The sequence below is a fragment of the Phyllostomus hastatus genome, unplaced genomic scaffold (genome assembly GCF_019186645.2).
Source record: "Phyllostomus hastatus isolate PE091 unplaced genomic scaffold, TTU_PhHast_1.1 phas_contig_147, whole genome shotgun sequence".
Classification (NCBI taxonomy): domain Eukaryota; kingdom Metazoa; phylum Chordata; class Mammalia; order Chiroptera; family Phyllostomidae; genus Phyllostomus; species Phyllostomus hastatus.
The window spans coordinates 7,251,704-7,323,792 of NW_025333603.1; the positions used below are offsets into that span (position 1 = coordinate 7,251,704).

The window sequence follows — 72,089 nt, forward strand, 5'->3', positions numbered from 1 at the left end:
ACTATGCCAAGAAGCAACCACCTGAATGCACCTGATCTCAACTATGCCCCTTCCCTACAGCCCCTGGCAACCACCATGTTACTTCCCATCTCTGTGAATTGACTGCTTTAGATACTTTATCTAAGTGGAATCATACAGTATTTGTCTTTTTGTAACTGGACACTTGGGTTGCTTCCATCTTTTGGCTATTGTGAATAATACTTCTATGAACATGGGTGTGCAAGTATGTCTTTGAGATCCTGTTTTCAATTCTTTGGGGTTTGCTGGATCATATGGTAATTCTGCTTTTAATTTTTGAAGAACTTCCATGTTGTTTTCAATTATGGCTGCACATTTTATACTCCACCAACAATGTACAAGGGTTCCAATTTCTCCACAACCTCACCAACACATAATTTTCTGGGGGTTTTTTTGTTTGTTTTTTTTTTTCATAGTGGCCACCTCCTTGTAGCTCAGTACATTCCAGCCATCTGGCTGTTCTGTTTTTCAAACATACTTCACTTATTTCTGCCTTAGGCTTTTGTACTTATTGTTCCCTCTGTTTGTAATGATCTGCTTCTAGAATTTTGTGTGGATGGATCCCCAATATTATTCTAATTTCAAGTCAAGTATCACTTCCTTAGAGAGGACTTAACTGACCTTCATGCATAGTAGGACCCCAGAAGAAAAAAAACCGTGGCGCTCTGTTGGGTTGCAATTAGAGATATCAATATGTATGATTATATGTGTATATTTACTTATTTACACTGATACCTAGAATACTACATATTTATAATATGTATGTTCACACTATATATGTTAATAGCGATAGCTCATCCCAGTCTATCAGGCAGAAGGAATTGCCTCATTTAAAGCTGTATAGGAGAGGGTACAGAGTTTGGAATGTATTTTAGTACAATAGAAAGACATGAGGCCCTGGTTCGGGCAGCTCAGAGGATTGAGCTCGGGCCTGTGAACCAAAGGATTACGGTTTGATTCCCAGTCAGGGCACGTACCTGGGTTGCAGGCATGGTCCCCAGCAGGGGGTGCAAGAGCAAAGCTATTTAGAATGGAAGAACAGATAAAGTGCTTCCCAGATAAGGTCAAGTTAAGGAGTTCATCATCACCAAGCCCTTATTATATAAAATGTTAAAGGAATTTAGCTAAGAAAAAGAAGATGATAAAAAATATGAACAGTAAAATGACAACAAACCCACAACTGTCAACAACTGAACCTAAAACAACAAAAACAAACTTAACAAACAACTAGAACAGGAACAGAATCACAGAAATGGAGATCACATGTGGGGTTGTCAGCAGGGAAGGGAAGGGAGGAGTATATGAGAAAAGGTACAGGGAATAAGAAGTGTAATTGGTAGGTAGAAGATAGACAGGGGGAGGTTAAGAATAGTATAGGAAATGGGGAAGCCAAAGAACTTATATGTACCACCCATGGACGTGAACTAAGGGCAGGCAGGGAAAATGCTGGTGGGAGGAGGTATTCAGGGCTGAGGGGAATAAAGGGGAGAAAAAAATGGGACAACTGTAATAGCATAATAAAATACATTTCTTAAAAAATGAAAGTGCAGTGTTACCCTTCAGATAAGCACACATTGTCTGCCACGCTGTACTGTGCATGCTGAGGGGTTGTGTTATTTCCCTGAGTCGTTGCTCTGCTGCATATGCTGTAGACATGGCTCAGGTCCTGCTCTCTACAGTCAGAAAGTCAGGAATCACGTTCTCCTGATCTCTCATCTCATTTGCGTTTCACTTTGCAAAGGCTTCATTGGTCTTTGACTGCAGATTTGTTGTTTTTCTACCCAGATCACAAGGTGGGACATGAGAGCCCATAGCTCCCCAGTTTATGTTTTCTTTATTCCAACAACTAGTCAGACCAAGGCTAGAATATCTAATTTCTAACCTCAAATTCCTGGGGTAGTTTTAGGATCTTACTAAAATTAGAGATGACTTCTTTCTCTAAGACAGACAGTAAAGCAGAAGTTTAAGAACACCAAGAAACAAAGACTAGTTACTTTTTTTTTCTAACTGCTCTTTAGAGAACTTGAGCTGAAATAGCTTACTTAGATTTAGGGGTAGATATAGAGAGCTGTCCCACCACCCATACACGCACTGTGTAGAAATGACAAAGTGCTTCAAAAGAGAGAGAGTTGTTCTAACCCTTGTTAATGTTTCTCCTGAGACTGAAATGATAGGCCTGGGTAATGCTACTGTCTTATTCGAGACAAGTTTCTCTTCATTTATTGCAATAGGTATGATTTATCTCTTGGGAAGATATGCATCTGTCTTGTTATGAGTAATTTAAACACAGAAGTAACATAATACTTTATTAACTAATCAGTTTTTTTTTCAAGAGAAAGAAAAAAGGGACTAATTATATGGAAAATGTTTTGGAGGAAATAAAAGATTAATTACATGGTGGGTGTCAGAAATTCCTAAGAACCATAAGTAGAAATTTGGCCAAAGGCCTCTCAGATCAGAGAGGAACTCTGATTTATCTAGCTTGAGTCAGATGCCTATGATGTGGCTGCTCCCATTTTATCATAGTGGGGTGAGGGGCCACTCTGAGAAACAGATACAGCACAGGGGAAAGAAAATAATTTTCTGGCCTCTTCAGATTGTTCCAGATTCCCCTAGAGGAGCAAAATTATATTGCTTGTCAGCATAATGACATACTAATATTTGAATGGTAGGTATTTTATGTATTTAAAATTTGGAAAAGCTGAGGGAAGTATCCTTGCCCAGCCATACCCACATTGAAATTAAATTGAAAATGTAAAAAATATAAGAAAATGCTGTGTGTTTTATTAAAAAATATATCTGTGCTGATTTCTTAAAGTATTTCTCCTGTATGTCAAAAGACATTTGCATTATTTTATATTATTTATTATGTCCTTTGATGAGATAGAGTTAAGCTTAATGTTCATATCACTCTAGTTTTTTTTCTGTAATTTTGTTTCTAGAAACAAGAATTGGCAAGGGAAGTAGGGCCACTCTATGGAAAAGCAAAAGAATAGCTATAGACATATTAAGAGATTCAGAAGCTGGTAATTCAGTTTTAACTTTACTGATTTTAGTGTATACAAAGTTTCAAAAGAAAAGTCATTCAATATTATGTTGAAGGTTTGTATTTCAACCTCTGTATTTCTTCCTGAAAATATTTCCTTAATGCTGTCCTCTTTTTGACCATCATAAACTATCATATTCAGTACATTCTTCTAGTGAAATGGTTGACAGGTATGGACATACTTTTTCCATTAGAGGTTCCCTGAGAAGAGGCGTTGAAGAGCTCTCTTTCACTAGAGAATCATCAGTAAACCAGTCATCAGCTGCTTCTATAGTTTGGCTGTAACAAGAATCAGATGGTAATGTTGATGAGCTTAAGGTAACATCACCCCAATTTGTTGCTGAGCCAGTTTCTGAGGGGTCACAAATCACTTTTTTTGTTGCAAGGCAGAATTCATCTTTAGAGTGATCACTTGCTGTAAAAGAAAATTAGATTTACTAAGAATGTTACATATTCATGAACCAAATCTTAGTTATAAGGACAATGCTTCTTTTAGAAAGGTATAATCTTTTTAGGATTGTAATGGACAGAATGATGATATAGTGAAAAATCTGAGTTGCTATCATATATACAATGTTAAACATGTAAATGGAAGTTAGCAATATTTTTATAGTAATCAAGAGTAAAAGAGTCTATTCTAAATAAAAGTAACCTATAAACAGAGGAAGATTCTAAATAGGCTAGAAATCTCGCTTCTGGAATGTCCCTTAAAATCAGAAAAGACAGATAGTTTCTTAACTATTTAAAGCTATATATTGTCCTATTTTAAAAATAAATTTAAAAAAATTCATGCCTCCTTGAGTAGGCAGATTATAAAATGTTTGGTTGATAGTAGAAAGGGCTTATGAGTTGGCTTTATACCAATAAAAATAATAATTAACATTCCTATAGTGTCTTATAATTGACAAGGCAGTTTGGTAGACTTCCACATCTCATTTATCTTCTCAGTAGTTCTTCAAGGTAGTTATTATTTGCACCACTTTACAAAAGAGAAGATTGAGAATTAGAGAAATGACTTACCACAGATCAGACACAAATTGGACCTCAATCTAGATTTTTGTTACTCTAAGTCTCATGTTTCTATTACATTAGTCATGCTGGCAGTTGGTATTAAAAATGTAGTTTTAGGAAAGTTCACATTTATATAATATCCTAATATATCTTTTACTGTATTTTATATATTAACTTTTGATATTAATGTGTAACATTAATTTTTAAAGCTGTTTTAAATACCTTGTTACATTTTACATTCAGTAGCTCTAAAATTATGTAGGAGGATAATGTTTTGAGATACTAAGACATGATATGAACTACCTATAGGGTTACAAAACACTCAGGTCTTTTGATCCTCTGGAATTACTATATGGTAATGACTATCATACCACTGGGTATAAATAGGGGCAAAATTTAAATTTCACATTTTAATTTAAGATTTAACATTGTGAGTTTTGTTTTCTAAAAAGTATATACCCATTCACATACTAATAAGTTAATGTTTCCCTTGAATTTCCATGGTTTTTAAAAATACTTAGATAACATTTAGAATAGTCCCTTGATTTTTATGTTAATTGCTAAGTTGATTACAATTTCTTCTAATAAATTGTTGAGAAAAAGTACCTTTTATATGTGCTGTTTCCTGTTCTCTTTGCTCCTCCTATATAAAAAAAAGTTATTTGTATTTTAAAAATTGAAGTTTTAATATAATTTTTAATGTATTTGACATATATACTTATATAAGAATAATATATTTTAACATAATAGATTTTTGAGGGAATAATGTGTTTTTCCATGATAAGAATTTATTTTTACCAAAACATATTGACAGAAAAGAAAAAGTGTTGAAGTATCACCTGAAAAGAATGTGGACTGGTTCAAGAAAGCCGTCTCCAGATTAGGGAATGAAAGGGTGAAACAGAGTTCAACAGGATTACTTCTCTCTATCCTCACTTAGAGTCACTTGGTTAGAACTAGAGAGGGCTAACAAAATAATTAGAATTCCTAGACTTACTCATTTCATTAACCACCACCACCACCAACAACAAAGTGAATGCTGGCTCAAGGCTTTTATAAAAATGCAACTATTCTTTTGAAGCAAATAAGACATTTGATGAAACAATACATTCCAGATGTGTTGTGAGGAGTGTGGTAGTATAGTAGCTCTCAAACTTTAGGGCATCAGATTCATCTAGTGTGCTTGTTAAAATGATGATTCTTGGGTGTAATATCAGACCTTATTGAAACATATTCTCTGGAAATTTGTACCATAACACATACCACAAGTGGTTCTGATTCAGGTTATCCTTCAACCACTAGAAAAACAATGAGCTAGTTCATGCATAGGGTGTTTGGAATAGAGTGGGTGTAATTGAGGCTGGAGAGAGAACATTGTCTCTTGTGTTCTGGGGAAACATTGTTAATACTCTGTGCTGATCTGTATTGTCCTGTCCCCTGAGGACATACATTAATAGGATAAACACTTTTTTTACAACCAACTTACTTCTTTGTCACTTTCACCTTTTGTTAATACAAATGCCAGTATACACCCACAGTGGCAGACAAAAATAGGAAGAAAGATCTTGGGAGTGAAGGATTCCAGCTCCACACCAGACCCTCAGCCCAGGGTTCCAGTGCCATGAAGATTATATCATCTCCAAAACTTCTGGCTGTAAAAACCAGTGGGGATTGAAGCTGTGGAATATAAAAACTTCTGGAATACCAGGCAGTTCCTCTTAAAGGGCCTGTACACAGACTTTCTCAGACTCACTCCCTCTGAGCTCCAGTATGAGTGCAACAGATTAAGAGGCATCAGAGATGTATAAGGAGGAAATGAATTGTCCAGGATTGGGAGACAGCTGCGGTGGGGACAGTTTCTTCCACACAGAAGCGCTGGCAGTGGCCATTGTTCCTTTCTGAACCCTCCCCCCACAGAGCCAGCAGGAGGACACCATATCTGAGACTACATCAACCTGGCTCACACTGTTTGCCTCACCCTGGTGATTCCCTGAGGCCATGTTCCACCTAACTTTCAAGCCCACCCAGGCTGTTTCCAGTGGCTTTTCCATATGAATGGCTTGTCTTGGCCCATGCTTCAGATTTTCCTAAATTCTCTCAAACCAGCTGCACCTGGCTGCAGCAAGTCCCATACTTCTTGCTATGTTGCCCCAGGTCCAGCACTAGCAGCAGCTAGTGTTGGTATACAGCTTGGCCACTCCTGGGCACTCCCAAGCCTAGTACAAGTAGCAGCTATCTGCAGATTGCTTTGTAGATTATGCTGTGTGACCCCAGACAGAACACAGGCAGTAGCTGACCTTGGATTTGCCAATAGCGATCAAGGTTCAACTACAAGAGGAGGGTGTACTCAGCCCACATGGTGGGTGCACCTTGAGTACCCAGCCTGGGTAAGAGGGGAGGCTATGTCACTGGACCCTAAAGGACATCTACTACATTAGGCCCCTTTTTCAAGCCAGGGAGATGTAGCAGCTCTACCTAATTCATAGAAACAACCACAAGGAGGCTGCCAAAATGAGGAGACAAAAAAACATGGACCAAATAAAAGAACAGAACAAAACTCCAGAAAAAGAACTAAACAAAATGGAGATAAGCAATCTACTAGATACAAAACACTGGTTATAAGGATGCTCAAGGAAATTAGTTAGGACCTCAACAGCATAAAAAGATCCAGTCAGAAATGAAGGATACACTAACTGAAATGAAGAACAATTTATAGGGGAACAACAGTAGAGTGGATGAATTTGAGAATCAGATAAACAATTTGGAACATAAGGAAGAGAAAAGCAACAATCAGAACAGCAAGAAGAAAAGAGAAACCAAAAAAATGAGGATAGTGTAAGGAGACTCTGGGACAACTTCATGTACCAACATTTGCATCCTGAGGGTTCCAGAAAGAGAAAAAGAAACGTAAAAAATTGGAAATCTATTTGAAAAAATTACAGAAAACTTCCCTAACTTGGTGAAGGTAATAGACATACAAATCTATGAAGCACAGAGTTCCAATTAGATAAACCCAAAGAAGCCCACACCAAGACACATTATAATTAAAATGCCAAAGGTTAAAGACAAAGAGAGAATCTTAAAAGCAGCAAGAGAAAAGCAGTTAGTTATAAGAGAGTTCCTATAAAACTGTCAGCTGATTTCTCAAAAGAAACTCCGCACACTAGAAAGGATTGGCAGGAAATATTCAAACTGATGAAAAGCAAGGACATACAACCAAGACTACACTACCCAGCAAAGCTATCATTTAGAATTGAAGGTCAGATAAAGAGCTTCCCAGATAAGAAAAAGCTAAAGGAGTTCATCACCACCAACTCAGTATCATATAAATATTAAAGGGTCTCCTTGAAGAAGAAGAAGAAGAAGAAGAAGAAGAAGAAAACTATGAACAATAAAATAGCAATAAATATGTATCTATTAACAACTGAATCTAAAAAAACAAAATAAACATACAAGCAGAACATAGGTACAGAGAAAGTTTTGATGGTTGCCAGATGGGAGGGGGAGTCAGGGAGATGGGAGAAAAAGATAAAAGGATTAAGGAGTACAAAATAATATAACAAGAAAATAGTGAACCTTTAAAAAAATGGTAAAAGGTAAAACAAGGAAAGAAAGTCAAAGAGCAAAGGAAACTAAAGAGACAAATACAATGTCTATCTTGGATTACCAAGAACATTTGTGTAAAAACTGGTGAAATTCTTCACTCATATGTGGAATCTAATGAACAAACTGAACTAACAAGGAAAATGGAGACAGACTCTCAGATGGAAATCAGTATAACAGCTAGTGGTTGGGGAGCAAAGTGAGGGGATAGAGGGATTAAGTAAAAAAGGAAAAAAGACTCATGGACATGGACAACAGTGTGGTGATTGATGGGGTGAGGAGGGTGTAAGAAGACTAAATGGTAATGGAAAAAAACATGACAAAGATCAAATTTTAAAAAACTGGTGAAATCTAAAGTCTGGAATTCAGTTAATTGTAATGTACCAATGTTGGTTTCTTAGTTTTGACAAATTTACTATGGCAATTTAAGATTTTAACATTGGGATAAACTGTGTGAAAAGTATAATAGAATTTGATATTATCTTTGCAACTTTTCTATAAATCTAAAATTATTCCAAAATAAAAAGTTTACTTAAAAATCATATGCAAAAACATAAACACATAAATTTTCCTATAATAAAAGTTAATAAGATATTCAGGGCCTTTATGAAAGTAATTATAAAGCTTTATTGAAAGGTATTAAAGATGACATGTAAATAGAGAGAAATACCATGTTCATGGATTAGAAACTTAATAATCAGTTTTTCCCACATTGATCTAAAGCTGCACTGCAGTTCTCCTCAAAATTCCAAAATAATTTCAGTAAATGCTACTAGACAGTTGGGCAAACATATGAAAAAAGTTGAAATTGGACTCCTATTTGCACCAAACACAGAAATCAATTGCAGATTGATTAAAGGCTTATATAATCAAAACTATAAAACTCTTAGAAACAATATAGAAGGGTATCTTTATGACTTTGGAATATGGAAGATAATAAATCATAAAAGAAAGGGTTGAGAAATTAGGTTACATTAAAAATAAAGAATTTTTGTTCATCACATCATATCATAAAAATAGTACAAAGGAAGGCCATAACTTGTCTGAAGGCAGAAAACAACATAACTGACAAAGGGTTAGTTATCCAGAATAAATAATTCTTTTAAAGTTTTATAATTAAAAGACAAACTTATAGAAAAAGAGACAAGATTTGAACAAGCATTTTACATAAGAAAAAACCATAATGGCCAATGAACTTTAGAAAGAACAATCACCTCATTTTTTAGCAGGAAAATACAAGTTAAAACTACAGTGAAACATCAAGAGAATGAGAAGACAAGTCACAGTCTGGGTAAAAATGTTTACAAAAGATATATTTGATAAAAGACTTCTTAAAAATATATAAAAACTCCAAACCCTGGCTGGTATAGCTCAGTGGACTGAGCGTGGACTGCGAACCAAAGTGTCACCGGTTTAATTCCCAGTCAGGGCACATGCCTGGGTTGCAGGCCAAGTCCCCACTTGGGGGCACACAAGAGGCAACCACACATTGATGTTTCTTTCCTTCCCTTCCTCTCTCTCTAAATAAAAATAAAAATAAAAAAATCTCAAAAAATATATATAAAAACTCTTAAAACTCAACAACCAGAAAATGTACAACCCAATTAAAAATGAGCAAAAGGACTTCCGGCCCAGATGGAGGCATAGGTAGACACGCTGTGCCTCCTCGCACAACCAAGACAGGGACAACAATTTAGAAACAGAATAACAACCAGAACTGACAGAAAATTGAACTGTATGTAAGTCGGACAACCAAGGAGTTAAAATAGACACTTTTATTCAGACCCATAGGAGGGGCGGAGTTGGGCAGCTGGGTGGAGAGGGGTCTCGCAGCACAAAGAGCCTTGGGACCAGGCGTGTAAGACCACAGCAGCAGACCCTGGGCGCACAAGCCCCAGCTGGCAGACCCTGGCTGAGGCGGGAATTGTGAAGCAAGGAACTGTGTGCAACCCAGGATCCCAGCGCTGGAAAATAGAGCCTCGGGGCACTGATTGAAATCACCTGTGGGGATTGAGGCACAGGGAGAGACTCCCAGCCTCACAGGAGAGGTCCTTGTAAAGTCCCATGGTGTGCACAAGCCCACCCACATGGGAATTGGCACCAGAAAGGCCTAGTTTGCTTGGGGGAAGCGGCAAAAGGGACTGAAGCCCGAGGAGAGTGGAGCAAGTGCCATTGTTCCCTCTTGGACCCTGCCTCCACATACAGCATCGCAACCCAGCAATTGGGTTACCCCACCCTGGTGAACACCTAAGGCTCTGCCCCTCATACATAACAGGTGCGACCAGACCAAAGAAAAAAGAAAAAAAAAAGATGGCTTAAACAGAAGAACAAATGAAAGCCCTAGAACCAATACTTTTTAAGCAACCGAGAGATAGCCAGCCTGTCAGATGCACAGTTCAAGGCACTGGTGATCAGGATGCTCACAGAATTGGTTGATTTTGGTCACAAATTAGATGAAAAAATGAAAGCTACAATAAGTGAAATGAAGAAAAATACACAGGAACCAATAGTGATGGAAAGAAAGCTGGGTCTCACATCAATGGAGTGGACCAGAAGGAAGAGAGAAACATACAATCAGAAAAGAATGAAGAAACAAGAATTCAAAAAAATGAGGAGAGTCTTTGGAACCTCCGGGACATCTTTAAACGTTCCAACATCAGAATTACCGGGGTACCAGAAGGAGAAGAGGAAGAGCAACAAGTGGAAACCTTATTAGAACAAATAATAAAGGAGAACTTCCCCAATCTGGCAAAGGAAATAGACTTCCAGGAAGTCCAGGAAGCTCAGAGAGTGCCAAAGAGGTTGGACCCAAGGAGGAACACACCAAGGCACATCATCATTACATTACCCAAGATTAAAATGAAGGAGAGAATCCTAGAAGCAGCAAGAGATAAGGAGATAGTAACCTACAAAGGAGTTCCCATCAGAATGTCAGCTGATTTCTCAAAAGAGACCTTACAGGCAAGAAGGGGCTGGAAGGAAGTATTCCAAGTCATGAAAGGCAAGGACCTACATCCAAAATTGCTGTATCCAGCAAAACTTTCATTTAGAATGGAAGGGCAGATAAAGTGCTTCTCAGTTAAGGTCAAGTTAAAGGAGTTCATCATCACCAAGCCCTTATTATATGAAATGTTAAAGGGACTTATCTAAGAAAAAGAAAATAAAAAACATGCATAGTAAAACGACAGCAAACTCACAATTATTAACAACCACACCTAAAACAAAAACAAACTAAGCAAACAACTAGAACAGGAACAGAACCACAGAAATGGAGAACACATGGATGGTTAACAACAGGGGAATGTGAGGAGGAGAGAGGGGTAAAAGGTATGGAAAATAAGTAACATAGATGGTAGGTAGAAAATAGACAGGGGGAGGACAAGAATAGTATGGGAAATGTAGAAGCTAAAGAACTTATGACATATGGACATGAACTACAGAGGGGGAGAGTGTGCAGGGCGGAGGGGGATGGATGGGGTAATGGGATAGCTGTAATAGCATAATCAATAAAATACTTTTTAAAAAAATGAGCAAAAGATTTAAACAGACACTTCACCAAAGAAGACATACAGACAGCAAATAAACATATAAAAAGATGTTCAACATCATATGTCATTAGGGAAATGCAAATTAAAACAACAAAGTACACTATATATCTATTATAATGGTGAAAATCCAAAATGCTGACCAGCAAATGCTCGTGAAGATGTGAAACAGGAACTGTCATTCATTGCTAGTGTGAATGCAAAATGGTACAGCCAATTTGGCAGACATTTTGGCAGTTTCTTACAAAACTAAACACCTCTTATCATTCTATCCAGCAACTATGATAGTTGGTATTTTACCCAAATGAGTTGAAAACATATGTGTACACAAAAATCTGCACATGAATGTTTATAGCAGATTTATTCATCATTGCCAAAACTTGGAAGCAACCAAGATGTACTTCAGCAAGGGAGTAGATAAGCAACCTGTGGTCATATGATGGAATATTATTCAGCGCAAAAAAAGTGCTATCAAGCCTTGACAAGTCAGAGAGAACCTTAAATGCATATTACTAAGTGAAAGAAGCCAATCTGAAAGGGCTATATATTATATGATTCCAACTATATGGCATTCAGAAAAAGGTAAAACTAAGGAAATAGTGAAATGATCAGTTTTTGCCAGGAATTAGAAGGGAGGAAGGAGTGAACAGACAAAAAACAACAAGATTTTTAGGGTAGTGAAACTCTTCTGTATGATACTTTAATGGGGGAATCTCTCCTCCTCCCTTCCTTTATCCTCCCATCTTCTCTCTCTCTCTCTCTGTCTCCCCACCCCGTCTATGGTTTTGACAATATACAGGGTCTGGCAGAAGTAAGGCTTGCTTGAGTGTGGTTGGTAGGGTAATAATATGGGTGTAATAATTTATAGTTTTAATTTGAACATTTCACTTAAAATGCCATGTGGTGTGCTTGAGTGTGATATTATGCTACAGAATTACATGCTTGTGATTTTGCAATAAAAGATGTTGTAATAAAAAGGGGGGTTATTTGTGCTGGACCCAGTATATCATATATAATATATATCATATGTGATATATAAACATATTTTTCCCAAAACTCATAGCATGTATAACATGAGAGTGAATTCTAATGTAGACTATTGACTTTGGGTGATAGGATGTGTCCATACAAGTTCAAAGATCATAAAAAAGGTGCCTCTCTGGATGTTGATAATGGGGGAGGGTGTGGGGCAAGGGATAATGGGAACTCTACTTTCTGCTCAGATTTGCTGTGAACCAAAAATCGCTCAAAAAATAAATTCTATTAAGAAAACACTATAGTGAGATACTACCACAGCCATCAGATTGTCAAAAAATTAGGAGCCTAAAAATATCAATACTGTTTTGAAGATGCAGAGCATCCTAGCACCTATTCATGCCTTAGGGGAATGGGTGTTGATAGGGCTACCTTGGGAAACAGTTTGGAGTTATCTAATGACATTGAACTTGCACATTCCCATAAGTCAGCAGTTCTACCTTTAGATACGTTCCCCACTGACATTTCCTAAAAACAAGGAAACAACTAAAAACAACCCAGCCCTGGTTGGTGTGTCTCAGTGGACTGAACACCGGCCTGCACACTGAAAGGTCACTGGTTCACTTTCCTGTCAGGGCTCTGCCTGGGTTGCAGGTTAGGTCCCCAGTTGGGGGTGTGCCAGAGGCAATTAATCAATGTTTCTCTCCCTCTCTTCCTCCCTCACTTCCCTTGTCTCTGAAAATAAATAAATAAAATCTTTATTTAAAAAGCCCAACATCCATAACATAAATATTGATATATTTAAACAATGGAATACCATATAAAAGTAAAAATAATGAACTATGGGTATACAGACCAACCGGGATGAGCCTCAGAAATGTAATACTGAATAAAAAGGGAAACGTATATTTTACAAGGGGCCCCAAAACATAAAATTTAATAATACATTGTTTAAGGACCTATAATATTTGTGGTAAAATAATGAAAAACAAGGAAATAGTTTATTGCAATTGCAGGATAGTGGGTCCTTCAGTGAAGTGGGGGGAGTGTGGGATGTCTTAAGAGATAAAGACTCAGGACTCAAAGGTATTGGTAATATTCTATTTCTTATTCTGAGTGGTGGGTATAAAAATTCCATTTATTATTCTTTAAACTGCATGTGTATTCTTTTTGTGTGGGTTGCATTATACAATAAAAGCTCTTTCAGAAACTAAGCTAGAGTTCTACATTAATTTAAACCATATTTTAAAAATAATTTTCATCCTCCTGTTCATCTGTTGTAGTAAGAAAGAAAGAGGCCAATACAGAGAAAGGGGCAGAAATTGGGGTGAGAAAAAGAGGGACCATATGAGAGTCCTGTATATTCTGAAACTGATTGTGGCTGAGGTCAACAATGTATTATTCTTTTATATTATGTTTTCATACTATGTTTTATCTTTTCTTCTGAATTAGGTTCTTTTCACTGACTATCAAGAGTCCTGAAGAATGATTTGTGTTTACCTGTACATTATTTATCTCTCCCACTAGACTATAAATCTCATAAGAGCAAATTTCCAGTTGCCTAGAACAGTGCCTGGCACATAAGCATTTCTTCATATGTGATGAATAAATAATAAACAACCTAATTAAAATTTAGTGCTCCTGTACATGTACTTCTTCCATAATAGCATTCATGATATTTTTGTATTTATATTTTTGCATGTATCTTATATTGGGTATGAAGACACCATTGTATCAATGGTACCTAGCAAAATTCCTAGCATGTGATGGGTATCATTAATTCAGTTAGTATTAAATGCATACATAGAAACAATTATTTCTCTGCAATGCTATCTCTGTTTCAAACTATCTTTCATTTGAAAGTCAGAGTTTTCCTTAATTATCTTTAGAATTGATTTGATCATTAAACCTGTCTGCTTGAAGCCCTCCAGGAATAGCAGTATATTTGTGTGGAGCTCACTACATGGCTAGGTACTATTCTGAGTGCTTTTTATATGCTAATTTATTTAATTCCCATAACAATTTCATGGAGATGGAATCATTCTCATTTTACAAATGAAGAAATCGAGACACTGACAAGTTAAGTAACTTGCCTAAAATTACACAGCTAGTAGTGATAGAGCAAGGATTTTAACCTCTTTAATCTATGTTCTTGATCATAATCCTACAATGCTGCCAGTGGATCTGTAGAGTTTATGGGGTGAAATCCAAAGTCCTTAAACTGCAAATGAGGCTCCTTATAATGTCACCTCCAGGATCTTTTCCCACCACTGGCTTTTTATAAATCAGGTATCCAACTTCTCCAAGGAGGGCATACAGAGGGTCCAGAGACTCACGAAAAGATGCTCAGCATCACTAGCCATTAGAGAGATGCAAATTAAAACCACAGTGAGTGGTTTTAATCCAGTGGCTGACTGGTGCAGCCACTGTGGAAAACAGTATGGAATTTCCTCAGAAAACTAAAAATGGAACTGCCTTTTGGTCCAGCAATTCCGCTTCTGTGATTATACCTAAGAGCCCTGAAACATCAATCCAAAAGAACCTATGCACTCCAATGTTTATAGCAGCACAATTTACAATAGCCAAGTGCTGGAAGCAACCTAAGTGCCCATCAGCAAATGAATGGATCAAAAAACTATGGTACATTTACACAATGGAATTCTACACAGCAGAGAGAAAGAAGGAGCTTATACCATTTGTGACAGCATGGATGGAACTGGAGAGCATTATGCTAAGTGAAATAAGCCAGGCAGTGAGGGACAAATACCATATGATCTTGCCTTTAACTGGAACACAATCAACAAAAGAAAAAAGCAAACAAAATATAACCAGAGTCATTGAAATTAAGAACAATCTAACAATAGCCAGAGGGGAGGGGAGAGGGGACAGTGGGAAGAAAGGTTTTCAGAAACTGTGATAAAGGACATGCGGACAAAACCAAGGGGGAAGGTGGAAGTGAGGGAGGTGGGTTTGGAGGGGGTGGGGGGGAAGGGGTGGGGAGAAAATACCGACAACTGTAATTGAACAATAAAATAATTTAAATTAAAAAATTCAGCATCTTTAAACAAACAAACAAACAAACAAACAAACAAACAAACAAACAAACAAACAAATCTGGTGTCCAACCTGCAGCCCATGGGTGGCATGTGGCCCAGGATGGCTATAAATGTGGCCCAACACAAAATTGTACATTTACTTAAAACCTTTTTTTTTTGCTCATCAGTTTTCATTAGTGTTTGTATGTTTAATGTGTAGCCCAAGACAACTCTTCTTCCAGTGTAGCCCTGAGGTGCCAAAAGGTTGGGAATCCCTGCACATTATAATGTTATTCTGAGCATGTTATTTCTTTCATAGCTGCAAGCTTTTGAACATATTGTTCTTCGTTTTCTCTCCTGGCCAACTTCTATTCATTTTTCAAAACCCAGCTAAAAATGTCTTCTCTGTGCAGCCTTTCTTAATTTATACTTCGGTGTCTACATTTCTTTAGTTTTGTGGCTCTTATCACATTATAATTTTTAGTTTGTATGTTTTTCTTTTCTACTCACTTTGGGATCATCTAGGCCTGGACTCATGTCTTAATTTGTTTATGTAGACTCAGTGCCAAAACTAGTATTGCCATATTTAAGGCACTCAAAAAATGTTTGTTAAATGAACGAATAAACACTGAGTTCAATTTGAGTTCAATATTCAAGATGTAAAATGAAACTTTGACATATTATCATTTTGTTGCTATTTCAATATTAATGTTATAAAACCACTAAACTGTTTGTTTTGTTTAACTATATCATACTTTTAAGTTTCTACTGGTCTCACCCTTACTTAGCAGTGTTTTGACACGTAACACAGAGTTAATTAGGTTTCTGCCTTTCACACTTGCACTAGCTAGCACCTTGAATGTAGGGTTCATATCTTACTACCCTCAATGGGGAATGGAACAGAGCTTGGGATATAATGAAGGCTTAATAAAGCCTTTATTTTTATTAGTTGGTTCCAGTAGATTATATGCTTATCTGAGTATCCTCTTATCTCTGAATCTCTTCCCTCAGATAGGCCTGGCAATTTGGTTTTGTTTTTCTTAGCCATTTATCCTCGCCATAATAATATGGAGAATATAGGTTCTCAGGCTAGAGATTTAGTGAAGCAACTATAGGAGACATTTTCATTTATTTTTTCAGTGTCCTATAATATAAACCATAACTAGTTTAGGTAATTTAAATTTAGCTCATGTTATTGTCCCTCAGCTTAAAAAATAACAGTAGATAAAATTGAAAGACAACAATGCTAATGACATGGTATCAAAAAAATTATTTGAAAAAATTTCACTGTACCTCTAATTGAAATGTTCCTGTATGAAAATTTCGAGAAATAAAAACACATTGAGAATGAGATTTACTCTTTGCCTCTGATGCTCTTTGGCTGCATCTCTCATCAGTTGCTTTGAATTCAGAATTTTGAAATATTTCTCTGAAAAATATTTTATAGAGATTATTAAAATGAATTATTTTATTTATAATAGGTATATATAAGGATATAAAACATAGAATAAATATTACTACATAGTTATTTTTTAAAAAAAATTTTGTTATACTTTTTTCTACTGCTATTTAAACCCTTTATATTCCTTTCCCCCAGCAATTCACCACACTGTTGTCCATGTCCATGAATCCTTTTTCCTTTTTGCTCAATCCCTCCACCCATATTTATTTTTAAAAGCACAAATAAACTTATATATTGCCATCTCATATATTACAGATTTCATTATACCTATTTTATTCATAGAATGTAAATTAAGCTACTTCTTATTCAGGGTTAATATTTACAGTTTTAAGATCAACCATGAATTTTTAAATCTTTTAAAAAATGTTTAAATTACAGTTTATATTCAATATTACTCTGTATTGGTCTCAGATGTGCAGCATAGTGGTTAGAAAATCATGTACTTTACAGAGTGGTTTCCCCAATATTTCCAGTGTCCACCTACATAGTTATTACAGTATTATTGGCCCCATAAATAGTCATTACAATATTGTTGACTATATTATTGACTATATTGACTATATTATTGATTATATGCTGTAATTTATATCTCTGTGACTGTTCTATAACTACCAATTTGTATTTCTTCATCCCTTCACTTTTTCTCACGCAGCCCCCCATCCTTCCTCCCCTCTGTCAACCTTCAGTCTGTCCTCTGAGTCTGTTTCTATTTTGTTTTTTATTTTGTCTTTAGATTCCATGTATAAGTGAAGTCATGTGTAACCATGAATTTTTAATTTTTTTCTGGTTGTGAGATAATTAATTGACTCTAATGTTAAGTAGTTTCTTCATAAAATTGCCCTTAATGGCAGAGGAAATTAAGTGAAATAAAATTCAATGATCAATTTTATGTTTAATCATATCTTTGATAAAGTTAAGTGGCAGGAAACTGAACTGAAATTAATGATTTACAAAAGAAGAGTATCTGTGATATTTACCAATGCAACCACAGGTAATTTTGAGAGAAAGAATTTAAAATAATGAAGCAGCAAGTAAAACCTCAGATGATCAAAGATAGTTATGTATCAGGGAATGTAGTTTCTAATAGTTATTCTCAACTTAATGACTTAAATAATAATGTTAACTGCCATTTCTTCTTCCAGAGATACTAGAGAATTTCCAAATTAATTAAAGAGTCTATATTGTGTTACTTAATGAGGTATTAACAATTAGGGTTCATTCATTCATGGAATTCAATTTACTTAATGAATATTTTTTGAGTACTTACTATGTGTCAGGCATTGTGCCAGGCATTGTATATATAGTGGCAAAAGAAAAGAAAGACAGTCACTACCCTCATAGAACTGCCATTGCTCTCATGGAGCTTAAGAACTAGTAAGGAAGACAGACAATAAAATAATCACAAGAAAATGAAAAATCACAAGTTTGGAAAGTGTTATCAAGGAAAGCTACTCGGTACTATGCAAGTACAATATAACAAAGGGAATTAATGTGGTTAGAGTTCAGGGAAAACTTTTCCGAGGAACGGATGATTGAATTGAACATCTGAAGAAAAAGTAGTTGTTAATAGATAGAGTGTGATGGAGAAGGAGAGATGTGGGAGTAAGAATATCCCAGTCAGAGAGAAACTCAAGTCCAAACATCTAGTGGCCAGATTAGAACAAGTGTAGCTGAAACACAGAAAGTAAGAGGGAAAGTGGTAGATGAAATCAGGGAATATGCATGGGAAGACCATGTAGGGACTTAAAAGTCATGTGGTTTTGTCTTTATCCTAAAAACAATGGGAAGTCTTTTATAATATAGTAGGGATAGGGTACAAGAATGGGGTCTCTTGATCAGATTTGTATTTGGACAATGTCTGGCTTAAGTGTGCAGAAGAGATTAGGGTCCAAGGGTGACAGTGAGGGTAGGGGGTCAGTTCGAACTCCTATTGCAGTAGTCTATGTGGGAGATGATAACTTGGATAAAGTGGTGGCAGTGGTAGTGGAGACAAATGGATAGATTTGAGCAATTTATGAGGTAGACTAAGTAGAACTTGATAATGGTTCAAGTTTAGTGTGGATGGGAAAGAGTAAGGGGGATATCAAGTATGTCATCCATCTTTAGAGGAAGAAAAAAAACCCTTCCTTGACCCCATATTCTCCTCCAGCTACTGCCCCATTTATCAACTCCCCTACACACACACACACACACACACACACACACACACACACACACAGTGCTTCTTAAAAGAGATGTCTATACTTGTCTCAATTTTCTCACCTCTTTTGTTTTACTCAAAGGTAAGCTTCTGAACTTATCACTCCACCAAAATTCTTTAAAAAAAAAATTAATTGCGTCCTGACTTGGGATCAAACCTGCAACCTTGGTGTATTGGGACCATGCTTTAAGCAACTTTAGCTAACCAACCAGGATTCCACCAAAATTCTTTAAGGTCACCAATAACTTTCAACTTGCCAAATCCAAAAATTACTTCTCTAGCCTCACTTTTCTCAAATTCTTAAGCACCTTGAATATAACTGGTTGTTGCCTTCTTCCTGAAACATTTTCATAATGTCATAATTCTTATTTCCTTGACATGTTTCCCGGGTATTATTGATTCTTCTTACTCTTTTTTATATTTCTAAGTGTTGCTGAGCTAAAGGGCACACACAGTCCTAGCTTCTTCTCTTTCAAAAATCACTCCCTCTTCAATCTGACTTCTTTCCTGAAATTCATACATGCCATATCTGACTGTCTATTTGAAATGTCTACTTGGATGTCTGATAGGTCGTGAAAAGTACATCCAAAACACAACTCCTAGTTCATCACCACTTCCTCAGCTTGCTCTCTCCTGTAATCATCTCCTCATCTTAGTGAGGAGATGGCATGAACAAGTAAATGGCATGAACAACTACTCAGTTGCTCATGATACATGTGTAGGTGTTGGCATTAATTTGGCCATTTCACTTATCTTTCCTTACCTCATCCATCAATGAGCCCTGCTAACTTTACCTACATGCCAAATCCAACCCCTTATTTTCATCTCCTCTACTTCCATATTAGTCCAAGACACTATTACCTCTCACCTGGACTATGCAAAGCTTCCTAACTTGTCTCTCTGCGTTCACTCTTGCTCCATTAAAATTCAGGCTTCACAGACAAGAGAAATCTTTTAAAAATATAAATCAAAACTTTCATGCATTGCCAGTTGGAATGTATACCTACTTTGGAAAACTGAGAGTTTCTTATAAAGCTAATCATACAATCCACCAATTTTATTCTTAGGTATTTACCCAACAGAAGTAAAAGCACGTGAACAAAAATATTTATACAATAATGTTCACAGCATCCCTATTGCCAAAAGCTAAAAACTTGAAATGACCCAAATGTCCACTAACAAAAGAATGAATAAATAAAATCAGGCATATTCATACAATGGGATACTAGTCATCAATAAAAGAATTAATTGCAGATAAATACAACATAAACAAGCATCAAAATATGATAAGTGAAAAAAGCAGACATAAAGTCCATATGATTCCATTTACATGAAGTTCAAGAACAGGCAAAATTACTCAATGATGATAAAAGTAAGAGTAATGATTGCCTCCAGGTAGGAGGTGGGGAGTAGTGCCTAGGAAGAAGCATGAGGGAACTCTACAGGTTGATGGAAAAGTTCTAGAACTTGACTGGAATTGTGGTTACATGGGAATGTGTTTGTTGAAATTCATCATAATACCTTTAAAATCTATGCACTTTTTTGTTTGTGAATTTTATCTCAAATTTTAAGAAGTGTTATAAAAATTAATTTACCCACAGGTGACATTATTATCCTTCAAAAGGGGACAATATTACTGTTATCTCATGGGCCTATTATGAAGTCTAAATGAGATAACATATAAAGCACTTAGAACACGTCTAGCACTGTAGTAAGCACTCAATGTTAGCTATTAAGATGATGGTGATGTGTCATTCCCCTTAAATCTTGATAGCACAAACAATAAAATCAAAACTCCATTTTCTAGCCCAGCAATTTTCAACTGGTATGCCACAACACACAGATGTGCCACAGGAATTTTTAAAACATGTAATACTTGACTAGTTAGGGTCACTGACCTCTTTTTCCTTAGAAGAAAAATGGCAATCGCCAACACAATAACTGTGCAATGTGAATGAATCAAAATTATACCTATTTTTGTCTGATTGGCAAAAAATGTATTTTTTCATGTGCCACTAAGAATTTTAAGAATTACTTAAGAATCCATTACTAAGAATTTTAGTAATTAGTTTATATGTGCCATGAGAAAAAAAAAGGTTGAAAATTGCTCTTGTAGCCTACAAATTCCCATGTAATCTGGCCCCTATCTACCCATTCAATTTCATCATTTTCCTCTTGGTACAGTCTATTTACTCTGGCCTTTCTCTTTACTGAACAATACTAGTATTATTCCCACTTGGGGTCTTTGAAATTGCTGTTTCTTCAGTTTCCAAAGCTCTTCCACAAGGTCTTCACATGTCTGTCTCCTTTTCACTCAGCTCTCAGATTAAATACTGCCCACCCAAAAAGACATTCCCTGACCACTTTATTTGCTCATTATCTGTCTCCTCCCAGTGTCACTGCAAGTTTATGAGACAGAAAATTTGTCTGACTTGTTCACAGAACAAATGCAGGCACCCAATAAATATTTGTTGAAAGACTGAATGAATTAATAATTTCTAGTCTAATTCATACAAATAGATAGTAGGTATTCATTTGCTGAGATAGGAAACACTGGAAAGTGTGGGAAGATCATGTTACACTTTATATTTTTTAAACATCAAAGAAAATACTAAACTGATTAAATATTAAAAAATCCAAATTTTACAGAGGATCCGAGATGGCTGTGGAGTAGGTGGATGTTACACTTATCTTCTCCCAGTACCAAACTGTAATTACAATTACAAAATAGAACATTCAATCTGAATATCCAAGTGATGACTTGTTGAAAAGTCTTATAAGCAAGGATTTACAGAAGAAGTCACTCTGAGACTGGTAGGAAGGTGGGGGGAGACATGAAAAGGGCTGAATTCATGTCCATGGGCAGAGAGATACCTCAGCTGCAAAGGTTCCCCTTGAGAAGTGTGGAGTTTCAACTCCAAGCTGGACTCCCCAGTGCAGAGCACCAGAGCCAGGAAGAGGCACCCACTTAACATTTGGCTGTAAAAATCATGGAGGATTCTACTCTTCAGGGAGAGACAGTTCTGCTAGAGACACAGGTGACCCCTTAAAGGGCTAATGCACAAAATCTCATTTACAGCCACTCACTTTGGCTCTGGAAAAGGGAGGGTGGAGCAGACTGGAATCATGTGAAGAGAGACTGGGGTTTGTGGCTCTGAAGAGAGAGCTGAGGGGACAGCTTCCAGGCTCACTGAGCTGAGTTCTTCTCCCACACTGCAGACGACATCCTGCTTGAGTGGAGCACCCCCACTCCATATGGCATCAGCCTGGGGGAATGCAATAGCCCCACCCTATAGACTGCCTGTTGACCCACCCTATAGAGTCCTGCTGAGGAGTCAGCTGCCTGGGCTGGGATGTAGAGGTCTAGGCAGACTCAGAGGGTATTAGTGACTGAGTTGTGTGGATTTGGGGCAGAGGCCATTATCCCCACTATCCCATGAACACTGGTGCCTGCCCCTCATGGGAGGCCTGCTAGCCCCACTCTCTAGGCCCCAGGTGGCTCCACCCTCCCAATTCCTGGTGGTTCCACCCCAACAAGGTGTGGTCAGAATCAGGGCAGACTGAGTTATGTGCTTAGGGTCTGGGGACCACTCCCCCCTCCCCCAAGCCTGACTGGCACCTCCCCCTCATGGCCCCATCCTCCTGAATCCTGACTCTGAATCAGACTCTGGGCAGAATCTGGGACAAACTGAGTAGTGTGGCTCTAGGACAGGGAACATTTTCCCCCTCACATTCCTGAATGGTGTAGAGCCCTCTCTGTACAAGGCCAAATCATGTTCTGTTTAGGCCTGATAAATTCTGCTGACCTCACACTGACAACCCCGAGACCTCGCCCTGCCACAATGGTATGCAAGCAGTAGGCCCATAGCAGCTAGACTTGATATACCCTGGGATATTTGCTGAATGGCCTCAGACATTGCACTGACACCAAGTTTAAACCTGTATTGGTCTGATAAACACCATGTGCCCCAACCTGGTGGCTCACTGAGAACCTACATCATGCAATATAAGTACTACCAAAGGCTCTTTCAGTGACTAAGCCTAATAGGCAGCTGGCAGGTAGAGGCAGTCAAAGGCAGGTGGAGGCAGATCTTAAGGTGCCTTGGGAATTTTGCACACCTGCTCCTAGGCCCAATGCTGGTAAAAACCAACCTTGGAGCACAGTTGGTCCTTTCCAATGCACACCCAGGCCCAGCATAGGCAGCCACAAACTGTGAATCACTTTGTAGTTCCAACCAGGTTTCCCAGGGCCAGTCACAGGTAGTGACTGACATTGGTCTGCATTAGAGTCTTTCCCAAGAGACCACAGAACCAACACACAAAAAGTCCAGCTTCAGACAATATTAGGGCATGCTTCAATTAGCTTCTTAGGTGGCATATGCGAAGGGAGATCTCAGAAGGTATCAGACTCTGCTGAGATTAATTTCACTTTGTATGGTCAGCACCTGCACAGCATATCCTACATTGTGGTTGTGGTTGATTCTCACAGAAAGCAAGCCTGAGGGTCGACCCCATGTACGAATGGGCCAATAGCAATTAAGAATCAATTACAATAGGGTGGTCCAATAACCCACACAAGGGACATTCTTAGAGCCCCCAGCTCAGGTGATCAAGGAGACTGAGCTACTGGGTCCCACAGGACATCTATTATACAAGGCCACCCTACCAAGACTGGAAGTCATAGTAGATTTACCTAATACATGGAAACAGACATAAAAGGCACCATTTGGGGAGACAAGATATGTGCCCCACAATGGTATACAGGGAGAGACTGAAGTATATGGCATCGGGGAGAACAGAGGCCATTATCCCTTTGCTGAGCCCTCCCCCAGTAGGCTGGTGCCATACTGAGCCTCCATCAACCTGGCTAGCATTGTGTGACCCACCTTGGAGATCCACAGAGGCTCCACCCCTCTCAATTTATAAGCCTACCCAAGCTGCTTTTCCATAAGAACAGCTGGTCTTACCTCCTAAATCCTATCAAACAAGCAATAGCTGGCTGTAGTGAGCCCTAATGGCAGCCAGATTAAAGGCACAGCTTGGCTTCACCTGGGAATCTCCAAGCCCAGGTGAGAATAGCAGCCATCTAGATTGCTTTACAGCTCAGACAGGGCAAACCTGGCCAAAACACAGGTGGGAGCTGACCATGGCCTGTACCACCCAGGAAACCCCAGGACCAACACACCCAGTGGACAGCTACAGAACATGTTGGAGCACCTCCACCCTGCGCCTGCACAGCTGATCCTCCACAGAAGGTGGAAGTTGGTGGTCAGTGGTCACAGCCAGTCCTTGTAGATGACTGGCCGGTGTAAATCCCTCCCATTGATCTGCCAACAGCAATCAAGGCTCAACTATAAGAGTGTATACTCAGCCCACACAAAGGGCACACCTTGAGTACCCAATTTGGGTGATAGGGGAGGCTGTGCCACTGGACCCTAAAGGACACCTACTACATTAGGCCACACTACAAAGAAATGGAATCAAAGCAGCTCTCTGTAATACATGGAAACAAACACAGGGAGGCTGCCAAAACAAAGAGACAAAGAAACATGGCCCATATGAAAGAACAGATCAAAACTCCAGAAAAAGAGCTAAATGAAATGGAGATAAGCAATTTATCAGATGCAGAGTTCAAAACACTGTTTATAAGGATGCTCAAGGAACTTAGTAGGACCTCAGTAGCATAAAAAAGACCCAGTCTGAAACAAAGGATACACTAATTGAAATAAAGAACAATTTACAGGGAAACAACAATAGAATGGATGAAGGTGAGAATCAAATCAATGATTTGGAACATAAGGAAGAAAAACACAACCAATCAGATCAACAATAAGAAAAAAATAATCCAAAAAAAAATGAGGATAGTATAAACAGCCTGTGGGACAACTTTAAGAGGTTCAACATTCACCTCCTAGGGCTGTCAGAAGAAGAAGAGAAAGAGCAAGAAATTGAAAATCTATCTGAAAAAATTGTGAAAGAAAACTTCCCTAATTTGGTGAAGGAAATAGACATGGAAGTCCAGAAAGTGCAGAGTCCAAATTATGATGGATGCAAAGAGGCCCACTCCAACATCATAATTAAAAGGCCAAAGTTTAAAGATAAAGAGAGAGACTTTTAAAAGCAAAAGAAAAGAAATTAGTTACCAGAAGGTTGCCAGATGGAAGTGGGGAGAGGGAGAATGGGTGAAGAGATGAAGGATTAAGAAGTATAAATAGGTAGTTACAGAATAGCTATGGGGATGTAAAGTATAATATAAATAATAGAATAGACAAAGAACTTATATGCATGACCCATGGACATGAACAATGGTGTGTGGATTGCCTGAGGGAGTAGGGGTACTGTGTGGAAGTGAACAAAGGGGGAAAAATTAGGACAACAGTAATAGCATAATCAATAAAATACTGTTAAAAAAAGATATATATGCCCCAAATGAAAGGAAAAGTCTCCAGAAAAAGAGCTAAATGAAATGGAGGCAAGCAATTTATGAGATATAAAGTTGGAAAAAATTATTATAAGGATGCTCAAGGAACATAGTGATAACTATAAGCAACTCAGTGAGAGCTTCAAAAGCATGAAAAAAGACATAGAAACCATAAAAAACAGTCATAAGTGAAGAATACATTATCTGAAATAAAGAATACACCAGAAGAAATAAGCAGTAGGTTGAATGAAGCAGAGATTCAAATCAGTGATTTAGAAGGCAAAGTGGTAGGAAACACCCAATCAGAGCAGCAAAAAGTAGAATTTAAAAAATGAAGATAGTTTAAATAACTTTTGTAGACAACATGAAGTATAACAACATCTTCATTACAGGGGTACCAGAAGGAGAAGAGGGAGAGCAAGGGATCAAGAGCCTATCTGAAGAACTAATGATCAAACACTTGCTTAACCTGGTGAAGGAAAAAGACACACAAGTCATGGAACCACAGAGAGTCTCACATAAAATGAGCCTAAGGAGGCCCACATAAGACATATCACAATTAAAACAGCAAAGGTTAAAGACAAAGAGAGATTCTTTAAAACAGCAAGAGAAACACAGTTGCCTACAAGGGAGCTACCATAACACTAACAGCTGATTTCTCAGCAGAGACATTTCAGGCCAGAGGGTTTGGCATGAAATATTCAAAATGATGAAAAGCAAGGATGTACAAACAAGACTAATTTACTAAGCAAGTCTATCATTTAAATTGAAGGGAGAAATAAAGAGCTTCCCAGACAAGAAAAGCTAAAGGAGTTTGTTACCACCAAACCAGTATTACAAGAAATGTTAATTAGCCTTGAAAAAGGGGATGAGAAGGAGGAAGGAAAGAAAAAAGAGGTAGAGGACTGAAAGAGAAGAAGACAACCACAGAGAAACATAGTTAAAAGTATAAAATGACAACAAATAAGTACCTATCAATAATCACTTTAAATGTAAATGGCTTAAATGCTCCAATCAAAAGACATAGGGTAGCTGAATGGATAAGAAAACAAGGCCCATGTACATGCTGTCTACAAGAAACCCACCGCAAAATTAAAGATACACACAGACCAAAAATAAAGGGATGGAAAAAGATGTTTCATGCAAATACAAATAAAAAAAGCTGGGGTAGCAATACTTATATCTGACAAAAGAACTTTAAAATAAAGGCTATAATAAAGACAAAGAAGGACAATACATAATGATAAAGGGAGCAGTCCAACAAGAAGATATAACCCCTGTACACATATATGCACCTAACATAGGATCACCAAAATAAGTAAGGCAAATGGACATAAAGGGAGATTGACAGTAATAGTAACTGTATAGTCATAGTATGTTTCTTTTTCTTTTTAGAAGATTTTATTTATTTATTTTTAGAGAGAGGGGAGGGGAGGGAGAAAGAGAGGAAGAGAAACATAAATGTGTGGTTGCCTCTCAAGCACCCCCTACTGGGGACCTGGCCTGCAATCCAGGCATGTGCCCTGAATGGGCATCGAACTGGCAAATTTTTTCAGAGGCTGGTACTCAGTCCACTGAGCCACACAGCAGCTAGGGCATAGTATGGGATTTTAACACCCCATTGACATCAGTGGATAAAGCTTTCAGATAAAAATAAATCAACAAGGAAATGGTGGCCTTAAATGACACACTAGATCAGATAGATTTCATTGATACTTTCTGAGCATTTCACCCCAGAGCAGTAGAATGTACATTCTTTTCAAGTGAACGTGAAACATTTTCTAGGAGAGACCACATGTTAGGGTACAAAACAAATATCAATAAACAGAAGAAGACTTAAATCATATCAGGCAAGCATCTTTTCTAACCATAATGTTATGAAACTAGAAATCAATCACAAGTTAAAAACTGAAAAACACACAAAACATAGAGGCTAAATAACATGTCACTAAACAATGTGTTGGTTAACAACGAGATCAAGGAAGAAATAAAAAGATACCATGGAATAAATAAAATGAGAAAACAACAACCCCAAATTTATGAGACACAGCCAAAGAAGTCATAAGAGGGAAATTTATAGCATTACTGACCTATCTCAAGAAACAAGAAAAAGCTCAAATAAACAATCTAACTTTACACTGAAAAGAAACTTGGGAGAAAAAAAATAATAAAGCCCAAAATGAACAGAAGAAAGGTAATGACAAAGATCAGAGCAGAAATAAATGAAACAGAACCTAACAAAACAATACAAAAGATCTATAAAACCAAGAGCTGGCTCTTTGAAAAGATAATCAAGATAGACTAACCTTTAACCAAACTCATGTAGAAAAAAGAAGACCGAAGTAAAGAAAATCAGAAATGAAAGAGAAATAAAAACTGACACCCAAGAAATACAAAATATTTTAAGGAAATATTCCAAACAAATATGCCAACAAATTGGACAATCTGGACAAAATGGATAAATTCCTGGACATACAATCTTACAAAACTGCATAAGGAAGAACCAGTCAACCTAAGCAGACTGATTACACAAATAGAACTGAACCAGTATCATAAAACTCCCAACAAACAAAAATTTGGGACTGGAAGTCGTCAGATGTGAATTTTAACAAACATTCAAAAAAGAACTTACACCTGTCCTTCTCAAACTATTTCAAAAAATTTAAGAGGAGGGAAGACTCCCAAGCTCATTTTACTAGGGCAGCATTAATCTGATTCCAACGCCAGATAAAGATACCAGAAAGAAAGAAAACCATAGGCCAATATATCTGATGAACATAGTTACTAAAATCCTCAACAAGGCCCTGGCTGGTGTGGCTCAGTGGATTGAGTGCCAGCCTGCAAACCAAAGGGTCGCTAGTTCAAATCCCAAACAGGACACATGCCTGGGTTGTAGGCCAGATCCCCAATAGGGAGCATATGAGAGGCAACCTAACATATAATAGAAACAGTCTCCTGGACACAGAACAGACTGACAGATGTGAAAGGGGATGGAAGTAGCGGGGCTGAGTGAAAAAGTTGAAGGGATGAAGCCCCACTGAAAAAGCAACATATAGACCCACACAACAATTTCCCTCTCATGATTACCAGAAGGAAAGGGAAGTGTGGGAAGGTGGAATAGTGTAAATTGCAGACAAATGGTGATGCAAGGGGGCTTGTCTAGGAATGGTGAGCACACAATACAATATACAGATAATGTATTATACAACTGTACACCTGAAACATGCATAATTTTATTAACCAGTGTCATCCCAATAAATTCAATTAAAAAAACACCAAATTTTAAGGTTGATAAGAACTGAGGTGTCAAGTATCTTTTTCTTTTTCTGTCTGGCCAAAGACTATAGCTCTTAAGTATCTTCTCAAGAATGGGAATCTTCCTGTCAGTTATGTTTATAACCTCTATTAGTAGTGAAAATTTTTAAAAAATTCTAGCTTTATATTATAATTTGAAATATGTCTTCTAGAGAATACAATAGATGTCATCATTTTTAAAAATTTTAATGCATGAAGATTGTTATTATACCATCTGGACAATTATACTACTAGGACTTTACTTTTTAGGCTACTTTAAACATGAAAACTTTCCCTCTCAATCAAAGGGTCTATAACCAAACTTCAAATTACAGGTTCAACACTATTTTAATTATTTAAATTTAATACCATTTGAAAAAGTCTTTCATTGGATTTTGAAAAGAGAAAAAGTAAAATATTCTGATAAACCTTACCTTCGTTTGCAAATCAGGAACCATAAAGCTGATGCCAAAGCAAAGAAACCAATTCCGAACATAACAGCCCCAGCGGCCAGAAAATAGGTTAAGTGATAAAAAGAACCTATACAAATAAATTATAAAAGAATATTTCATGCATGTATCCTCAATCTCTAGGTAAAATTAAGTGATATAATATTTTAAATGACACCACATAGTGTGTTAAACGTAGCATGTTACAATATTAACTAGGAAGTCAGGAGACCTGAATTCTGCTGCTGTACAATTCTAATAAATTTCAAGACCCTGAGTTTGAGAATTATACAGGGCCTCATGTTGATTAGGGCCCAGGGTGCATTTCTGTCACCCTGCCAGGATTTGAGACTGAGGTTTTGTTTCTTTTTGTATAGCTGTCACCTCCTTTTTTTCTTACCTAGTTTTCTCCCTTCCCTATCTCACTGTGAATTTATTTTTCTAGTATCACATTTTGCAGCCCTCCAAAGTAAGACACTTCATTTTAAGATTTTGATTATCAATCACTAGAAAAAGTTAGATGAGGGAAATGAAGAACGAGTATAAGGGATTTTTAAAGATCTTAGGAATTTTAAAGTGTTTTACCTATGCTTTCTCTCAAGAACAGTAAAAGATCATAGCCAAACCTAAATAAAAACAATATAAAATAGTAGCATATCACATGTCTATAACTGAAAAAGCCCATAGGAATTATAGGTATAACTCCTTTTTATAGGTGTTAAAATTGAGGCCCAGGTAAGAGAAGTAACTAAACTAAGGTTAGGTAGCAAATTAAAGCCAGTTCTCTGTTTATTCTATTATCTTAACACCAATAGCCTTAATGCTGGTATCTATGAAAGGAAAAAGGAATAAAAAAGGCAATTGTAGTCAGAGTGGTCAAGGATTCTTTAGGATTCTGAAATATGCTCCTTAAGCAGAAAGCAAGCTGTAGAAAGCTTTCACAGAAGGCTATGTAGAGCTTGAAGGGCCCTAAAACAACCTAAGAGTATATTATTTGGGGGAAGAAAGGGGTTTAAAAGTGTAAAACTAACAGAAGATCTTTATATATAAACACATGGTAAGTTCTGTTAGGCATATGACATGATAAAGACTGTTCTCATACTTTGTTTCCTAAGTAATTTCCAGCTTTCAAAAACCTCAGTTTTTTTTCCTTAATTTCTAGCTTCTTAAATCTTAGTTTTCTTTTGGTTCAGAAATGTCTACATTTGGGAATTAATTGTACTAAGAAGGTTATATAAGACTGATAATCAAAGTGATATTTATAATACAAAAAAACCTCTAAATGCCTCACATTATGAAGTCAATTAAGTCAGTTAGGATGATATTATAAGAGAAATTTATAGTATTCTTTAATTTAGTTCAGGGTTTCTTAACCTCAACACTATCGATCTTTTTTTTTTTTATTGTTGTTCAAGTACAGTTGTCTCCATTTTCTCCCTACCACTCTTCCTTGTCCCATCCACCCACACCTTCAATCCTGCCCCCTTTGGCTTTATCCAAGGGGTCCTTTACACAGGTTCCTTGATAACCCTTCCCCTTCTTTCCCCTGTTATCCCCCTCCATCCTCCTCTCTGGTCACTGTTAGTTTGTTCTTTATTTCAATGTCTCTGGTTTTACTTTGCTTGCTTGTTTGTTTTGTTGATTAGGTTCCACTTATAGGTGAGATCATATGGTATGTATTTGTCTTTTATCACCTGGCTTATTTCACTTAGGATACTATTCTCTAGTTCCATCCATGCTGTCACAAAGGGTAGGAACTGCTTTCTTTCTGTTGTATAGTATTCCATTGTGTAAATGTACCACAGTTTTTTGATCCACTAATTTACTGATGGGCACTTAGGTTGCTTTCAGCACTTGGCTATTGTAAATTGTGCTGCTATGAACATTGGGGTGCATGGGTTCTTTTGGATTGGTGATTCAGAGTTCTTAGGGTATAATTCCAGCAATGGAATTGCTGTCCAAAAGGCAGCAATTTGAACCAGATAATTTGTTGCAGGGACTGTCCTATGCATTGTACAAGAAGTGTCTCCAGGTATTAACATGTATTCTGGAAGGTGGGCAAAATTGCCCTAGTTGAGAATCACTGATGTAGTGGTATAAGATGTCAGATAGTATTAAGTGATAACACCAAGATAGTTAAACTCACATTTAAAAAATTTTAAAGACAGCCCCTGGCTGATGTGGCTGAGTGGATTGAGCACCAGCCTGCTAACCAAAGGGTTGCTGGTTTGATTCCCAGTCAGGGCACATGCCTGGGTTGCAAGCCAGGTCCCTAGTGGGGGGTATATGACAGGCAACCACAAATTGACATTTCTCTTTTCTTTCTCCCTTTCCTCCCTTCTGTCTAAAAATAAATAAATAAAATCTTCTTTAAAAATTAAAAATTTTAAAGACATAGTTGTACTTGGATATAAGATAAAGATCTCTGTGGACAAAAGAAGAAAAACAACAGACAAATAAGTAGGGACTAAAACCACAGGCATACTAGATCTGGAAGCAGGAATTAGCTAGAAGAAGCAAAGAAAATCATTGAGATAAGACCTAGATGAAACCACTCTCTGGCACAGTGAATGATATAGTATTACCAAAGTCTCTTAGAGAAGGGAGTCCTGAGGCACTTATAAAGACCAAAAATGAATTAAGGAAGAATCTTGGGAATAAAAATTTCAAAAATGTTAAAATGGAGTAAACTCTTCCTTGAACATAATTAATGAAATAAATGATAATACTGAGAAATGTTCCCAGTTACATAAAGAAATAAAAATATGATAAATAAATTACATTTAGAAAATATTGAATATGTAACATGAAGCAAATAAGGGTTCCAAAAGAGAGAATAGAGAAGCAGCTGAGAAGCAATGTTGAAAGAGATACAACCTAAGATTTTTACTTTAAAAATATTTAAATTTGTGCATAGTAAAATTCACTTTTGTGCATGTGTTTGCAGTTTTATAAGTTTAGGAAAATACAAAGGGTGTTTAATCATTACCACAATCAACTTACAGAACACTTCCATCACCCCCCCACCCCACCACTGCCCCAAATTTCCTCACACTGCCTGTAAGCAGTCAAGCACTAACTGCTGGTAACCACTAATTATTGTCCATTCACATTCTTCAACCTTATACTTTTGCCTTTCCAGATTTCTTATATATGGTATTATACAACATATGGCTTTTTGAGTCTAGCCTTTTTCCACTTTGCATAATGCAGTTGAGATTCATCCATGTTACTGCATGTATCAATAGTTCATATATTTTTATTCTTGAGTAACATTTCATTTTATAGATGTACCACAGTTTGTTTATTCCCCAGCTGAGAGACATTTGGTTGTTTCCAGCTTGGGGGTGTTAGGGGAAAAGCTACTATATACTTGCATACAGATATTTGTTTAAATATAAGTTCTTATTTCAGGAGTGTCAGGTAGGAAGTATATATTTAAATTTATGAGAAACTGCCAAACTGCTTGCCAGAGTGACTGTACTGTCTTGCTTTCCCACCAGCAATATACAATAGTTCCACTTGCTCTGTATCATTGCTACCACTTCACACTGCCAGTTTTATTTCAGCCATTCTAATACCTGTATAGTGGCTTTTCACTGTGGTTTTATTTTCATTTCCTTAGTGAATAATGATGTTGAGCATCTTGCCATGTGCTTATTTGCCATCCAAATATCTTCTTCAGTGAAGTATGTGTTTAAATCTTTGCTAACTTTTCAGAATTCTTCATACATTCTGGATACAAGTCCTTGATTAGATATGTGATTTGGAAATATTTTTTCCCAATATGTGACTGTCTTTCCAGTTCTCTTAAGTGTCTTACACAGAGAAAAACTTTTTTATTTTGTTGATGTCCAATTTATCAACTTTTTTTCTGTGGGTTTTTCTATGAGTCTTATCTGAGAATTTTTTGCCTAACCCAGGTCATGGAGATTTTCTTCAATGTTTTCTTATAAAATATTTATAGTTTTATGTTTACATTTAATTTATTATTCATTTTATATTAATTTTTGCATAAGGTGAAAGGTATGAACCAAGTTCTTATTTTTTCATATGTATATCCACTGGTCCAACACTATTTTTGAAAAGACTAACCTTTCTTCATTGAGTTGCCTTTGCATCCTTGTCAAAAATCAATTAGCTATATTTGTGTCAATTTCTGTACTCTCTCTATTCTGTCCCCTTGACATATATTGTATATCCTTTCACCAAAAACAATAATATCTAATATTTATAGAGCAAATACTATATGACAGGCACTGTTCAAAGTGTTTTATATAATTCTCACAACTCTATGAGTTAAATACTATTATTTCCCACTTTACAGATGAGGAAACAAGCAAAATTAGGTTAAGTAACTTACTCAAAGGCATACAACTAGTGCCAGAACAATAGTAATTTAAAAATTGCCAAGGTGCTCCCTTATGTAGGTTGAATGAATAGACACAGAATATCTTCAGATTTTTTTAGAAAAAAGGTATGAATGCTAAATATATAAAGGTATCATAAAAGAGAATATCTAAATGGCCAATAAACACAGAAAAACTTCATTAATAACCAAGGAAGTGTAAATTAAACTACAACGAGATAATATGACAACTCTGTTTGAAGCCTAAAAATGGAAAGGGCAGAAAATATCAAGTGTTGCTAGGGAGGCAGAGAAACCTGAACTCTCAAACAGCGCCGATAGGAATGCAATTTTGTGTAATACCTTGGAAGACTGTTTGGCATTATCAGTAAAGCTGAACATATATGTAGCCCAGGGCCAGTGACTCTTATCTATGTACCAAACTGAAGTATGTACATATGTTAACAAAAAAATGTCCTGGAATGTTTATAGTATCACTATTTTAGAGCCACAAGTTGGAAACTGCTCAAATACCCATTAATAGTTGAATTAATAAATTTAAAAAGTTGAATTGGCCCTGGCTGGTGCGGCTCAGTGGATCAAGCTCTAGTTTATGAACCAAAATGTCTCGGTTTGATTCCATCAGGGCACATGCTTGGGTTGAGGGCCAGGTCCCCATTGGGGGGCGGTGCATGAGAGGCAATCACACATCGGTGTTTCTCTCCCTCTCTTTCTCCTTCCCTTCCCCTCCCTCTAAAAATAAATAAATAAAAAATCTTAAGAGAAATACAAAGTTGAATTGATTTAAGAAAACAAAATACCATATAACAATAAGAGACAATAACTATATGCACAATGATATGAATTAATTTCATAAACAATGCTGAACAAAAGAAGATAGACATAAAGTTCAAATACAGATCAGGAAGAGTTCAGGGAGGCTGTTAATGGTCTGTTTCTTATACTAGGTACTGGTTGCATAGATGTATTCAGTGAAAATTCATCAAGCTTAACACTAATGGCTTATAAATAAAATAAACTAGATCTATTTGTGCCAGAATGAATAAAACTAAAAACTAGAATTAATGATCAGTGAAAAAAGAAATTTCTATAAATTTATATTCCATTATTCCAGTTATGTACTAATGTCATTTATGCACATTAAAAGAAAACATAAAATAATAGTATTTTTAAAATGTTAATCTAGCAAAAGTATTAAAATAAATCAAATTCATATTAGTTGTGTCTGGAGAGAACATGAGGGGAATGAGATTATACACAAAACATAAACTTATCATTACAATATATTATCTTTAAAAAGTTAAAAATTTGAAGTTTATATGATCAAAAATATTTATTTAGTAGGAGACACATAGATTTTTTTGTCCTTTTTTATTTTCACTTTTCTTACTTTCTCAAATAATTAAAAAATATGAGAACTATATGGTCTCAATTTATTCAAAGAGAAAAAGTGAGAAATATTTGTATAAGGAAAATAATTAACATTAGTTATTCTTGGAATAAGGGCTTATAGTTATAATGTTCCATTCCAGACTTTTCTGTATATTCAAATTTTCTACCGTGTATATTGGAAAACTCACCAAAAGTTTTTTTGAAGATTCATATGTAATTCCTAATATACAAAAGTAGTATTTTTACTTTCTTGATTCTACCCTTAAGTATCCTGTCTAAAGTAAGGACTCCTCACTTTCAACAGTCATTCTATCATATCACCATGTTTCTTTGTTTTTATTAATTACTATCATAAGTAATCTTTTATATGTATTGGTTTATTGTCTATTGTCTCTTCTTTCATAAGAAAATAAGTCTTTTTTTTCACTGTGGTAAGTCTCAGAATTTAAAATGACTGGTTACTCAAAAAATAATTTAATGGTCAATGAATGAATGGTAGGCACTGGCTAGATGTTTGTATTACAAAAAAGAGCCCTGGCTGGTGTGGCTCAGTGGATTGAGTGCCGGCCTGCAAACCAAAAGGTTGCTGGTTTGATTACAGTGAGGGCACATGCCTTGGTTGCAGGCCAGGTCCCCAGTAGGGAATGTGCAAGAGGCAACCACACGCTGATGCTTCTTACCCTCTCTTTCTCCCTCTAAAAAATAAATAATAAAATGTTTTTAAAATGAGTAATATAAGTATGTTGCTTAGTTATGTGAAAAAGAATAATTGCTGTTAAAAAGTATTACAGTTGTTGTAAGAGAAAAAATAACAAAATACAGACACAGAAAGATTTGTAAAAGGATAGGAGTAAGTTAAAACAAAATGGCTCCATAGATTAGTTAGTGCCAAGAATTGATGATTCAAAGATAAGAAGCACTTGATCAAAATGTTTATAGTCTGGAGAGGACAAGATATTTAAACTGATATATTCATTAAAATATTCTAAGTTCTATGATGGCCTGTTGACAATGCTAAGACAACAGAAGCAATTTGACCAAATGCAGGAATGGTTTCCTTAAGATAATAGCTGAGCTGAATCTTATGGAATGAGTAAGACATAGGTAAAGAGGCTGTCTTAAACCAGGTCATAACTCTTCCATCTTAACAAACAAATGAACCAACCAACCAACCAAAAAAAAACAAAACACCTCTCTTTTACCCACAGCACTTTCCAGCTTACAACTGATCCTTTTCTTACCATTTGCAGCCAAAACTCTTAAAGTGGAAATTTTTAGTTCTTCACAACTTCTATTTCAAAGGTCATGAAATAACTTCATTAACACAAAATAAAAACATCACTATTGACTATTCTCTCTCTTGTCTTGGCATTAGTAACCTAAATTCACCTTGTTTTCTTCCCTTTTCTCTGTCTATACCATTATTGCCTTTGTAAGTCTCTCTTCCTCTGCCCATATATCCTTTAACATATATATCTATATCTAGGTATAAATAAAGAAATATCCCTTATTTATATCTAGTTAGGTATGTTAAAGGATGTATGGAGATACACACACACACATACACACACATTAACCAGAAGTATTTTCTGATTATTTTTTGTGATTATACCAGAATGCAAGTCCTATTTTATTTTTTGAGTATTCATAAATTACCCATTTATTATAAATTTTTAGGGTTTTTCCATATTTCAGGCTCATGTTTACTCCAATTCAACCAACATCTATTGAACACCAAATATGTGTGAAATACTGTTTGAGGCACCAAGCAAGGGATAAAAATCCATTTAAATAAGAATGAATCCTTGCCCAGAGGTTTCAAAATCTATGATGAAATATAAGTAGGGCTCATATGCAACCAGTATACAAAGTTGGCCACACTGGTGGTTTTAGTTGGTGTCTGCTTTTGATGGATATCAGACTAACTAGATCTGAAAGTTTATTATTACATTGACTGGATTTTAATGTTCTATTTGAAAAATGAGAGTCATACTATCTATCACACAGAATTAGAATAAAGAATAATTAAGATAATGTTGCAAGGAATTAATAAAATAAATGGTAAGATGTCTCAAACTTACCATGCATATATCAGGCTATAAAGGAGGACTAAACAAGCTTTACATAATTATTGTTACACATATCACATCTCAGAAAACTATACAATAAATTTTGGAATTTATAACCTAATACATACCCTAAAGCTGCCATATTTGTGGAAATTTAAAATCACATTGTAAATAACTCATGCATTAAAGAAGAAATCAATGGAAATACGTAGAACCAAAAATGAAAGCATTCTCTATAAATATCTGCAGCAACAAACCTGGAGCCAAATTCAAGGGAAATATATGGCACTAAATGCATATATTAGAAAGGAAATCTGAAAAATAATGAGCTTGGCATTCAAATTACAAGTTGAAAAGGACTGTCAAAATAAGCCCATATAATGTAGAGGAAGGAAATAACAGAAATTAATGAAATGCAAATTAAGATTTTTGGTAAAGAATAATAAGATGATAGACTTCTACTAAGATTAACCAAATTAAAAAGACATACGTAAACAATATTAAAAATGAAGGACAAACAGAGTTATAGCAGAGATTAAGAAAATACTTTAAACAAATTTATGCTGTTTTAAAACTTATAATAAGTTATATATACCTAAAAAATGACTTACAAAAAGTGACTCAAGAAGTACTAGAAAACCTAAATGAACATGTATCCATTATATTGAATCAGCAGTTACAAAATTTCCCCCAAAGGAAAAAGCAGGCCCCAATAACTTTACAATTTCTACTGTATACCCATGATTCAAGTATTTCTTATCTTATACAAGGTCTTCCAGAAAATAAAAAGAGCTTGATGGCTGTTTGTCCAAACACATTTTCCTCTTCTTCCCAGGCAAAAAGCTAGACTACATATCCCAACTTCCCATACCATTAGGTGAAGCCATGTAACTGAATTCTAACCAATGGAATTTGAGTGGAAGTGATGTCATAAAAAGCCCCCAAGCATTTATCTCCATGTTCTTTTTTCTTTAGGTTTAACTGAGATGGAGATGATCCCCGGGAAACTTTGTAAGCCATGTGTCATCATGAATCTAACTGACACTCTACCCAAATAAAATGAAAACACAACACATCAGAATTTGTGGGATGCCACTAAAGCAGTACTCAGGAAAATATCTATACCAAAAAACTGCAATATTAGAAGGAAATGTGTGAACAATTTTAAAAACTATAATAAGTAGAGCAAATTAAGCCCAAAATAAACAGAAGGAAAAAACTAAAATGAAATAGAAAACAGAAAAATGATAGAGAAAATTAATAAAACCAAAAGCTGGTTCTTTGAGATCTATAAAATTGACAACCTTCTAGCTAGACTCATCAATAGAAAGAAAAATGGGTCTCTTCTCCTGCTGCCCAAGATGCCAAAAGGAAAGAAGGCTAAAAGGAAGAAGGTGGCACTGGCCCCTGATGTTGTGAAGCAGGAGGCCAAGAAGATGGTAAATTCCTTGTTTGAGAAAAGGCCCCTAAATTTTGGCATTGGACCAAACATCCAGCCCAAAGGGGACCTCACCTGCTTTGTCAAATGGCCCCATTACATCTGCTGCAGAGGCAAAGGAATGTTCTTTGTAAGAGTCTGAAAGTACCTCCTGCAATTAACCAGTTCATTCAGGCATTTAGTGTGCCAAACAGCTACTCAACTACCTAACCTTGCCCACAAGCACAGACTGGAGACAAAGCAAGAGAAATAGCAGAGATTGTTGGCTTGGGCTGACAAAAAAGCTGCTGGCAAAGGGGATGTCCCTACTAAGAGGCCACCTGTCCTTCTTGTAGAGGTTAACACTGCCATAATCTTGGAGGACAGGAAGTTGCAGCTGGTAGTGATTGCACATGATGTGGATCCCATCAAGCTGCTTGTCTTCCTGCCTGCCCTATGCTGTAAAGTAAGGATTCCCTATAGTATTACAAAGGGGAAGGCCAGACCCCAGTACACAGGAAGGTCAACACCATCATTACATTCACATAGGTTAACTTGGAAGACAAAGAAGCTCTAGCTAAGCTGGTGGAAGCTATTTGGGTGAATTACAATGACAGATAGAAAGAGATCTGCTGACACTGGGTAGGTAATTTCCCAGGTCCAAAGTCGGTGGCTCATATTGCTAAACTGGAAAAAGCAAAGGCCAAAGAACTGACCACTAACCTTGGCTAAGTGTATACTGTTGAGTTTTCTGTCCATAACAGTAATAGAAATTCCCCTTCAAAAAGAAAAAAGGAGGGCACAAATTACCAACATCAGAAATTAGAGAGGTGACATTACTACAGATTGCAAAAGAACAGTAAAGCAATATTATAAACAATTTTATATTAATAAATTTGACAACTTACATGAAATGGAAAAGTTCCTTAAAAGACATAAATTTCTAAAGCTTATTCAAGAAATAGAAAGCACAAATAGACACATATCAATTATAGAAATTGCAATTGTAGTTAAAACTCTTCCTAGAAAGAAAACTCCATATCCATGTGGCTTCACTGGTTAAAGTCTTCAAAGATTTAAGGATTAGTATTAAATAAGAATTAATATTAAAACAATATTAATTCCACACAAATATTTCCAAAAATTTAAATACAAGAGAACACTTCAGTTCATTTTACGAGGCTAGCATTACCTTGATACCAAAACCAGGCAGGAACAAGAGTGAGAGCAAGAGCTAGAGAGAGAAAGAGAGGAAATTTTAAATTGTACATATAAGCAGACTTCATCTGTGTTCATAATGCATAACATAGATGCAAAATGATCATAGATGTAAAAATTCTAAACATTTTAGCAAATGAACACAACATTATATTAAAAGGATAATACATCATGTCCAAGTGAGGTTTATCACAAGAATATGGGGTTGGTTTAGCATTTTAAAACCAATCAAAGAAATATACCATATTAACAAGTTTGGAAAGAAAATGTACATGGTCGATATGGATCTATAAAAAATTTGATAAGGTTCAACATCTATTCCTGATTTATAAAAAAACAACTCAGCAAACTAGGATAGAAGGGAATTCCATCTGATAAAAGCCATTTACAAAAAATCAGATGTCACGGTTAAAGACTGAATGTTTTCTTTCTAAAATCAGGAGCAACGCAGGGGTGTCCACTTTCACAACTTCTATTCAACATTGCACTCACTGAAGGTTCTAGACAGTGCAACCAGGCATGAAAAAAGAAACAAAAGGCCTCTTGATTAAAAAAGATGAAATAAATGTTTATATTCTCAGTGTTATAGTCTAGATGGTTTTGCACCCTCCCCCCACAATTTATATGTTGAAATCCTAATGCCCAGTGTGATTGTGGTCTTCAATGAGAACTAGAAGGTGAGGCCTTCTGGAGGTACTTAGGTCATGAGAGTGGAGCTCTCATGAATAGGATTAGTGCTGTTAATAAAAAGATCCCACAGAGCTCACTAGCCCCTTCCACCATGTGAAGACACAGCAATAAGCAAGGAGAGGGATCTCTCCGGACGTAGAACTTCACCATGCATGTACCCTAATCTCAGACTCCCAGCCACCACAATGGAGAGAAATAAATTTCTGTTGTTTATAAGCCACCCAGCGTGTGTATTTTATTATAGCAGCTCAGGTGGACTAAGACACCCAAGGAACATGATCATCTGTGTAGAAAAACCTGTGGAGTTTTAGATAAATTAGAACAATTAAATGAGCTTAAGAAGATTGTAGGGTACAGGCTCAGTAGACAAAAAGCAATTGTCTTCTGAAACTTCACAACTCCCAGAAGAAAACACGAAAAAAGTTTTATGATGTTAGTCTTGGCAGTAATTTCATGAATGTGACACCAAAAGCAAAAGTAGATAAGTGAGATTATATCAAACTGAAAAGTTTCTGTGTAGAAAAGGAAACAATCAAGTAAAAAGGCAACATACATAATGGAAAAAGTATTTGCAAACAATAGGGGTTAATTTCCAAAATACAAAACCCTAACCCAATAGCAAAAAATCTCCTAAAACCCAATTTACAAGTGAGCTAAAGACTTGACTATTTATTTCTACAAAGAAGACATACAAATGGCCAGCAGACATATAAATAGATGTTCAACATCCCTATATCACTAACTATTAGGGAAATGCAAATCAAAACCACAATAAGATATCAACCCACACCTGTTAGGGTAGCCATTAAAAAAAAAAGACAATAAGTTTTGACAAGAATGTGGAGAAATTGAAACTCTTGTACACTGTTGGTGGAAATGAAAAATGGTGTAGCTGCCATAGAAAACAGCATGCAAATTCCTCAGAACATTAAAATTAGAACTACCATATCATCTAGCAATCCCACCATATCTACCATAGGGGGGGTTTGGAAAAATTAAATTAGCTAGTGAATAAAAAACATAAAAAGCTGGGAAGAGTTATCAAATATGTTATTAATCTGATGAGAGTAAAAGTCAATCTTAATTTTCAACGCAGTATATTTTATTACGTGGACATCTATTATGTAAGATATATTCTTCCTTCAATAAATACTAAATGACTTTGAATCCTTGTCAGAGTTATCTTTTTTAAAAAATATGTTATTTATTTATTTTTAGAGAGAGAAAGGAAGAAAGGCAGAGAAACATCAATGTGTGTTTGCTTCTCTTGCACCCACTACTGGAGAACTGGTTTAAAACCTAGGCATGTGCCCTGACTGGGAATCAAACCTTCAACCCTTTGGTTTGCAGGCTGGCACTCAATCCACTGAGCCACACCAGCCAAAGCTAGACAGTTAGCTTACAGTTAGCTTACTGTTAGTTTACAGTTAGTAACTGCTATCTAACTGCTATCTGGCTTTTCACAGAGTCAGTGCAAACAAATGAAACTTGAAATAGCAAGGATATATAATCAAATATTACTTGCAATAAGTGACACTATTAGAAAATGTATCTAAGCCACAATAGATTAGTATTCCTATAGAAATATCTTTAATGTTATGCTTTACTAGCATGTCTTTTTTGCTGTTTGCTTTTTTAAATAACTAAAACAAATTCATGAGACAAAAACAAAATTTGTTCATTCTTACACAAATGAGTCTGACTCGTGCATACTTTATTCTAATTTCTCAAATCCTGAGTTTTGCTTTTCCAGCTGTGGTTCAATACATAGCGCTCTAAGCAAATAATGTTTAAAATAAGGATTCTACATCTAGGTGTTTATTTATTTGAAATCAGGATTTTTTTTTCATTCTGAATACTTTCAGTAAAGGTTATATTATGGTATCTCTTTATCTGCTTTAATTTGGTCTGTGTTAAATTGATAAAATATAACCTTACTCCTGCTTAACAGTACATCTTTCATTATACAAGTTAGCAAATAGCTTTAATCAACACAAATGTCCAACAATGTAATTAAATCATTGCTACTTGAAATTCTTTATACATAACTAATTTAACTCTTTAAACTGTTGAAGCCTTGCATTTCAACATGTTCTTCAATTTCTGTATCATCATAGACAGATATTGATTGAAGCCACTTCAACTGTTAAAATACTTTTTAATCCCAGCCTTGATGAACCACCTCTGATTAAGTCACATGTAAATGTTAAATACTTAGATGCATGTTCTAAGTACTGTTTTTCTGTAGACGTTTGAGCAAGCAGACAAAATTTGTTGTCCCAAAGTACATAGATGTCCTGATGCTTTGTTCTTAGAGTGTCAATTTGTTTCTTGAATACTGTAGTCCAGAAAGCTTTACAAATGAACTTCATGATATGTAATTCATCCGTGACCCTTGAGATATCTTTTGTAAACCTTTCTATCAATCCTGTTCCACTAGAAACCCCGTGATTTCCGGCTTAGTAATAATTGCATTTTCCATTTTCATCTGCTTCGTGGACTTGTACACTCCTGACATCATCTCGTTATGGAGAAGCAGAAAAACAACGCTCTGTCCACCATTTCCGGTTTATTCTTCCTAGCTCCGGTTATCTGCTCCATCAGGGCCCAGCTCGTGGGTTCTGGCTAGCACCTGAGTGATTTGACCTGCACTGTGGCTCTCTCAGTCCACAGCCTGTCCTTGTTGCTAGGAGACTGAGGAATTCACTCGCTTTCCTGAAGGCTGGTACTGGAGTGAGCCAGGTACCCGGGATAGCCCACCCCAGGGCCACCAAGCCCCTCAGGCCCAACCTTAATATTATGTCTTCATAGCAAGAATATAATTAAGAAATGATTACATAGGGAATAATCATCTAAACATTAGCTATATAATCCATCATACTCTTCCAAGTGTCCCTTATATAAGGAGTCTGTGGCAAACTTCTTTTGGAATTCAATATCAAGAAACATTCTTTTCAGACCAACAGACAATATTTGCCAGATAATAAGTATTAGAGACCCAGTGTTTCTTTGCCTTGAATACTACAAAGTTCAAACTAAAATTCATACTTGATTATGGAAATTATGTTAACTCAAATTTCAAATTTATGGCTTTTCCATTTTTCCTTCTAGTTTCTATCTTTATCAGTTCTATTTATGTGACTTTTACTGAAAACTACTTTGTTCTTTCTGAAAGTAAGAAAGGTACACAATTTAAAAATTCACTGGAACTTTGTTAGTTCTTGAAAGAAAAGGGCCATATCTTATCCACTCTTTCGTCTCTTGAATTTACCCTTAAATTTTGTTTGTAGCATAACACACAGTGGGGATTTAACTGTGAGTAGCTCATACTGCCATTTGAGGAACTCCTACACGATGGGAGTGGGATTCCTTAATTCCACAATTATTTACTGAGCACCTACTATGTGCCAGACACTGTCCTGAAGCCAGTGATACTGTGATGAAGAAGAGAGTCCTAGGACTCATATTTTAGTTAATGGGGAAAAATAATAAACATATAAGTAAATAAGGTGCACATAAGCAAATAATAAGATAATCAAATAATAAACACAATACCAAATAAGAGTGGTAAAGGTCTTGAGGAAATCACTAAAAACCAGGTGGAAGTTGGAAAGGTTACCCCAAGATAATGTGTCTTTTCATACTACCATCCATAAAAAAAATATGAGCTGTCAATAAAGGGATATTGCCTATATTTGTCAGTGATTCAATCAATGAGGGCCTTTTTTTTTTTACAGTGCTAAGGGAGTCTTGTTTAAGAATGTAGAAGCAGATGATGTTGAATATTATATTAGTAGAGCATCATAATAACATAGGCAATTATGTAGTTAAGTTCATTATACAAACAACAGAACAGTCTGGTGACTTTCACTAAGGTAGTTTTCTAGTTTTATACCTTATGTTTCCTCTGAATTTTCCTAGATTTTCTTCACTGCAACCTTTTCTCCCAAAGGTAAATAGGTCAAAAAGTACATGTGCATCACCCTCACCTGTTAGGATGAGTACTGAAGTTATTAGTTCCCCTGACTTGAGTTAGACAGGGGTGACATCAATGAGACCGTCGTTTGCCTTCTTTGTGCAGTTGCAGCATCCTCTGGTGGGCACTAATTTATTCAGTAGCTTTTGAGAAAAGCTTTTATAGTTTCTGAGGAACAGATTTTAGAGCATTTAGCACAGCAATAATATATGTAGTGCTTCATTATTTTCATTAAATTATCAACTTCACAAAGCATTATGTTAGCACTTATCATCAGATTTAAACAAACATCTGAGAGATATGCAATTACAACAGTACAAATAATACTGACACTGCTCCTAATAAATGGTAATACATTGTTCTGGAAAGTCTTCAATTTGAATTTTAAGAGGAATATAGAAATTTCTCATGCAATTTAAACTCTTTAATTGTGGCTATCCATTTGTATATTTTGACTTCTACTCCATGTACAATTTATTTTCCATTCAGAAAATTAAAAAGCCAACTGGAAAGGTAAAATGAGTTATTTAAATATAATTTTTTATCCAAAGGGACACAAGTTGTTTCTAATGTCTGATACAAAATTGATAAAATACTATAATTCATAAAGCAAAAAAACACAATCCTTAGTTATTATAGGATCTTTTAGAACTCAATCATATAAATAGGTATTGATACATATAATAGAACATATAAGAAAAAGCTGGAGATTAGTGTTATTCCTGAAATCTATTATCTTCTAGTTACAGATGTTGCTGCTTCCGAAGGACATCTGTAATAAGTGAAAGGGTTTCAAGAGAACAAAGACAAAGTCATGACAATGGGATTAATTGGAAACCCCAAAGCCCTGAGATTCCATTCTCAGAGATAGGGAGTGTCTGTCAGGACAATAAATTACACATGGCTGTCATATCAAGAATGCTTATTATACCAAAGAACTGAAGAGGATGTGGGACTTAAGTAAGAACTTAATGGATTCATAGCCAAAAGGTAAGTATAAAGAAGGAGGAAATAATGCTTATGAACCAAGAAGGGGATTGTGGAGTTACTAAATTGCTACCAGAGCAGCAATTATAACTGCAGTTTGGGCACAGAGAACAAAACTTCAAGCATAAGGTAAGTGCTTAGCCAGCCTAGGAGAGAATCACCAGGGCATCCTTATGCTACTTTAGGATATCTTGAATGGCTGCTACTTGGCAATTTTAAGTTTGTAAATCTTTTCTACCCTAAATTAACACTTTGTCTAAGATGATGCTTTGATTGTAACCTAAAATGTAACTTTCTACTTTCCTGAAGTTTCCATGGTAAACTGTTTACTGAATTGACTGAACTCCACTTTCACAACTATTTAAGTACTGCTACCATTTTTCTACCATTCCTTTCTAATCCTGACAAGGAACTCTGAAATGAAAAGAGCGGTTATGGTATTTAAGCTCATAATACATCTGAAATGGTCAAATATGACTATAAATTAATCTCTTAAAAATTGGCCAAAGAATGAAAGGGAAAAACAGACTAATGTGTTCCACAACAATCTGAAACATCCTACCTTAGAGAATAGGATCAATATTGCATAATTAGCACACCTTAAGTAAAGCAGTCTTATAGGTGTGTCTGTATATGGTAAATACATTTTATATAATTCCATCCATGAAACTACATATGTGAAAGGCTTCCTTATATTTAATGTTGTGATATAATTTTTATAAATGCTATCTTGACCCTGGTTTTGAGGCCCTGGCTGGAGGCAGTCCGTTCCCTTTCTTGAGTAGCCAATTAAGCCCATACCCCCATCCACCTCCCTTGAAGGGCTCTCACACTCCAGGCCACTGTACGCTGACCCTAACCTCCCAGGGCTATGTATCAGAGAGCCAAGAACAGTATTTACATTGCGAAGCCTGCTGAGATTATTCAAACTGGCTAATCTTAAGCCTGTTTACTATACCCCATCCTGTCCCTTCCCACAAAAACCAAAATAGAGGCACTTGCCCATTGTTCCCCTCTCTCCCTCTGTCTCTTGGCCAACCCTGGTGCTTGACCTGAGTTGGCCTGCATGGCATGCTGTTTCTCTGCAGGGAGCTCTGGGTATAACAAACTGTAGAACTCTCCGGTTTCTCTCTTTTGATTTACATCTGGCCTCATTCATGGCATCAGTAATACTTATCTAAAGGGTCTATAGTTCTTTCATAGATCATTATTTTCTATGAATTTAGAGCTGTCACAAATCAGCAAAAGTAACTGGTATGTTACCCAAATACAGTTTTATTAAAGCACAGTTTCAATGAGGCATTTATTCAGCCAATATGTCTCACCTGAACATTTTATCAACAAAATTCTATTCTTAAGGTTGATTTTTATGACAGTATTAAGAAAGAAAAACCTTTAAAATAATTTAAACTATCTTAAAAATTTTTTCCTTAATTTTCACCTGAGGATATTTTTTTCATTGCTTTTAGGGAGAGAGAGGAAGGGGGAGAGAGAAAAACATCGATTGGTTGCCTTCTTGTATGTGCTCCAATCAGAGATTTAACCTACAACCCCGGGCATGTCCCCTGAAAGGAAACAAACCTGTGACCTCTCAGTCTAGGGGACGATGCTCCAACCAACTGAGCCACACCAGCAGCTAGGGCTAAACTATTTTTGAAGAGATTATTACAAAGGAGTAACCAGGTTGGATGAGCAAGGCAGCAGGCAGAAGGACTGAAATCTAACATAAAAGTATGCACAAATGAAAAAACACTTTCCTTGCTTGCTACCATCCCTTGCACTGCGCCACAAACTTCTGGTGTTGAGTGATGACTATGAGGAGATTATGCAAAAACTGACCTATATGCAAGAATACCTGACATTACATTTGTCAAGCCAGGAAGTATTAAATAATTTAATAAATGGAACTGCCAGCATAGTTATAATGCTTGATTTTTATTTTTCTGGTCATCCTGTGATTCCCCAAGAAGTATAGTAGTTAAGTAGCTGGGCTAGTGTTTGGGTAACTTTTTAAATGTACTATTTCACAAGTATACAATTATTTGTACTACATGTAAATCTAGGAGTAGCATAGCAAAAGAGCCTGAGAAACACTCGAGTTGGTGACATACTCACCTAATGGATTCCATTTTGCCTTTGTTGATGTTCCCTATGTTATCTCCGAAGATGAGCTCTAAAATCATTACAACTTGAAAGAGAGAGGTTTTAGCCATTATCTTTTTAATGTTTGTATCAGGAACATTTCAATGCCATTTTACTTTATGTTGGATATAAAATAAATCCAAATAAAACAGGAGGGGGAAGGGGGAGACTGGTTGAAAGAAAGTGGATTAGTCAAAGAACATATATGTATGATTCCTGGACATGGACAATGGTGTGGGGATTGACTGTGGGATTGGAGGCAGGTTGGGTGGAGGAGAGAAAAGGACAACTATAATACCATAAACAATAAAATATTTAAAAGAAAAAGTTAAGAAGAAAGAAAGAATGATAAATTCTACAAAAATAAAATAAATCCAAGATTGACAGTAAATTGGAGTTTATTTCCAACTAAGAGTAGAAGTGTCTACAACTAGACTAAGTTTTATTGTAAAATATTTTTAGGCAAACTAAGAATAAGTTTCTGTTTGCTGCACATACTTATTTCTTTTTCCCTTCCTTCACCATTTTTAGTTGTAGATAAATTTTTTTCATCTACTTTGAGCTATAAAGGCTCCAGCCATAATCATTACATTCTGACGGCTAGTTTTTGTCACCTGCCATAACTGTGAAATAACAAATTTGTGTTGCTTTAAGATGTTAAGTCTGTAGTAATCAAAAACTACTACACCATTTCATATGAAACAAAAAAATTAACAAAATTTTTCTTCAGCCCTGGCTGTTGTGGCTCTGTGGATTGATCACCAGCCTGTGAACCAAAGGGTCGCTGGTTTGATTCCCAGCGGGGGCATATGCCTGGGTTGCAGGCCAGGTCCCCAGTGGGGGGGTGGGGGGTGGCGCATGGGAGGCAACCATGCATTGATGTTTCTCTCCCTCTCTTTCTCTCTCCCTTCCCCTCTCTAAAAATAAATAAATAAAATCTTTAAAATTTTTTTTCTTCTTCAGAACTTACATTTACTTTGAGGATATATGACTACCATCAACTCACCTCACCTTTTTAAACTTCAGAGAGTGAAGAGCTGAAGTGAAGGACAGTCTATCCCTGCTTCAAGGTGTCAACTGATGGTCTATGGCACCAAGTCAATGCCAACAGGAGTCCCTGATTTGGGGTGCAGTGAAGAAGGAAACTTTATTCAGTACAAAGCAGCTTGATTGTGATGCAGAATGCCTGTGAGCTGTGAGGTAGCCCTGTCCCTTCTCCAGCTAGACAGCCTGCTGCTCCTCACCTGTCTGCTCTGTTGTGCTCCATGCAGGTTGGTTTTGCACTGCATTAGTCTGCTCTGCTCTGTGCTAGCAAGACATCTTTGGTGTTTCAGCTCTTCTTTAGTGGAAGAGCAAAGTGTGTTCTGGAGCCAGAGGGGAGCTGGCTTATTTAGATAGAAGTCCCCACCCTGGTCCATGATTTGTCTGTCCTCAGGCAAATGAGGACTCTAAATCTTTGCAGTTTGATTTGTCCAAAAGGCACTATCCTGATTGATAAGAATAGAGCTTCTCCTGTTGTTTCAAGCTGTACAGCTCTGATTGGATGGGGGAAGCCTCAGGCCTATTGGTTGAAATAGATTCCAGGAACTCCTTTATAAGGGCTGACTCAGGTGGCAGGAATGCAGTGCAGGCAGGCAGTTCAGTACTGGAGGTGGGCAGCTTAATCCAGGCTTCTGCCTTAAGTGCAGTTTGTGTAAGAGGCCCCTGTGTGGAAATGACTGCTAGGTTCTGCTGGTTTTTTGCTTGTTTGTTGTTGTTGTTGTTGTTGTGTGTGTGTGTGTGTGTGCGTGTGTGTGTGTGTGTGTTTTAAATTTGAGCCCAGTTAGCCTCCAGGATAACTTCTTAATAAGTACTTCTTTCTCAGGGTTCACAAAGGAAATGATGAAGATATCTAAGATGTGAAGTATTTTTACACATGGAGAAAAAAAGCACTATTGTTAAATTCACAGTAGAAAGAGATCACAGAAGCAGTCTGAGATACATAATTGCAGCAAGAAAAAAAAGTCCTGCTTAAATAGTTTCAATATCTCCTCAGAGGAGACACAGGCTTTGGATTCAAGTCTATGCTTCAATACTCAGCAGCATTGCTACCTTAGTTACTAAATTAGATTTTGCCTCAACTATCTTCCAATGCAAGTTCTTGAGATACACCTCATATAAATGCTTTTCACACCATAACACTCACTACTTCCTGAATATGCCTCAGGTTTTCCATCTTTAGTCATCATTTACCTAGTTCCACTCTTCTGGAATGCTTTTCATTCACTGTTTTGCCTGTTGGAAAGATTGCCTATTTTTAAAGGTTTAGTTAAAAAAAATTCTACCTTCTTTATGAAACTACCACAGATTTTGCCAGGTAGAATTCATTCTGCTTCCCCTCTCCTACCTTTGTTATTTGTAGTTTATCTATAACACCATCCTACCTCTTACATGTATCTGTATCACAAAGTCACAAAAAGCCAGACCTGGAATCTGAAAAGCACTGGCAGCCTCAGAGGAAGTTTGGTCACTTTAGTCCTCTCTTAATTTCAGTTGGCCTCTACGCAAGCCATCACATGGAAACATACACTCTAAAAATTGTGGTTTTTCTCTGTGGGGTCAACTTCAAGATAAGTCCCTTAACTTTCACTTACAATCAGAATGCCTATTCTTAAGCTCCTTTTCTTTAAGGATGTGTAGGAGCTCCCGCTGCTGGAAGATGCTCTCTTCTACCAGATTGTAAACTTTCAGGGCCAGGTGCAGAATGCCCTTATTGCACTCCCAGTTTGCTGCACTCAAGGGAAAACAAGCAAACAAAAATACTCATGAATCAGGAAGAGACAATTGGGTATGGTATCTTGGAAGGCAAGGTTAACAGAAGAGGGCTTTGCAATGTAACTCAAGGTCAGTAGAGACAGATATTATTTTAGCATAAAAATATCTAAAATTTATGCTAGTAAAGAATATGAATATGGTATGTAGTCCATATTCATATGAGAGCTATTGATAGAAAAATCTTCACAGTGAGAAATATCTGAGTTCTAAATATCCAGTAGAATCAACAGCATATAAACAAAAGAGAATTGGGAGACAAAGATTGAAGTTTACTTCCCAGCTGGGGATCAAACCTGCAACCCAGGCATGTGCCCTGACCGGGAATCAAACTGGTGGCCTTTTGGTTTGTGGGACAATGCTCAACCAACTGAGCCACACGGACTGAGGCAATAGTTCTTTTATATTACACATAGAAAAATAACGTCTCTAGAAACTTCTCTTTACCAACCTGGCATATATTTCAATGCAATAACATGAGCCTAAATCATGAAAACTGCAGAACTTTAAGTATATCCTATGAAATTACTGTACAAATAAATCATCTGTACACTACTTGTTCAAACTTTGAATTTTAAGAAAAAAATGTTAAAACACTAACAATGTGCACCCACACAGAGGAAAAACACATTGTGATCTAAAGCTTAGTAATGGTTAGTGTGGCAACTTCACTCGTGGAGCACTTCTTTCTTTCACTAAAGGTACTCAAAGGAACAGGCCTGTGAAAGTTCAATTTTGATTGAAAGTATTCCATTTCATTAGGAGTATGTAAAATCAACTGTTAGTTTTCTCATCTCATTTATCTGACACAAGACTTTTTGGCCTTCAAGTTTTAAATCATCAGAAAAAAATTATGCTTTACTCCCTGGCCAGTGTGGCTTAGTTGGTTGGAGCATAGTCCCATAAACCAAAAGGTCTTCGGTTCAATATAGGGTCAGGGCACATGCCTGGGTTGCAGGTTCAATGTTTCTCTCTCACATTGCTATTTCTCTCTCTCTTTCTCCCTTCCGCTCTCTTTAAAATCAGTATGCTTATCCTCGGGTGAGGGTTAAAAATATTATGCTTTACATTTGTGAAAAAATGTTCCTGTGTTTCTCTCTATGCTGTAATTCTGTAGTTTAAAGAATAGATTTACAAGATCAGTTTTTCTAGCTTTAAGTAATATAGTCAGCTTGATAGGAAACTGTCATGAATTTTCCAATAAATGTAATAATCACTCTTTCTTATATATTTGTATCATTTGAATGTAATATAATAACTCTAATGTGATGTTGACTACAAATCACATCTCTAGGTTTACATTTTTCTTCCTTTCCCAAATTTTTTTTTTTTTTTGCTTTAGATACCTGTCTCTTTTGTGATTCATTCCCACCACTTATCAATTTAAATAAATACAACTTTTGATTCTTTTGTGACATCTTCCATTTGGTTATAGAGACTAATTATTTTGTAGACCTGGGTGAAATTCTTTCAAAGTGTTCTGGAGATTCCATCACATGACCATATTTAAATCTCATATTGTTTGTCAATTTAAATGAACATAGGAATTTTAGCTTTTCTTAAATAAATTCTTTTTTAATGATCTTGATACCTAATACTTATTTATTAACCTATATTGATCCTGATTCCATGAAGAATCTGATCTACTCACAAAATTCCTTCATGTACATATTTTTCTCACAACTTTCCCTTTAGCTTGTTTTTTAATTTTTAAAAATATTTTAATGTGTATGCTATTACTGAAACTGCCATTCTACCATTGCTTTTTAAAACAAATTGAGTAACTACAAAAATCCATTATTCACTTTATTCCAAAGATTTCTTGATTTACCATTTGTACAATCAAACCAACTCTTTTCTCTAACTTGAGTACTCTTTTGAGCTTTGGCTGATGTTTTTTGTTTCACAGTGGTTAAGAAGGATGAAGGACTTTTACTGTCCCTTTTGGGTGAATTCTGGTAAATGAATTTTCTGAGAATACTTGCCAAGTGTTCCTATCACTTATTAAACTACTTAAAAACCATAATCCTCTGTAACATGTTTTAAATAAATCACACTGTGGACTCTTTTCCTTTTTTCTGTTTAACACATAAAGTATTTTTAAATACAGTGATTTAAACAAATCATATAGTTTCTATGTTATAAAACTCTAATGAATTACCTTTAAAAATTGTTAGCAATGTACTAAAAACATATCTATTTCATTTTTGGTATGAAATTGTTGTTTTTATTGCCCTGAAGAGAATTGGTTGAACTTAAAATACTGAGATGCTTAGTAAGTCTTTTTTATTCCCTTGAGTTCTTCTTAATGCAGTCACCATCTATGTGTCAGATTACATTGTTAATATCTAAAGTATGTTGGATTGGTATTTTTTTCAATTGACTTCTTAATTAATTTAAAATTCCTTTATAATATGTAATCTGATACCTATGTGTTTCAAACTTCTCATAATTCCTAACAATATCATTTTTTGCAGTTAAAGTAGAACAGAGTTTCTTTTTTCTTATCTTTTTAAAATAGATATTTTTATGGTTTCACTGATTTTTTATTTACCTTAGAAAATGATTCTTAAAATATTTCCAAATAAAACTTTTCATTGCCAATTCTTGCCCAATATAAGTAGTTTAGTTCAGAACTGATGTCGATCCCCCCTTTTTTGTGACCTGAATAACATTATAAACACAACCATAATGTAATAAAGCAAATGCTTAAACCACTTTGTTATTCAGCTCTGGCTGGTGTGGCCCAGTTGGTTGGCGCATCTTCCCATAAACCAGAAGGTCACAGGTTCTATGCCTGGTCAGGGCAAATGCCTAAGTTGCCAATTCTGTCCCCACTCAGGGCTCTTACAAGAGGGAACCCATCGACTTTTCTCTATCTCCCCACCTTGCTCACTCTCTAAAAGCAATGAAAAAATGTCCTTCAGTAAGGGGAAAAAAAGTAAATCACTTTGTTATTCAATAGTAAATCATTAATTATGATTAAAATTATTTTGTAAAATTCTTTGTATTAGTCTAAAATGCCACTGGAAAAATCTGCTAAAGAAAGTGTAAGAATATTAACCATAAAATGAAGCTGCCTTTTTGAAAACCTGATTACATTAGCTTAACTTAGAATATAGAAACCATATGATCTGTTTAAAACACTGTATTTAAAAAATCTGATTTCATTAGCTTAATTTAGGAAAGCTTTCCCTGACTCTCATAGATAGGGTGAGTTAACTCTTTCTATTGGCTTCTAGAAAACCTCGGGTATACCTTTATCAGAGTATCACAATGTATGTTAGTTGTTTGATTTTTGGTTTATACCCAGCCTGAATTGTAAATTCCTGAGAGCAGAGCTTTTTTTTTAATATTTATGTTCCCCACCCAGTTTGCCACAGTGCTTCATACATTTTTGATGAAGGATGAATTACATTGTCTTTGTTCTCACTATGGTCGAGTGTGGAGACGTAAATAGTTCTAGGGGAAGAAGCAAGGATGTTAAGGAATCAGTTAGGAATATCCTCCAGGTAATATGACAGCCAAGCATCCAATTAAGAGCTAATAGCACCATACTAGAAGAAACAGAGATGTATACCACAAATAGAGTGGCACCAGAATCAAATATTAACATATGTTAAAAAGTTTTAAAGTGGTGCCTATTATTATACAACATTATTATATTAATATATTCAAGTAGTTGTTTTAGTATTTTATGGGCTAGGAACTTAACACCATTCTGGCTATAATCTCTAATTATTATCTCTAGTTCACAAAGGTACTAAATCTGAATGAATGTCTCAAACATCATTGTTGCCCTGCCTATATCCCCTGACCCACCATGGAGGCTACCTGTGGCTTCAGTGGCAATTCCCCTTAATGCCAGGCCAGTGGCTTCCTACCTCAACCATTTGTCTTTCTGTCTGAAGGTTTTCTCTAACAGCAGGAGCATGCTACTCTAGGGGAGGCTTCCAAGGGAATTACCAGAGAGTTAAAACACTCCTGAGTATCCCTCAACCACTGAGGGAAGGGAATTAACAGATGAATATTTCAGTTTTTAAATAATTCATTGTGATAATTCTGAGTTCTATTCTATGTAGTCTCTCAGAGGATTGAGTACTACTTGCCCTCAGTGGTAACTTGCTCACTAACACTTCTTATTCTTTCCTCTCTTCTTTGTTTTACTTCCTTACCATGCTTCACAAAGAACCTCACACAGAATGAAATAAAGTTCTTTGTGCCCCAATCTTTATCGCAGGGTCTTAGTTGCTTTAAGTCATACATAGCTAATAAGTAGTGAGCTTAGGTTCATCTGATTCTACATTACCCAGCTCTATTATATTTGTACCACTTCCTTACTTGTTCTGAATTTTTTAAAAAATCCTCACTTGAGGATACATTTTTTTTATTGTTTGTTTGTTGTTGTTTTTTCGAGATAGAGAAACATTGATGTCAGAGAGAAATATTCATCATTTGCCTCCTGTAGGTTCCCCTACAGGATATCAAACTTGCAACCTAGGTATGTGCTCTAGACTGGGGATTGAACCCACAACCCTTTGGTGTATGGGAGGATACTCCAACCAACTGAGTCATTTGGCCAGAGCTGAACTTTCATTTTCTTATTCATTAGGCACATTAGGTAGGCTCACAATGAAATTTGTATGTGGTATAAACTCAGAGAAGAATATAAATATAGAGGTTCAAGAATAGAATACTAATTTTAAATATGCATTGTTGACAGTGAAAAAAATTGACTGCCTTTTGGAAAACATTTTATTATAATAAGTAGAACTGGTTGCTTTTTTATGTTCTGTGCTTTATTTTTTTGTAAATTTCAATAAATTTTAATTTTAGAATAAGTTAGTCAGAGATATTACTTTGTACCCAAAAGTGTTTACACTTCATTACCATTACATCCTCTGCAAAAGTAAGGTCATACATGAAAGAGAGACTCTTCATCTTTTAATTAGCACATGGTAGGAAATTAGTTTTTTTTCCAGAAAATGTTCATATGTAAGGGGGTTGGGGAAAGGGTTATCCCATTATTCCAAACGCAATTCTGGAAGGACAGAATAGAACAACTTTTTCAATTTAGAGTCAGCACTTTCTTCATCCTTTTAAAAAAAATCTAGGCCTTTCCCTGACCAAAGAAAGGGCAAGGGGCTCCTCATTGCCAACCACAGGACTCATCTAAAGTACAGGCTCTTCCAGGAACTCTAGGTCAAAGAGAGAAGTGATCAGACTCCAAAACTCCAAAGCCCGGTGGGTGCCAAGGAAAAGGAGCAAGAGAAAAACAAGGGCCTAAATGGGTGACATGTCGCTAACTCAGGCCTGCAGCAGACGACTCCACCAAAGCCACTAATTTCCATTGGAGCCAGAGGAGTGTGGGGTGGTGGGGCGGGCGGGAGGAGCATTTATTTCACCAGGTTGAAGCTTGCTGGAGTGGCAGGAAGGGTAAAAGAAAGATCTGGCAAGGGCAAGCAAGGAACAGGAGGACCAATGAGGGCAACCGCCACAGTGGCACCCCTCTTGCGACAGCTGGGAGGTGAAGCCAGCGCTCTGTTCTTTCACCATCAGAAGTTGGAGCCCTGCAGCCAGAAGACTGGGTCCAGCAGATGCATGAAGCCAGCCACGTGGGCCCTAAACTTGTGGCTGGGCAGGCAGAAGCTGGATCTTCAGGAATAGTGGCTCCAGTTGGCAGTAACCCCTGAGTTGACATCATCTGAGGGAAGGGGACCAAGCTTTACACTGTGTCTACAGTGGTGTCCTTTGAATCAATTCCAACGGCTCCTCTACTGGCCTCTGATTCTTTTGAGGTGATCCGCAGCCCACCAAGCCCCATGGTGTGCCAATCCCTTCCAAGTCCCTGTCTTGGGGAGCCTGTGCTTTTGTCCTGTTCCCCTATGTACTGGCCCCATCCCCTCATGGCAAGAATGAAGAGCCATAGCTGGGTCTCCCCCAGAGCAAACAGTATATTTTGTTCACTTACTATTAGTGCTTAATTCAGCAACGTATAGTAAATTTAGTTGTGCATCCAATTCTGAAAGAAATGAAAGGTCAAAATTTGATTTTGTTTTTTTACCAATTTTGGTATACTAATTTAAGTAATTTTGTCAAGCAACATATGGCAATGCATGTTTGTATGTCAAATCCCATGGAAATGAAACATATATTTTGCTCTCAAGGTTCTCTGATTCTTTCCATCCAAGATAGGTGAAAATATTCAACTCAAGCATATCAATTCTTTTTTGTATATATTAATTCTATGATAACATTAAATATCTATTATGTATTAGGGTCTATACTAGGTATTAGTCATAGGAAGTCAAATCAATCTTTGTCTTAAAATCTGATCTCAGTCTTGGTGGATGAAAGGGACAGAGCACAAAATGATTGTCTGTAAACAATCATTTGTGATGAGCAATAGTAAATGCTACTGCATAGATTCAGAGCATGTGTTGAGTACAGGAGTCAGAGAACTGAGTCATGTGTTTAAAGGGAATTGGAAAGACTTTGAAGAAGAGGTAACATGTGAAGTATGCCCTGGAAGAAGAGGGTTATGTTTATAAGTGGAACTCTAGCTTAAGATTTGTACTTTCTTTCTTTTTATTTCTTTTAATTTTTTTATCCTCACACTAAGACACTTTTTCATTGCTTTTTAGTGAGAGAGGGCGGTAGAGAGAGAAATACTGATATAAGAGAGAAGCATCAATTAGTTGCCTCCTGTGCATGCCCAGACGGGGGATCAGTTGAGCCCAGATGGGGTACACAGCAGTGGGAGACCGAACCGAATCTTTCGGCTACAGGGACGATGCTCCAACCAACTGAGCCACGCTGGCCAGGGAAAGGTTTGTACTTTCTAGCAGATCTCACTTGAGGGCTTTGCTCCATTTTTTCTCTTATTTCCTCTTGCTTTCCAGTCCCCTTTGCCTTCAACCCACCCACCCAGCCCTGTTCTGTTTTTTTGGAAGTATCCTAGGTCAAGGTATATCACTTACAAAAATGCTAAATACCTCTACTTGTTTCTGCGTAGACAGTGCTTGTAAAGAAAGAATTTTGATTTTTTAAGAATTTGTTTTAGTCAAGTTAACAAAGCCAGTCCCTGTGGCCCATCTGCTAGAACACAAAAATAGCCTCACTATGTAGAAACAGATGTTTAAAATGGTATTCATTAAAATGAGATTCCACCTGTAATAGAAAACAGAAAGTGGGTGCAAAAGGAATGCTGTAAGCTGGCAGTGCCTTCTATTGCCTTCCATTCCCTTAGGAATGCACATTGGTGGGTAAAATCTTGCCAATAGGAATATGCTTCTGGTTTTAGTCTCTAGTGATATGGGTTATGAGTTATATTGAAACATAATCACCCTGGACTTGTTAGGAGGGTGGGAGTCATGAAAAAGAAATCCCTAGGATGGGTGCCTTCTTACCAATGAACAAAGTTACCTTAGGCAGAAAATTAATGATTATCCTATGTTAGTAACAGAAGTGAACATTTACTGGTTGCTTTCTATTTCAGGTGCTTTACTGTATGTTTTGAAAAGAACCCAATAAAGGAGATATCATCACTTTATAAATGAGGAAATTGAGACTAAGTAATATGTTAAATTGCCCAATGTTGTAACTACGTTGGAATTCAATACTCTCAGATTCCTAACTAATATACTTTTTCAACTTTTTCTCACTGTCTTTACAACAATGGGAGCACATAGAGGTTAAAAACACTACACTATCAAGTGGAGTATCTGGGATATAAATCCAGCTTGGTCTGAATCTAAAGCCTAAACACTTCTGTATATCTGGGGCCTTTGTCTCCGACTTCATTTAGCCTCATTTATGGCAAGGAGGAAAAGAAGAGAACGTATAGTGAAACAAGCAGAGTTCTAAGTTATAATTAGCAAGTCCTAGCATTTAGAGACTGTAAACAGTTCAGAAACACATTATACACACTGGTGAAATAGATGAATCATTTTTGAATATATATATATATATATATATAATGTAGGTTAACTTTTTAAAAAAAGATTTTATTTATTTATTTTTAGAGAGAGGGGAAGAGAGGGAGAAAGAGAAGCATCAATGTGTGGTTGCCTTTCACGTGCCTCCTACTGGGAACCTGGCCCACAACCTGGGCATGTGCCCTGACTGGGAATCAAACCAGCGACCCTTTGGTTTGTAGGCCAGCACTCAGTCCACTGAGCCACACCAGCCAGGGCCTAACTTCTTTCTTTTTAAAAGATTTTATTTATTTATGTTTAGAGAGAGGGGGTACGGGGGGAGAAAGAGAGGGAGAGAAGCATCAATAAGTGAGAGAAACATCAATTGGTTGCCTCTCACAAACCCCCAACCAGGAACCTGGCCTGCAACCCAGGCCTGTGCCCTGACTGGGACTCAAACCGGTGACCTTTCATTTTGGAGGACATTGTCCAACCCACTGAGCCACACCAGTCAGGGCTAGATTAACTACTTAAACCATGTTCTTTCAATACTCCAACAAATATTGTTGATTATTTTATGTGAATCACAGGATCACTCAGACAAAAGTCCCTGTCTTTTGGAGTTTACATTCTATTTGGAGATGTAGTCAATAAAGAGATAAATATATATTAGCAAAATATGTTGCACATTAGATTATAAATGTTAAAAAGAAAAGTAAATTAGAGAATGGGTAAGGATTGTTGTAATTTTTGGTAGGGTGGCCAAGGATGACCTTACCTGAGGGAGATAAAAGGTGCTAATCATATGTCTGTGGGGAGTGCATTCCAAAAGATGGAATATCATATGTGCAGAGGGCTTGAAGCAAGTGAGGCAGGAACAGTGTGGGGGAGGCAGATAGGAAGATAAAGTTGGAGTGGTAAGGAGAGGGGGTCCAAGAGGGAACAATGATGTTCGTTGAGCTCTTCACCAGCTTTCAGTCCCTTCTGCTGCTACCAACAAGCAAATTGGGCCCTTCTGATGCTGATTCCTGGGTGGGGGGGGGGTTTGTGTACATTCTAGGACCCTGTGGGTCTCTCCGACAAACTCTCCTGTGAGGCTGGGAGTATTTCCTGCTGCTGCAAACCCTGCAGGTTTTTTCAGTCAGAAGTTTTGAGGCTTTATTTCCCCACATTGGAACCCTGGGTTGTATAGTCTAACTCATTCCCCAGTTGTTCCTCGCGGTTTATCTGCACACAAATGTAGGACTGCTCCCTCTGCCAGCTGCCATCTTGCCCACCCCAGTGCTCCAGCCACTGCCTTGCCATGAGTCCTCCCTGCCCTGCTGCCTGTCTCTGCCCCTCTTACCAGTCTGGATGAATGTTTCTTCTTTAATTTCTTTTTTTAAAAGTTTTATTTATTTAATTTTAGAGAGGGAAGGGAGGGAGAAAGAGAGGGAGAGAAACATCAATGTGTGGTTGCCTCTCATGCACCCCATACTGGGGACCTGGCTCGAAACCCAGGCATGTGCCCCGACTGGGAATTGAACCAGCGACCCTTTGGTTCACAGGCTGGTACTCAATTCATTGAGCTGTACCAGCCAGGGCTTCTTTAACTTCTTGGTTGTCAGATTTCCAGCCAGTTTGATTTTCTGTCAGTTCTGGTTGTTATTTTGTTTTTAAATTTGTTGTTGTCCTTCTTTTGGTTTGCGAGGAGGCACAGTGTATCTACCTATGCCTCCATCTTGGCTGGGAGTCCCTCTCTTTTTCTAGTAAACAGATTATTAAATCCTATTTCAATCTCTAGATTAAAATCTCTGATTTTTAAGAAGGAGAATTGTGTTGTGATATAATTCTGGGCTTTGAAGTCTTGAGTTAAATTTAGGACTACTTACTAAGCTGGGCTAACTTGGTGAGCTATAGAACTACTCAGAGCCTCAAATTTTCTTATCTGCAAAGTAGAAATGATAGTACTACTGATTGATTAAACTCAAATTTCTTAAACATTTTTTCCTTTTTTAAAATCTACTTTGTATCGATTCCCATCTTTTAATAAATCCTGAAGTTAAATCAGTATAAAATTACAGTAGTGTACACACATTTATACTTATATATGTCAGCATACATATACATCATACATACTAAAATATATCAGACTAAAATATAATCTACTTGTGTATTCAGAACAAATGGCCAGTTTGAAATTTTATGTAAGCAGTTAATGCAGAAATACTTTAAAAAGAAAAAATAATCATGCAGGAGGTGGTTCAAAAATTCACTTATATAGATTGAGGAAGACTACTTTCCAACATTTTTTTTACTTAAACTTCATTTTAAAAATTACATTCATTTTTTCCCCCACAAATACCTTCATTTTTCATGTTTCCATATAAATGTTTGCACAGCTCAGCTATTTGATAAAATATCCACAAGATGGTGCCATGGTTAACATGTTAACATGAGAATTTGAGAACTAGAAGAAATAGTGTTTAATACACCATTATATATGAGAAAATTACCGTCAAATTTTCATTCTTTTGCTATAATACTCATTTATGCATTTCAAATGTTCAAATTATTACATTTAAGCATCATATATTTTTATTCTTTGTAAACATGTTTCTTCAACAGGAATATTAAACAATAAAATGATATTCAAAGTTGCTACTGGAGATATACACTACAAATTAATGGATATGTTTTTAATGATCTCTTGCTACATCCTTACCACCAAGATTAAGAGTAATATCCAAATGGCATCCTATTAACTACAAACAGGCCAGGTCCTTGCTATGGACTGAATTGTGCAACATCCCCCTTGCCCCCCACCCAATTCATATGTTGAAGACTTAACCAGCAGTGTGATGGTATTTGGAGATAGAGCTAAGATGGGGGTTATTAAGTTTAGATGAGATCATGAGAGTGGGCCCTCATGTTGGGATTAGTGCCCCTATAAGAAGAGACACCAGAGATTTTGCCCTCTCACTGGAAAGGAAGAGTTCTCACAAGAAGCTGAATGTGCTAGGATCTTGATTTTGGACTTTAAGTCTTTAGAACTGTGAAAAAATGAATAACTAAATAACCATCCAGTCTATGGTACTTTGTTGTAGCAGCCTGAGCAGACTAAAATTGTCTTTAACAAAGAAAATTACAGAAAACAGTTATTAAAAATAAAACACAGTAGTCTGAAATTGGTATAGCTAATAATAATTAACTACTGTTTATAATTAACCACATATTATTGTTAATATTTCAAGCTGTTGCAATTCACCATAGCTACAGTAATAATGTTTATGTTGATGAAGTATCAAAAATAGTCATTTTAAGAGAGTGATCTGAAGGAAGAATTTAGAGGAGGACTTGATGAGTGGGTGCGGAGAATGTCCAAAAATAGCCAAAGGTGTGCAGCAGGGATACATTGAAATTTAAGAAAGCAGCTGAAGAGAGAATTTAGAAAATGGATAAAAGTGAAGTGAAAAACCTGACTATGGAAAAGAGGAAGTATAAAATGTCTCTGATTGGATTTCCTACCAACACCTGAAATTCATTATTTTAAAGATTCATTACTAAATTCATATTTGTTTGCATTTCTCTATTATTATGTGCAATTATTATTAGTTACCTCTGCTTGAAACTTGAAGTCTTCTACTTCCTAGTTCTTTATTTGACATGACTTATCTGTCACTAGATTTTGCCAATATTTCCTCTGTGTAATAGGTCTAATATATTTTCTACCTCATTTCTGAATTACTTATAAAACAGACCTTTACAAAAAACAACAACAACCCTGAACTACTTATTAAAAACTTACATGCTCCCCCTGATTTTAATCTAGTACCCTATTTCCAATATAATCTCTTGTTTAAGAATAACCTTTCATAAATTCTGTTTTGGTGATGTAACTGTTCATAAGTTTTGTTTCCTTTTGGACTTTTTCTAAACTTTGCAATCCTTAAATTACTGTCTCTTTTCTCCTACCTTTCAATAGTTATTTCTCATTATTTGTCATCAAATTATATGTTCATTTAATACAGAGACACTTGAAAAATGTGATAGCTCTAGATAATTGGTATCTTTAAAAAAAAACTTATTTTGAAATAATATCAAATCTAAAAATAGAGTAGCAAGAATAGTATGAAGTTTTATATACCCTTCACTCAAATTCACTAATTTTTTATGTTTTCATTCATTCTTTTCTTTTGCTATCTCCACACACATATATATTTACATACATTGCATTTTTCCCATTTTTATAATGGTAAAATATATATGATATAAAAATTTACCCATAATAACAATTTTTAAAAGAAATTTTATTTATTTATTTTTAGAAAAGGGAAGGGCAGGAGAAAGAAAGGGGAGAAACAACTATCTGTTGTCTCTCAGAGGCACCCCAACCAAGGACCAAACCCTCAACCCAGCATGTGTCCTGATGGAAATTGAACTGGCAACATTTCACTTTGTGGGATGATGCCCAACCAACTAAACCACACGGATCAGGACCATATTAACAATTTTTAAGTGTACGGTTCAGTGATATTAATACATTCATAATGTTGTTCACTCTCAAATGAAGATGGATACTCTATCTTTATACCTCTTTTCATCTTGTGAGAATGAAACTCTATTTCCATTATATAATCACTCCCCATTCTTTCTTCTTAGCACCTGGAAACCATCATTTTACTTTCTATCTATAATTTTGGCTATTCTAAATATCTCATGTGAGTATAATCATACAGTATTTGTCTTTCTGTGATAGACTTATTTCAACTAGCAACATGCCCTCAAGTTTCACCCATGTGGTAGAACAAAAATTTTTTTCCATAGTAAGATTGAATAATATTCCATTTTATGTATGCACCATATTTTGGTTTTTGTTTTTAAATATATTTTATTGATTATGCTATTACAGTTGTCCCATTTTACCCCCTTCACTTCCTTCTACCCTGCACACCCCCTCCCACCCACATTCCCCCACTTTAGTTCATGTCCATGGGTCATACTTGTAAGTTCTTGGCTTCTACATTTCCTATACTATATTTACCCTCCCCCTTTCTATTTTCTACCTAACATCTATGCTACTTATTTTCTGTACCTTTTTCCCCTCTCTTCCCTACCCACTCCCCCACTGTTAACCCTCCATATGATCTCCATTTCTGTGTATGCACCATATTTTGTTTGTCCATTTATCTGTCAAGGAACTTTTGTTTTGCTTCCATATTTTAGCTATTGTGAATAATACTGCTGTGAAGGTAGGTCTACCAATATCTCTTGATGACCCTCCTTTCAATTCTTTTGGTTATAAACCCAAAGAAGATTTGCTAGATCATATGTGCATATATGTTTAATATATGTTGCACCAGGGTGGGGCAACCCACTTTGCTGCATTGTGGTGCTATATGTGGGGGAGGGGTCTAAGAGGGAAAAGCACTGCTTGCTCAGCTCTTGACTAGCTTTCAGTCACTTCCTCCACTACCCACAAGCAAATTGGGCCTTCTGGTGCTGATTCCCAGGTCGGTGGTTTTGTGTTTGGTCTAGGATCCTGTGGGTCTCTCCAACATATTCTTCAGTGAGGCTAGGAGTCTCTCCTACCACCTCAACCTCCATGGGTTTTTTCAGTCAGAGATTTTGAGGCTTTACTTCCTGGTGCTAGAACCCTGAGTTGCATGGTGTGTGTTGCATTGTTCCCCAGTTATTCCTCCTGGTTTACCACACACAAATGTGGGATCTCCTGCTCTACTGGCTGCTGCCTCACTAGCCCCAGTCCTCCAGCCACTGCCTTGCGGCCAGTCCTCTCCACCTTGGCTGCCTGTCTCCATCCCAGTCTGGATGAATGTTTCTTCTTTAACTCCTTGGTTGTTGGACTTTCATACAGTTCAATTTTCTGGCAGTTCTGGTTATTTTTTGTTTTTAAATTTATTTGGTTGTGTGGGAAGGCAAAGTGTATCTACCTACACCTCCATCTTGGCCAGAAGTCTCCTCACAGCTCTCTTCTTGATGCCAGGCACTTCAGTTCCTCCCTGTATGCCACTGGTACCTTTCCAGCTGCTACTCCAGTGCTGGAGCTCAGAGAAAGTAAATCTGGGTAAGTCTGTGTGTGTGTTCTTTAAAGGGAACTGCTTGGGACTCCAGAAGTTTCTTCCACTGACTCAGTTCCCACTAGTTTTTGCAGCCAGAAGTTGTGGGGGCTTATCTTCCTGGCACTGGATCCCTGTACTGGAGATCCTGGTGTGGAGCTGGGACTCCTCACTCCTGAGATACCTCTCCCAAATTTTTCTCCACCACACATGGATATGAGACCACCCTGTTCTGCATCTTCACCCCTCCTACCAGTCTGGATGGATGTATTTTCTTTCATTTCATAGTTGTCAGATTTCCATTCAACTCAATTTGTGATGGTTCTGAGTGATGGTTGTTCTACATTTTAGTTGTAATTTTGATGTGGTTGTGCAAGAAGGTAAGTTGTGTTTACCTATGCCACTATCTTGACCAGAAGTCCTTGTGCTTTTTTTTTCATTAAAATATCTTTCTAACCTTGGCCAGGTGGCTCAGTTAGTTGGAGCATTGTCTCATGCACCAAAAAGTTGTGTGTTCAAATCTGAATGAGGGCACATACCTAGGTTGCAGGTTCAATCCTCAGTCAGGGTACACATGGGAGGCAACTGATTGATATTTCTCTCTCACACTGATTTCTTCCCCCTCTATCTCCCTTTCTCTCTAAAACCAATAAACATATCTTTGGGTGAGGATTAAAAAATGTATCTTTCCAGCAATTTATCTATTTATCTGAGTTTTCAAATATTTTGGCCTATAGTTTTCCATCATTTCTTACATGAGTTCAAAATCTTGACTATATCTCTAATTTATAATTTTAGTTGTATATTTTCTTTTTCCCTCTCTCTTTTCTGTTCTCATTTACTTCTTTTTAATATTTATTGAATTTATTGGGGTGGTATTGGTTAATAAAATTATATAGGTTTCAAGTGTACAATTGTATAATACATAATATGTACGTTGTAATATGTGTGCAACATTCAAACTCAAGTCTACTTCTATTTATCATCCTTTTGCCTTCTTCTACCTTCCCCACTCCCCTTTTCCTCTGTTAATCACTGCACTATTGTCTGTGTCTATCAGATTTTTTTTTGTTTTATTTTTTCACCTTTTTACCCAGCTTCCCAACCAAGATTACTCTATCTAACAAAGCTATTAGCTGTGTTTTGCCATGTATAATGTACACCCATGTGTTTGTGAAAATTATACTTGGGATTATTATACCCATGGTATATAACCATTATACCCATGTATAATGCACATCCTTATTTTTCCCTAAAAAATTTGGTCGAAAAGTGTGCATCATACATGGCAAAATATGGCATTTAGAATTGAAGGAGAAATAAAGAGCTTCCAAGAGAAGAAAATGCTAAAGGAGTTCATTACCACCAAACCAGTATTACAAGAAATGTTAAAGGGTCTTCTTGAAGAAGAAGAAGAAAGAGAAGAAGGAGGAGGAGGAGATTTAAAATACAAATAATATAATGGCAAGAAATACATATCTATCAACAATTACTTTAAATGCAAATGATGTAATGCTCCAATCAAAAGACATATGGTGGCCAAATGAATAGCAAAACAAGACCTTTACATATGCTGTCTACAAGAGACTTACTTCAGATCAAAAAACACACACAGACTGAAAGTTAAGGGATGGAAAAAGGTATTTCATGAAAATGCAAACAAATAAGCATAAAAAGCTGGGGTAGCAATATTTACACTAAACAAAATGATCAAGCAGAACAGAAACGGACTCATAGATACAGAAAACATTTTAATGGTGGCCAGATGGGATGTGTGTTGAGGATAGAAGGGAAAAATGTAAAGTGATTGAGAAGTACAAATTGATAATTACAGAAATGTCATGGGGATGTAAAGTATAGCATAGGGAAAATAGTTAATAAAATTGTAATAACTATGTATGGTATCAGAAGGGCACTAGATTTATTGGTGTGATGACTTAGTAAGTGATATAATATCTAACCACTGGGTTATATACTTGAAACTAATATAATATTGTATGTCTACTGTAATTGAAAAATAAAAGATTATTTAAAGTAAAAAAAAATGTAGTGCTGGAGGTAAGAAAACACTCCAACAAACTAACCTTCATAATGGTGATGATATATCAAAGGGATCTAATACTCAACGAAAATAGCTCCCAAGAGCCAAAGCTGGAAGGAACAATTTGAACAAGAAAATAATGAAGCACCATCTAAAATAAATATTCATAAGTTCATACTAATATAAGTAAATTATTGAATAAATGAATACATGGTAGAGAGTAGACAAGTATCTCATGCATAATAATTCCAAATAATTTATGTAAATAACCCACCTTTAAAGATAAGAAGCATAAATCTCTACTTCATAAGTGTGGACAGTCCTGGCTGGTGTAGCTTAGTGGATTGAGTGCCAGCTGCAAACCAAAGGGTCGATACCCAGTCAGGGCACATGCCTGAGTTGTGGGCCAGGTCTCCAGTATGGGGTGCATGAGAGGCAACCACACATTGATATTTCTCTCCTTCTCTCCCCATCTCTCTAAAAATGAATAAATAAAATTTTAAAAAAAAGTGTGAACAGTACCTACTGAGTTTCTTCCAAAGAGTAAATTATGGAAAGAGATTTTTTTATAAAACAGAAAGTGTGATTTTATAGTGGAGAATCCTGACAAACACTGTCTCAAGCCAGGTGACCAAAGCTAGCATCAACAGAGATGTCATGTTTACAGTATTGATAGTAGCCATTCTGAAAGGATTTGATGAGATTGGCACTTTACCCCTGTGGTTGTCCTTCTCCAAACCTATATCCTCAGTCTCTTCATAAGAAAAACATTAGGCAAGTTCCACAAAATACCTAGCTGGTGCTCCTCAAAACTGTCAAGGTCATAAGAACAAGCAAAGTGTATGAAACTGTCACTACCAAGAACCTAAGGAGATGTGATATCCTAGATGAGATCCTGGAACCCAAAGAGGACATTAGAGGAAAATGGAGCTATATCTGAGAAAATTATGGATGTTACTTAATAATTTATCAGTATTGGCTCATTAATTGTGACAGACCGTACTAACAATTTAAGATGTTAATAATAGGGGAACCTGGATGTGGGACATCTCTCCCTGTGCTATCTTTGTAACAATTCAGTGCATCTAAAAGTTATAAAATAAACAGTGTATTTAATAATTTTTAAAGTTAGTGGTAGAGCTTTTTTTTCATGTTTAGTATTTGAAGCACTATCTTAGATAAACATTGATAATGTCCCAATCAAGTTTAATTGAGAAAAAATGAGAAAATAGTTCATTTGTTAAATGAGATAATCAGTATCTCAAAAGATCTCAACAGACTAGAATAATAGATTGATCAACAACAAGATTCAATTTCATAAGGTTAAATTATTGTGAATTTATGTCCAAAAATCAATTGCATGTTTTTAGTTGGAATATATGTAAAAAAATCTTTATTTTATGACAAACTTGATGTGAATCTGTAAATTTTTGCTGTCTAAAAAGTCAATATTTATCTACATTAACAACATTTAGAATGAAAAGTAATGTTGTTAGTCAATTATGGTTAAAATACTCCTAGAATATGGAATTTAGTTTAGAAATGGTGCACTTAATTTTTTAATTAATTTATTGGGGTAACACAGGCTAACAAAATTGTACAGCTTTCAGGTGCACAACTCCACAACACATCATCTGTACTCTGTATTGTGTGTTCACCACCCCAAGTCAAGTCTCCATACATCACCATTTATCCCCCCTACACCCTCATCCACCTATCCCCCTCCCCTCAGCAACCACTATATTGTTGTCTGTGTCCATGAGTTCTTTCTTCCTTTTTTTCTTTTTAGCTCAATCCCTCCACAGAACCTACCCAATCCCCCTCCCCTGACAACTGTCAGCCTGCTCTCTATCTTTGAGTCTGGAAATGGTGCACTTTAAAAGATACAAGATTGACTGGAGCACATCCAGAAAAGAAAGTGTAGAAATGTGAGAAAACTCCACTGTGTACATGAAGAAATTTTGAAGGAAATGGAATGTTTAGCCTGGGTGAAGGAAAATTAGAACATAATGTTTCTTCACATATTTAAAGAGCAGCAGTGTAAAAGAAAGATGAGATAAATTTTGTGTGGTTTTAGAGGATAGGGTCAAAATAGGATAAAAGCTTGAAAGAGGAAGATTTCAGAAAAATACTTAATTTCTGAAAGTGAAATTGTCCACCTCACTGGCAGTGTTCAAGTACAATCTCTATGATCATTTGTTGAAGATCTTCATGAGCAATTCGAGTGTTTATGGGGAATTTAGTAAAATGTAGTTAATGCCTTTAGCCTTTATATTCTTTGACATTTTGTTCAATTAAAAAATTTCAAAATACATTATTATTCCTTTGTGAAAACTAAACTCCACATAATGCATAAAACAAAGCAGAAAGATGAGATTATTGCAAGGTTTTTGACTTGCAAGCTGGGAAATGAAAGGCTATAGGAGTAATGAGTTCCAAGTTGTTCAGGGACTAAGGGATTTCTGTGGGATAAATGGAGAAATTATTTGGCTTTTTCAGCTGATTGGTTGCATAATGGTCTTCTTTCTTATTTCGATCAGGGTAGTTTAGACAAGGACATCCAAAGATGAACAGACTTGGCATTTGGTTATTGACTGGTGTCCTCTGCTGATTTCTGAGAAGAGCCATACATTCTTGTAAGTTTAGGTTAAGTTTCCTTTATTTGCTTGCATTGACCATCTCTACTTGGTCCTTGACCTAAGTGACACCATTGTAGTTTTGTGCTACACATGATACTAGTTAATCTTCTGAAGACTGAATATTAGGCACTGGGGAAGCAACATGGCATATAATAGATATGATGATAGTTTTTGGAGCAATTGTCTGGGTTCAGGTCTGGTTCTGTCATTAGCTTTGTGACCTTGGGCGAGTTACTTAACATCATTATTTTGGAGGTTTTACCCAGCCAAAAGCAATGTGTTTTCTCATTTGTAAAATTAGAATAATAGTACATACTTCATGAGATTATTACAACGATTTAATAACTTCATATTTACACAGTGCTTAAAACAGTAACTGACACTTGGTATGCATTATAAAAGTGTTAAAAATATTGAGAGTTTTTAGTAAAAGTTTTAAGAGGCTCTAAGGTTAAGACTGAACTCTGGATTTTATATGGTGCATTTCAATGTTAAAATATGTAGTTTTTCTTCCAATTTAGACTTTTGGGGGCTGTTTTGTTATATTTTTTAATGCCACAACTTAAAAAATAATAGATACAATAAGATTAGTAAATCAATGATTCTCTGCTATGTAGATATTTATACATTCAAATCTTAATCACTTTATGTTATTTTTCCCCCACATTTACTTCACATCAAGTTTAAATTCCAAGTATTTTTCCCCTAAGTTATTTTAAGGCCTGTCTTTCATCACTTTGTTTTTGCTCACCCCAAATGCAACAATATCCTTGCTTAATCAAGTTAACTTATGCATCTGGAATTGCAACATAAAGGTCCCAAAACAGCACTTGAGAAACTATGATTTATACTTAATGTGTTACAGGTGGCTTCTTAGGAGAAATGCTTATTTCTTGTGTCATTAAAATGATAAATTTCTAAATTCTCAAATTGCATTTCTGTTAAAAGTTTACTGTAGTTCATTTTTTTCTAAATTTGGTTTTGCATACACATTCCCAAATATTACTCTTGACCTCATGTTTACAGAAGCAAAATTACCATTAAAATCCTAGAGGTAGATGAATATTACAAATTTCCTGCCATTAAAACATCGTAAGTTATTTAGAATAAACTGTACCAGGTTTTATAACATGTTCAAGAGATAGTCTGGTAAGAAATTTACATCAGATTACTATGAAAACCAATAGGAATATAACAGTTGAGACAGTTTCAAAAATAAATTACAACAAAATAAGCAACTACAATAGGTTTAACATGTGATCTGTTACATTGATTTTTGAGAGCCTGACTAGCAGCCACTTTATATCTTTTGAGAATTTTATCTTCAATTTCTCATTTTTTAAAAAGGGTTTACAATGAAGTAAATGCAATAATTATGTCTTGAAAATAGATTTGAGTATACCTTTGCTAAATTAATGTTTTAGAATTTAAAAGTTACTTTCAAAATGAATTTAGGAAAGAACATATGCACCCCTATGTTCATAGCAGCATTATTTATAATGGCTAAGATCTGGAACTAGCCCAAGTGTACATCAGTAAATGAATGAATGAAGAAGACATGGTACATTTACACAATAGAATACTACGCAGCTGTAAAAAAAGAAGGAACTCTTACCCTTCTGCAACAGCATAGATGGACCTAGAGAATCTCATGCTAAGCAAAATCAGCCAGTTAGAGAAAGACAAAACACTCATATGTGAAATCTAATAAACAAACTGGCAACAAAATAAAACCAGAGGCATGGATACATGGAACAGACTGACAGATCTCAGAGGGGAAGGGGGTGGGCAGGACTGGAAGAGATTAGCTGAAGAACATGTATGGATATATGTGTGGCCCATGGACACAGACAACAGTGTGGTGAAGGCTCAGTGAGGGGTGTGGGGGAGCAGGGGCTGGGCAGAGGTGTGCAATGGGGGCAAATGGGGGACATCTGTAACAGTGTCAACAATGAAAAAGGAATAAAGATATAATTAGGCACCACATAAGAAAAATAAATGAATTTAGAGACAAAACACATGGTTTCCAGTAAGATTTTGTGTGATGTTAAAAACATCTTTTGTTGATGTAAAGAGTGTATTGTACTGCAATGATACAGCTAGTCTGTAAATTATGCACATTTGCACAGAATGTCAATCAAACAGCCATTATGGTACAAAATAATTAATCCTGTATACCTCTGTACAAGATGTCTTAGGAAAATACCATTTGGGTAATTATTTTTTAAATTTTATTTTATTGATTATGCTATTTCCATTGTTCTGATTTCCTTCCTTTGCCTCCATTCACCCAGCACCCCCTACTCCCTCAGGCAGTCCCCCCACCATTGTTCATGTCTATGGGTCCTGTGTATAAGTCCTTTGGCTATTCCATTTCCTATACTGTACTTTACATCCCCGTGGCTACCCTGTAACTAACTACTTGTAGATCTATTGATTGTCTGGCCCACTTTGGGAAAAATCATTTATCCCCTGTTTAAATCACTTGGCTGCTGCAATTGTTTCTGGAAATATGAATAACTTTCTATATTTGAATGTCCACCTGAAGGAAGTAAATTTAGTGCCATGTGAGGAATTATAGAGTTGTGTTATTGGAGCCTACAGGCCATAGAAATATCCTAGATTTTTCATTAAACATGTAGAAGAAACTCATTGGAGTAGCTGACCATGGTTTTCCCTAATTCTTCTCTTGTTAAGTCATTCACAAAAATTTATTGTGCCTAATTTATTCAAACTGCATGTTATATGTTAATAATACTTTTTATAAACAAAACAAGTGAAAATGGTTTTCTCAAGGCTACAATATGGTGAAAGAGTCAAACAAGTAACAAACACTTATAAGACAGTTTGAAAATGCTATCAGAGAGTGCTAAAAGAACATAGCAAAGAGGTTGCTAATTGTGCCTGAGATGGCTTGGATGAGATGCTGATTGAATTAAGACTTAAAATTTTGTGTAAATTACTAGGGGAATTGTGGGGTAGGTTAAAAGAATGAAAAGGATATTCCAGGTAGGAAACAGTATTTGCAAAAGCAACAATTTTTGAGTGTGTGGTATTTTATTAAAAAAAACACACTAAATATTTAGGTATAGCAAGTAAACAAGACCCTGTCTAGAAAGAAGGTCCAGGTCAAAAAGTATCTTCAATGAAATCCTATAATTAAAATTTTTATTTTGAATAAGACACATTTTTAGACAATTTAATGATGACCATATTACCACTTTTCATGGAACTACAGAGTAAAATGAATTAAATGTACAACCCTATGGACTTAAAATATATATATATATACATCTTTTCAACTATC

General features: G+C 36.3%; 1 protein-coding gene and 1 pseudogene across 1 annotated transcript; one reads left to right on the top strand and one right to left on the bottom strand.

Annotated features, from left to right (window-relative positions):
- Positions 1-3,186: 3,186 nt before the first annotated feature.
- CUNH1orf185 (chromosome unknown C1orf185 homolog) lies at positions 3,187-37,776 on the bottom strand. Its single transcript, XM_045858125.1, has 5 exons — positions 37,761-37,776; positions 29,045-29,150; positions 16,527-16,662; positions 4,682-4,718; positions 3,187-3,479 (listed from the first exon to the last, which is right to left on the bottom strand). Exons 1-5 carry the CDS (start codon positions 37,774-37,776, stop codon positions 3,187-3,189), a joined length of 588 nt encoding a protein of 195 aa, XP_045714081.1.
- Positions 37,777-38,250: 474 nt separating this feature from the next.
- On the top strand, positions 38,251-39,038 carry LOC123831287 (annotated as a pseudogene).
- Positions 39,039-72,089: the final 33,051 nt, after the last annotated feature.

What these genes read in the sequence shown, in the direction of transcription:
- CUNH1orf185 (XM_045858125.1), bottom strand. An exon ending in TTCCTGATTTGCAAACGAAG is followed by an intron (nt 16,663 to 29,044) that starts GTAAGGTTTATC and finishes AATATTTTTCAG; the next exon opens with AGAAATATTTCAAAATTCTG. An exon ending in CAGGAACATTTCAATTAGAG is followed by an intron (nt 4,719 to 16,526) that starts GTACAGTGAAAT and finishes TTTTTTATATAG; the next exon opens with GAGGAGCAAAGAGAACAGGA.